Source organism: Athene noctua, chromosome 1, assembly GCF_965140245.1.
Source record: "Athene noctua chromosome 1, bAthNoc1.hap1.1, whole genome shotgun sequence".
Classification (NCBI taxonomy): Eukaryota; Metazoa; Chordata; class Aves; order Strigiformes; family Strigidae; genus Athene; species Athene noctua.
Window position 1 is genome coordinate 261,645,450 of NC_134037.1, and position 71,757 is coordinate 261,717,206.

The 71,757-nt window shown below is 43.3% G+C and overlaps 2 protein-coding genes across 3 annotated transcripts in view; both read left to right on the plus strand.

Annotated features, from left to right (window-relative positions):
• Positions 1-5,807: 5,807 nt before the first annotated feature.
• Positions 5,808-56,783, plus strand: GUCY2F (guanylate cyclase 2F, retinal). Of its 2 annotated transcripts, XM_074918622.1 has the most exons (20): positions 5,808-6,356; positions 7,267-8,069; positions 9,797-10,098; positions 11,659-12,013; positions 16,520-16,604; positions 19,794-19,890; positions 20,508-20,639; positions 21,481-21,561; positions 22,579-22,755; positions 23,659-23,815; positions 25,198-25,347; positions 27,503-27,651; positions 28,856-29,019; positions 29,316-29,508; positions 29,633-29,807; positions 34,771-34,869; positions 37,558-37,652; positions 38,655-38,740; positions 47,116-47,204; positions 52,372-52,486. In XM_074918622.1, exons 2-19 carry the CDS (start codon positions 7,331-7,333, stop codon positions 47,195-47,197), a joined length of 3,318 nt encoding a protein of 1,105 aa, XP_074774723.1. In that variant the 5' UTR covers positions 5,808-6,356; positions 7,267-7,330; the 3' UTR covers positions 47,198-47,204; positions 52,372-52,486. The 2 variants fall into 2 exon arrangements, with proteins under 2 accessions (XP_074774723.1, XP_074774715.1); XM_074918614.1 differs by lacking the exon at positions 47,116-47,204 and having other exon boundaries at positions 52,372-56,783.
• A 13,262-nt stretch (positions 56,784-70,045) lies between these two features.
• The window catches only part of LRRC32 (leucine rich repeat containing 32), a 17,777-nt gene continuing 16,065 nt past the window's right edge, over positions 70,046-71,757 (plus strand). Inside the window, exon 1 of the mRNA XM_074918640.1 lies at positions 70,046-70,154. The gene's annotated coding sequence lies outside the window, so the exon portion shown is untranslated. The remainder of the gene's footprint in view (positions 70,155-71,757) is intronic.

Genomic DNA, 71,757 nt, shown 5'->3' on the forward strand with positions numbered 1-71,757 from the left:
TTGAGCAGCACTACAAAACAACCATATGCAACAGTCCCTGTGGGTTGAATGTCACTTGGAAATAGTCATCTCAAGGGTTATCTTTATGAGTGACAATCAAAGGGCCCTAAAAAGTAGGTGTGCTCTGAAACTGGGTACACTGACCCTCGTTAAGTTTTGTGCAGGCTCTGGAAATAAAGTGAAATCAAAATACTTCCTCCAGAGAGGGTCCTCAGAAAGACTTTAAATGCAGTTTTAAAAAAAACACCAGTAGGAATTCCTACAGATGAGCTTTTCTGCCAGTCTGAGACAGGGCCACTAAGTTAAGCAGGCATTCGCTCAACCCCGTGGGCACAGAGAGGAGTAGTGGGAAGGCTTGGCAGACCGTGGGCTCTCCATGGGAGCAGCTTTGCAGGGAGCCAGCACAGCCGGGCTGCAGCCAGGCGGTGACTCTCCTGCCATGCTGCAATGCAAAGCAGCAGCCAGACACTGACAGAGCAGCCTAGAGGATATATATATATATATATATATATATATATAAAAAAAACACTGAATATCTATAGATAGCTGAAGTAGGAGAGATGAAGCCATCAGGTTGCTGGAGGATGTTGCCTGCGAAGACCTTCCACCCACCCAGGATAGTTCATGCCTAATTCATGCTCCGTAATAATTAATTATTTTATTTATTTATTTATTATCTGGCAGGTCATATGGAGGCCTTGTCTTAAAAATGTTGGCCTGTGTCCTACGTGGTGCAAGTCTACAGCTGTAACAGAGGGAGCATACTGCTTGGTCCTGGTTTCACCCCACACTGATCATAAAGCTTTGGGTCTAGCACACACATTTCCTACGCAGCCTAGGCTAGATAGCTGAACTTTCTATGTCCTCAGTTTCTAAACATTTAAATGTTGCCAATGATGTTGTTCTACCACCAAATATCGTCCAGATGTTTGGGTAGCTTGATAACGGGGGACAAAGGTACATATTGTAATAGGCAAGGTGAGAGCGGGAGGAAGGTATAACACCGGTACTGTAGGGCTTGCTGTAGTTCAGTATCCAAGTTATTGCCTCTACAGCAAACATTTGAAACCTCAGATGTTTAGATAAGGTTGTAAAACTGGCTGTTTTCTTCAAGCTGCCAAAGATGCCAGAGGCTAAAGAGAGCCCTACTGGGACAGAAGATGTTCTGAGATTATTTCCTCCATGGGGTTTGTAAAGCCTTGGTGTAAAGGAAACGCAACTTCAGTGTCATGTCCAAGCTTTATTTTAGGGAGCAATGCCATTTGTCAGATCTGGCAGGATCTGATGAACGCTGAGGTTATGGTGTTTTGTGGGAAGGTTTGCAACATAGCATAGGGTAAGTCATCATGCAAAACATCAGCCAACCATTCATGAGTCTATTGACGCATTTGGAAGTCTTGTTACCATTCACTGTGAACAGGCTTGGCCAAAACCCATCATTCTTTGTCTGCCAGAAGCTTTAGTGTGATTTTTTTCCCTTTTTTTTTTTTTTTTTTTTTTTTTTTTGGACACACTCTGATGAAGTGATTTATTTTTTAAATATCCCGGGAACTGCAAGCTCCCTGAATTCTACTAGTACTGGGTGGGTTTGCTGTTCCCCTCAGGTTTTCTGTGAAGGCCATCAATGAAATTGTCATTGTCACTGAGTTGCCGTGGCTGGTTTCTAGGTTTCTCCTTGCCGCCCAGGCTTGCAAAGCATATATCAAACTCATCCACTTTCAGAGTCCCTGCCCGTGAGACATACTAGCTTGATATCTTTATCCCCAGATAAGACACCTGGCAGTTTCTAAGGTCTCCAGACATAGATCCAGACACGTCTGAAATGTTGTTGAACCTGATGTATTTCAAGAAAAACATTTTAGACACGTTGGGCAAGTGCTTTTTCAGTTATCACCACATAATAAGAAACTCTATATCCTCCAGTACCTGACGTTAACTTGCTTATTAAAAGTCTAGCCTTGCTAAGCTTCATGAAAAGAAAATGATGATCAGTAGCCACTTCTTGGGTTGAATCATAGATGAATTCTAAGAGGTCTGGAAATGTCCCCTGGAAGAGGAGCATTTCCCTATGTATTGCTGTATAATGAGCTTCTGGAGATGAGACTGTTAAATTAAACACTCAGGTTTTGATGCCTAAATAAATACACGGATAAATACCTCATCCGGTGTTATGAGACTGTTTCCTGCCAGCTCTAATATTGACTATCCAAACTACCTGCAACGTCATATATTCCCCTAATGCCAGTGCCAGAGACTTCAGATCTCACAGGCTACAAAGTCAGCTTCCAAGAAAATCAAATAAATCTAGCCATTTTGGGAAAGAAGTGGACTCAACGTGAACTTGACTCGACAGGACTCTTCAAGGCTGACTGATAGCTGCTCTGATGCACAGACATATAGTTGCTCTGATGCAAACCAGATAATCTGGAGAAAAAGGGATTTCACATGTTGGACTACAACTTGAAAACGGGATAATATGGCACAACAGGACACCCCTTCCCCAAAAAAAACAGCATCCCCAAAACTATGGGACACCAAACCCTTCCCGTGCTGCATGGCCAAGAAACTGATGTCATATTGGGTTGACATCAATGTACTCAAAGTCATGGAAAGGACAAAATGGAGAGGAATTTGTAAAGAATTAAAGGATGGAGGTTAACTAATGCCAGACAATGAGGCTGGAGCAATAGTAAATTTTGTCGGTCTGACTTTATATAATTTTTCTGATCAAGCCATACATCTGGCATGTAAAGTCAAGTAGTGGCATTGTCTTCTTAAACACCTACAGGTTGTCATCCTACTGAAAGGTGATATTGAGGAAGAAAATTAATGCTACATAGTGTGCCCAGGTCATAAGGAAATGATCATTGATGTTTTGAAATAATGAGGATGTCTCTTTTGGTAGTGTTTTCTAGTGGAGCCTCTGGGATCTCATTTTTTCCAGTAATGTTCAATAACTGTATCACATTATCTGGAGGAAACAGGAAAAAAAAAATAAAAATCAATCATTATTCATAAAACTTGCAGATTAGTCTGGACCTCTCATTAAATGTACATATTTGAAAAGTATCCATAAACTAAAACCAGACAGGTTTGTATACATCTGGGAGCAAAGAATTCGTACCACACCTACAAAATGGAGGTTTGCATTAGGGAAAGCAGAGAGGGTCTTGAGAGCAGTGATGCTGAAACTGTCTTTATCTAAGCTATAGAATTAAAGCGGATAAAAACCAAATAGGTGATAAAAGATGCCATCATCTCTCTATTCAGCACTAAGGAATGAGGCTCACTAATGGATACTGGTTTTAATTTAGCAAAGAGAAGGAAAATTATAAATGAATCTCAAAAGAGCGTTGCAAGGGTGACACCCTGGAAGCATGCTCTGTGGCAAAAGCCTTAAGCAGCTGTTTATTTATTTTACTCAGAGGATGATTAGGATGTGAGCTAATTATGGTGTGTAAATGTCTACAGGGAGGTGATATTTATTGTGCTTCCTGGTTTTTTTGTTTCTCAGGCAAAGGCAGAGTGAGAGAGAGTTGGAGGAAGCTGAAGCCAGACACACTAGACGTTAAGTGGGTATTTTTAATGTTGAGGGTAATTAACAGTTGGAATAATAGACGTGGGAACCTGGTAGATCCTCCAAGGCTGGAGCTTTTAATTAAGGCTCAGAGGACGTGAAGAAAGTCTAACGTGAGCGTTGCCATACTGTTCTCCCTCGATTTTCTCTATAATCAGTGAAGATAAGAGACTTTTCTGCAGGGACAGTCAGAACAGAAGCCAAGCCTTTTCCCTGTCTCTCTCTGCTGGCTGCAGAGGGTTTCCAGAGAAATCAGCTTTATTCAGCAGTACCCTCTGGTATAATTCATTACAAAACTCATTTTATTTCCAGGATGCTTGAAGAGCTCAGAGCAGCAGCAGCTTCTGGGAGGCTGTTTGGCCAAGGCTGATGTGGGAGGTCAGACTGAGAGATTAGAGCACCCTCTTCTGCTCTAAAAATTTAAAGCAAAGCGATACAGCTGCGGCTTCACCTTCCCATGGGAAACGATATGTCCGTATGAAGGCGCGCATCGCTCACTCCAGCGAGTACAGAAGAGTGTTGGGAATTGATCTGACGGTGCACAAATAACACAACTTTACAAAGCAATCCTTGCTCTGTGATGTGGTGGTTGCAGTAACGATGAGCTTAAGATGTGAGGAAAAAGCAAGGTTTAACTTTAATTTTAATTCCAGCCAGATGAATTAACACTTTCTTTTTTTTTTTTTTTTTTGGTCTCGGCTGCTTGATTTACCTTATTAATGGGGCAAATCAGGCAGTGCCAGGACCTGAGCTTATTTTTCCAAAGTAGCGTTTTATCTCCAGTCCTTGATACTCTAAGCGTGGGACAGACGTGGCAGAGCCATTTGAGATAAACAGCTTTTCCTATGGAGGGTGGATTCCTGCCACTGTTATTACTTGATTGCACGAGGGTCTTTTCTTTCCCTGGCAAGGAAGAAGCAGAAGGAAGAAAGTGATAAACGTTTCAACCCACTTGGTTATGGATAAATATGAATTGTTAAGGGTCAAAGTAATTGCACTAATAAATAGAAGTCCAAGTTGATTATTTTTTAATCTTTCATTGTTTGGTGCCTGACACATTTTTTTCAACATGTGAGATTTTAATGCTCCAAAACATCCCCTAGAAGTGAGTCACTGTAGTTTTGCAGCTACTCCAGGAGACTTTGAGAGTGCTGGCCCTGAGTGGAATTAAACTGCAGCACCGTTGTGGATATTGAAAGAAATGAAGTAGCAGTGAGCATATGACATATGGATAAAGATACAGGTATATTTGCATATGGATAAATCAAACTTTTAAGTTCAGCAAAAAAAAAAAAATCAGACTCCTAGCTGCAAAAGCTTTACTTAATTTCATGCTCTGATTAAAACCTAGTTTCAAAACCTAAGGCGCTAACAGCATACAAAGCAGTTTTCTCAGTTTAGGCTTGATGTTAGCGTGTCTTTTAGACACTTTCCAAATGTAAAACTATTTGGTAATTCCTGATAACTATCTTGAGATGTACCAGTCTTCAATGAAGCACGTGTCCAGGAACCTTCCCAGATCTGGGCCGTGCAAGGGAATGAATGAATGAGTGAATGGGAGGAAATGAATTAAATGAACAGAGAAAGCTGCTCTCCCCACTGCATCTCAAAGACTTTGTGGATTCCTTCAATCATTAGGCATGAAGAAATGTTCCCGAACACACACCGATGAGATGTGTATAATTTATATGATGTCTTTGAAGTTAATACTGCTAAAAGGCTGAATTGCAAATGATTCTCTCTAGACCACAAGCATTGGTCTTCTGACCTCCGCTCAATTATTGCAAGGGGCTTCCTAGTTAGGGCAGGTGTGGAGACATTTGAGGTCTTTCCAGGATGACAGTTTTATTGCCAGGTCCTCTGGGGAAGGAAGGTGGAAGTGTAGAGAGGGTTATTGGAGGCCTCAGCTGTAGGGCAATATCTGGAGAGCCCAGGGAAATAACCAAGAAGACTTTGATGCAGGTGTAAAAATCTCTGTGTGTGTCATGATGGGTACAAGAAAAAAAATGGGGGAAAGGGGAATGTAACACATCAGCAGGATGGTAAAGCCCGAAATCGAATATTCTGCTTACCCCAAACCAAAAATAGCTCTCGTCTCTGCTGCTTACAGGGCAGAAGAGGAGCTATCCCTGCTGTGGTACAGAGAGACTTAAGGAGCTGTTCTACAGGGCAGATCCCAGGAGCTAAATCCCACTAATCCAAGGGCAGAGCTTTAACATGCCATCCCTACAATTATTGTTAGATATGAGTACGTCTCTGCACGGAAGCACTTCAGAGTGAAGCAGCCTTGGATCTCTGCAAGACCTTCACTGAGAAACGAAGGACTTGGGAGGATAGATGATCTTCAAGGTCCTTTCCAACCTAGTTGATTCTGTGATTCTGTGATGTACCTCAAGTCATGAAACCCTGGAGGAGAAGGATGGCCCTCACCGAAAGGGACATAGGAAGCTTTTGACACGGCGTGGAGGGTCCCAGAGCACCCACCCAATTGGAGTGACCCATGCAAGCAAGGAGTTGAAGGAGGTGGGCACCCAAGCGCTCTTGCATGGGAGGCTGACCATGCATCGCCTATCCTTGAGGCGGGACCCACGTCCAAGGATAGCCACTGCCACCGGTGAGAAGTTGCTTCGCTGGTGGGTGGCTCCTTCTGGGGGTCCCTCTCCATCAGGCTAGAGGATCTGCAGGGGCATTTACAGCACAAGCTGCATTGTGGTGCTTTGCGTTGCATGTCTCAGTGGCTGAGGATCCGGGATAAAAATACTTCTCCAGTAATGAACAGGTAAGCTGGTGTAAGGGGCCTACTATTTTTAGATTACAAACCTGCTTGGATTGGCAAATTTTCTAAGCCACAGGGTGACACTGCGGATGGCAGGGAGACTGTTGTGGGTTTGCAAATTCTGAGCCTGGTTGAGGTTGTTATTCCCCAAAAAACTATGGCTCCTAGTCAACAAAGAATATTGTAAGCCAAGAGTGAACACAAAGCTTTTGCCATGACAGTTATTTAACAGTTCTTTATCTAAAATCAAACCACAATCCTTCTTTTCCCTCGTTTTGTGATTACCTGTTTATCCACCTTTCATTTTGCCAGGTTGAAGAGACTCTGCCATGAGTTGTGCTTGAAAAACCTTTTCAGAAAGTTTTAAAATCATCTGCACATACATATGTATCTCTAAGCATATGTATATATGCGTCTGTATATGCGTGTGCATGTGTGAATGTATTTATGTTTGGATGGGCTCTGATTCGTATTCAAAACTCACTGAGGGTTTTCGACTGGCACAAGTTGCTGGCTCAGTGTGTTTCACCTTTTTATTTTCTTGTATGTGTGTTTGTGCAGTTTGGGAATTATCCTTCTGCGGAACCAAAACCGTAGTGTATCCATAGGCGGTGTTTACTGCTGCAAACACAGCACACTCACTCTACGCTGCCTGGTTTCAGACTATACCGCAAAGCTTTTTAAAATGTTTTTCTAAGTGTGCATTTAAGGGCTTATGGGATGTCTAACTGACTGCCTGTCTGTGCGGTGCAGTGGCTTGTGTGGTTCAGGTCCACGTGTCTGTGCAGGGCTTTGGCACCTCATAGACACGCACCTTGAGAACCGTTGTGTAATTTGGGCTGACTCAGCTGTATCTACATGCACTGAACAAATACGTATACCGGAAGGCAAATGTAATCTACTTTTCTTTCAGCCGCTGGTAATGCACTGCCTGGCTTCCTGAAGAACTCAGCACAGATCTACCCACCTGTAAAACAATGTCATTTCTCCTCCTGTGTCCTAACAGCTTGTTCTGGGTGCTGTCAAGGCACGTTAGATTGCATCAGTTCAACACTGGGTATTCATTCAAGACATTTTTCCAGGCTCTCTGGTGGCTACTGTTGGGAATAATCCTACTTTGTTCTCCAGCATATTGTTCTGGTTTTAAAATCGGACTGCTTGGGCCCTGGAACTGTGACCCTTTCTTTTCCAAAGCCTTTCCCCACCTGGCTGCCAGGTTAGCAGTGAGACGAATAAACAAAGATCCTTCACTAGATCTTGGCCGCAGGCTGGATTATGTGGTCCTGCAAGAAGAATGTGAGACATCAAGAGCTCTGGTTAGATTCATTGACACTGGAAAGTATTCCTCAGCTTTCATAGGCCCTCTGAACCCTGGCTTCTGTGAGGTTGCTACACTTATAGGGGAAAACTGGAATAAAGCCATCTTCTCATGGATGTGCATCAACTATAATCTGGATTCCACCATCCGCCACCCTACATTTGCAAGGACCCTACCCTCTCCAACCCGAGTTTTGTTTACAATAATGAATTATTTTAACTGGGCTCATGTTGGCATCATTGCTTCCAATGAGGATATTTGGATGGACACAGCCAACAAGTTAGCAAGTGCACTCAGGAACGAGGGGCTTCCTGTAGGCATTGTTACATCCATACATAAAGGAGAAAAAGGCATTGAAGACACCTGGAATGAGATTAAAAAAGTTGACGGTATTAAAAGTAAGTGCTTTGAGTCTCATGCCTTTTTATTTTCTCCAGGGTAGGACTGCATTGTTATCCGAAAGGCATAGCTTAACAAATGAAATTTTGAAGTCAAGCAGAATTTTATCTCTGACCCTAATGGATCCAGGGCTTTGTGTAAAAGAATGCTTGGCATTTTGTATGTGATGGAGATAGGGCAAAACAGTCTTCTAAAACATGAAAGATTGGATCCAGCTTGCCTGAAAAAGTAATATTTAATAGACATGTCTGTGTTTGACTCTGTCAAGTGTAATGAGAGGTGTATAGGAAGTTTTTATATTTATAATGTGTTGGATTATCAAAAATCTCATGTATTGATGATGTGTCCTTGCTATCTGTGTTCAGTGAAGGTATCAGAAGTGAAATCCAGTGTTACACATCACATACCAAAGCAGCGGCAGGGCCCTTGTTGATGTACAGCACGTAGTAAAGAATGATCTTTTTTCTCGTGAGAAAATGTGTGAAAAAAGTCATGTTCTTCTGGTTCAGAGCCTTGTTAGGAAGTCTGTGACGGAGCTCTGATCCTGGACGTACACCTCTGCAGTCAGCACTGTGAATCCAGATGAGGATACATTCTAGCTAAGACTTGGATTTTTATGCCAAAACTAACAAGGGTAGCAATGTGCTGTCTAACTTGGAGTTTTATCAGTGCTCAAATCTATGTTTGAGACCAAATCCACCTTGGGTGGCTTCATCTCATCACCATCACAGCTCTCCATGTGAGTTAGAGATGATGGGCTTCTTTCATAATCAATGGAGAGAACAAGTCCCTCTTCAAACATGATTCATCTGACCAGCTTAAGCTCCCTGCTATGGTATGGGATGAATCACTGCCTAGAACTACCCATTTCTTTCCTGTAATTAAGCAACCTGAAAAAGTTCTTGCTCACTTCAGCTTGTACTTTGCCAGTGGATGCTTTTTCTCCTAAGGAGAGACGACAGCAACTCTAGAGATGCTGTTCCCTCCTGGTTCAGTAACAGACAGGTCTCCTTTGCAACTTTCCTTCCCATCATCGCCCTGCTTTGCTCCTCTCACTGGCTGAGTTTTGAAACGTCTTGAATGAAAGATCAGATCAGGAGCCCTTCTTTCATGAAGGGCTAGTGAGCACTGTGGAAAGCCTGTGAAACACTTGTATTTCAGATCTCCCCACCAGACATGGGGACGTTGGGCCCTGGCATTTTGCAGGCAAAGATGCAGACTCTGGGGCAGTCCAGCATGGACCAGATGTTGAAACACAACACAGTGCCCAACCTAAGACCTGTATATATGGTGACAGGGTGAGTGGATGGAGCTGGAGCACCGTTAATGGTGGTGTTCTGGGCACAAAAAATCTCATGTCTCTCAGTCAATGACAATGACCATGACTACCCATCATGTTAGCCCGTGCCTCACTTCTGTCAAAATTTCTCTCCACTCCTCCTTCTGTATGGCTCCAGGAATGGGTAATGCTCAACCTCCTTTATTTGAACCTCCTTTATTTTTACCAGGTAATGGGTAGCCTCCTTTGCTAGACGTTGCAGACCTCCATAAGTTGAACAAAATTGATGTAGCTCCCAACTTCCTCAGCACATAACATTGGTGGGGACCATTAGAGTCTGACCTGATACAGCCATTCAGACAACTCTTTAGTTGGGGCAGAGGGAGCTATTTTGCATTGAAAAACCCAAATGGATTAACAACACTGTCTGCGATCCTTGCGTTTCAGTTATACTCCTGTGCATGCATTCTGTGCTCATTGGAGGGAAGGAACAGGCCACCTTACTCACAAAGGCTCTGGAAATGGGACTAGCAGATGGAAGATACGTCTTTGTTCCATATGACACTTTACTGTACAGCCTTCCTTACGAAACCAACACATTTGACATCTTTGATAAGGACAGCAAGCTCCAGAAAGCATATGACGCTGTACTCACAATCACACTGGAGTCTGGAGAAAGGACTTTCTATGATGCATTCAGGGAAGCTAAAGAAAATGGTGAAATAACCAGGGATTTGGAAGCCACCGAGGTAAATATTCTTTCTCTGTCTTTTCTGGGACCTGGCAACAGGAGACATGGGACAAGCAATAGTTATAGAGAAAGTACAGGGGAGAGACAACCCAGACTGCATGCTTTTATTTTGAGAAAAACATGGTGAAAGTCGGATGTGGTCTGCATTCATTTGTAAAGAATATTTCTCCTGGATGCCTGGCAACCTATCTCAGCTGGTTCAACTGCAGGACCATGCTGGGAATTCAAGACAAAGGGGTTGTCTCTGAGGCTCTCAGATTTGTTTGCTACATGCTAACTGCAGTAGGCCCAAGATGAAGAGGTGTCTCCTAAGGTGGATAAAGTCCATGGAGTTTGTAAGGCACCGAAATAAGATGTCCACATGCCTGACAGTTTGGGGGGATGTGGCAGAAAAGCAAAATACTGGATGCTTCTAGGGGGAAATGCTTAGGATCATTGCTGCCTCATTCTTCTTAGCACTATAGTCAAAGTTATTCTTTGCCAGCACAATTATCTAAATGTCACCAGTAGCCTATAAAAAAAAAAAAGTCAGTTGCTACCTTGTAGACATTACAAGAAGAATTGGGGAATCTGTCATACTGCTGAAGAGCTGCAGGATTCAGCTGAGCTAATCTTTAAATCTCGCTATGATCTTTCAGAAAAATTGCAAGTACTGTTAAGGCATGATTTATTAGATCTGCAGGGATGTCTACTTCAGGAGGAGATGAATCATGCCTTGAAAGCATTCTTTTCTTTCCCTTCATTATAATGAGAGCCCAGGTTAACTATATTGAGTGTAGGGTTCTTTACTGTAGATGTCTACATCTGATCAATGAATCCCACCACAGATGTCAAATTCTATGACTCCCGACAGCACTCCTCATTTTATGACCAGTGTATGTCTGGAACCTCTCTTCAGTTATCAACTATGAATGCCCATGTGATTGCAAAAGCCACCATGTGCGTTTTTAGGGGAGGGGAAAGTTACAGTTTCCTAAATCAAGTCTGGCACGGCAGGGAGAAATACAAGGAGAAAAGGCTATGGTATTGCAGAGAACAAGTTTGCTGTGGCTCTGCTTAGTAATTTTTATACTTTAGGAATAAACAATGTTGTGACAGAGAGGATCGATCCTCTGGGCATGAAACTTTTCCTACTTGGGTAGGGATGCAAGCCTCTGACTTCAATCTTCTATTTGTGGAAGATGCTTTAGCGCAGTGCTTTGAGGCAAGCTGTGATAAAATGCCAGCTGAACATTGGGCTCAGAATCTTGGTTTTTCCCATGATAAAACAATGTTACATAGCTTTAAAAATATTTTGAAATTGTATTTTCGGAAGCAACCATGAGAAAAGACATATATTCAAATTCACACATGTATTGGGTCGATTCAGAGCTACCTTCAACCTAAGATTCTTCAAACCCGTTACTCTGTGAGCCTCAGTACCTCAGTACTCAAGAGTCTCAGATCTTGAGTTTACAACTTAGCTGGTGGGACATATTTTTGCAACAAATCTCAAACTAGATGTTGGAAGCAGTATATCCTGACCTCAATTTCTCTTTTTTTTTTTTTTTTTTTTTAGGTTTCTCCACTCTTTGGAACAATCTATGATGCCATTTACTTCATGGCAATGGCTATAGACAATGCTCAGAGGAAAGGAGCCCGTGTTTCAGGAGCTAACATAGCCGAGCACACAAAAAACTTGAGTTTCCCTGGATTTAGTCACTGGGTAGAGACAGACAACTGTGGGAGGGGGCTGAGCAACTATGTGATACTGGACACAGATGGTTTTGGGAACCAGCTCCTCCCAACCCACTTGTTGGACATGTCTTCAGACTCTGTGAAGTCCCTAGGCCGAGCCATCCACTTTCCTGGTGGAGCTCCACCCCAGCCAGACTGTAGCTGTTGGTTTGATCCAGATGTTCTCTGCACTGGAGGTAAGAAAGACAAAAAAACCAGGGTCAAATGCATTGGGTCCGTGCTTCTTATTTTTTTCATTTTTTCTTTTACTCCGCATGACTGCCCCTTTAAATTAGAGCTCCCCAAAGACGAAAGTCTAAACTCAATAAATTAATATAAACAGTCATCATCCTGTTTGTAATGGGAGTCCTATGCAGAGATCCCACTATGGAACCACAAGACTCTCTTATTGCTTATTAGTTCAATAAGGCTGTTTCCACTGTTGTGTGCTGGAGAGGGTTTTCCACGTCTAACAGTCAACATCTGCCTGTTTTGATAGCAATCGCTATATGCCAGAGGCTCTACCAGCACTGCGTCCCTGTCCTTCTGAGGGACAGGGCACTAAGAGGATTTGTGTTGAAGACAGCCTAAGAGAGCTGCATGACAGCAGATGTTCTCACCATCTCTCCCGGTTAACCCCACCTTCTTTACCCAGTTAGCTATGCGGCTTTAAGGATCATCAGAGCTCACCTCATCAAGAAAAGATGATAATCATTACTCAAAATAATTTCAGTTACAGAAGACAACAGAGGTGGTAATTGAAGACTTAGGAGCAGAGATATCTGGCTTTGCGAGTCTGGGCACTGATTTTACTTATTGTTTTTAATTTGAGGCAACTGTGGTGCAGTTTTAAAGTCCACAGGGAAGCCAAAATCTCAGGGTAGGATATTTAGCCTCCACTTGACATATTTACTTATAATACTAAGCAGTTACTCCTACTGCTCCAGGATATGACTTAAACAGACAAAATTAACCACATCTACAGAATATTTCATTCAGCAGCTGAGAAAAACATTCCCCTTGGCTCAGCCATAACTGGTTTAAATCAGTGGAGATATACTGATCTTACAGCAGCTGGCAAGCTATAGAAGAGACAAATATAATGCTATCACATATCTAATTTTGCACTGCTACCAGGAACAGCATATCAATTTAGCATCCCGTTGCAGTCTATGGAAAAATCCCACTGATTTTTAGAGAGATCAGATTTTATGTTCGCACCTTTACAAAAGCATAAAGCTCTAGGCATTTGTCAGTGAAGCGGTAATTTATTATTATTACTAATATTTCAGAGACTGTATTTTATGACTAGAATTAAATCCAAGCCTCAGTCTGGCTTTTGTATGGAGTTAGGGTTGGAGGCGGGGATTGGATGTGAAGCTGCCAGGCTGCTGTGGTTCCTGACCCCAGACCCACCAGAAATGGGGCTGAGCAAGGTGCTCCCAGTACATGTAGTCACACACACGCACTGCAGATGCAGCCAGTCACCGACAGAGTGGCACATACAGGAAAGCAGTATGTTGACAGGCTCCACAGCCCACAGCCAGCTTTGCTGACATACGGACAACACAAATGCCCTGATCCTGTTCTTATGCACCACCTAATCAGGGTCCAAGCTTGCTACCAGATCTCCCAACGCCAGCTCCTGCACACATACAAATGAACCCTCTGGTAGATGGTCCAAACGTGTAATCCCCCCATAGCCAGCTCTCAAACCCTTTGGTGTCCGCAGGTCTCCAGACTTGTGGCCTCTCATGGGTTGCAGGCTCTAGGACTTCTCATCTTACCCGTCGGTTAGGTTGATGTGAAGTCTACTAATGTCACACACAGGCAGAGAACACACTCACCCAGGGAAGAAAAAAAAAAAAAAAATTAGGAATAGGGCTTAAGAAGAGAGTAGGACAGATTGTGATGATCAGGTGCAAGGTTTGGCTGGAAAAATGCACAGCATGCTTATGTGTGACCAGCATCCCCATCCTCACCAGTATCCCATACCTGATCATACCCAAACCACCCCCATCCCTTCCTTTCCCCATTTTTGTCCCTTCCTCTAAGCATCCAATAAGAAGTTTCACATACTCCCACAGCCCCTTAAAGCATCCCCTAATGAGTTTAACTCAATCTCACAAGTCCCTCAAGTATGCTGTAAGTTTGCTCTTTCCCATAAGCCCACAATAACCTTGCTTCAGTTATAAAGTTCTGGTTGAGCTTCCTCAAGGATTATCATGGTCCCTCCAATGGTCCATCCATCACTGACATGAGCTCTCTGGTCTTGGTGTTGCCTCCACTATCTCCTATTCCTTTGGGTTTGTTTATCTGGGTGTTTGGTTTTTACTTCTCTTGTACTTCTACTGTGTCTCGTTCACCCCAGTGTGAATCTTGTGCTCCAACCAGCTCTCACTCTCAGCTTACCAGATACTGCTTCAGTGAATGAAATTAGATGGACTTTGGGTGTTTTCCAGCTGTGGAAGAGTCTTCATGTCATGATGTGTAACTGTGCCCCCTCCTTCAGCAATGGACATGATCAGGGAGAGACCCTTTGCTATTCCTTAGTTTTATGTGCTGCCTTTCAAGTACCACATTGCCTTAGAGTCCTCTAAGGCCGGGCACTTGCGGGTTATAGTATGCAGTGGCAATAAGCAAGAGAATATCTCTCAGGATCTTTCTCAAAGCAGATTTGTTCAGACAGCAGAGTCTCTGGGGGGCTACCTGAGGGATCCTAAAGACAGCACCAGTAAAAATACCCTGACTGAATACAGAAGAGAGCGTTAACGAACTCCACATGATTCCTACCACACTGTGGTCTGGGTTACAGATTCTCTCTGGAAATGCTAGAAGGCAATGAAGAGACGTGAGATGGGACTTTCATACCCCTACATTTCATCACTGGTTTGTCCAGGAGGCATTTACTCCTTTGTCCAGCAACAAACCCAACTCCTTTCCTAGCAGGCGACCACAGCCCTAGAGCACTAGGTCTCCTGCAAGTCTGCCTCCAAGCTGGTCCAGTCCTACCTTTTCCAGGTATTTAACATTGTGCAAGGCCTTTATGGGATGTGTTCTGGCTTCACACTCACACCAGTCCTTCTGGAGAAGGGCACACCTTTGGCAGCTCCCTTGCCTTCTAGGGATAAACATTGGGTTGCTGTCACCTGATCTTACAGGGACTGACTTTGTCCATGCATGAAGAACAAACCATGACCCCCAGGTCATCTTGGTGTGGTCTTGTTCATTCCTGTACTCGAGGTGAGAACCTCCTGGAGAAAGCTGGCTGTGTCTCCATTGCACTTTGGTGAAGTGAAACCTTGGTCTACATCCACGCTGTCTGCAAGGCGGAGAAATGTGTGTGAAGTATCCACTCTACTGTGCCCAGATTTCTTCTCAGATGGAGGTGTACAGGGCTAGTTCCAGGCTGGAACATGAAATCAGAGTGACTTCTTACATAGATTCATAGTACCATAGAACCAGAACGGTTTGGGTTGGAAGGGATCTTCAACAACTATCAAGTCCAACACCCCTGCCATGGGCAGGGACGACTTTCACTGGAATGATAAAATAGTTTGGGTTGGAAGCGACCTTTCAAGGTCACCTAGTCCAAACCTCCCCACCTAGCCCAACCTCCCACTCGATCAGGTTGCTCAAAGCCCCCCTCCAACATGACCTTGATCACTTCCAGGGATGGGGCATCTACACCTTGAACACTTCCAAGGATTTACAACTTCTCTGGGCACTGTGTTGCAGTGTATGTGTGAGGAAAATAAGGGACTGGGGCCCTGGGATGAAGCAGAAAGTAAGTCCAAACCCAGCAGGAAAATTTCAGCTAAAATGCTCTGTTTCTTCCTGAAAAGGACATCAATTTTCAAAAATGCCTGCAGCTTTCACTGCGAAGCTCTAAGTTTCAGTGCTTACAAAAAGGCCTGTGATTTAGGTACAAGCGTGACATAGAGTTATGAACCTTTTAGCAACCGAGATTCCTTCATGATTGTTTGTGTTTAAGGATCTCTGAATACAGACAGAATAAAATAGAAAAAAAAAAAAAGAAAAAAAGAAAGAAGAGACAGAGACAGCGAACGGTTCCCACTGGAATTTAGCTCATCCTTTCATGTCGCCTTTCCTTAGTGTCCAGTAAAGACACTCATGAGCAAAAGTATCTGTCTCCAGTACTTTCTGTTGATGGGCCTGTTGAAGAAAACATCAACCTTCTCCTTCTCTTCTGTTCTTCTCAGCATTAGAAAACTGCAGCAGGGAACAAAAAATCCCAGATGGGCTGGTGACTCACACTGCCCATTAGTTTGGTACCACATGATAGAACTGCTTCACTGTTTCAGTTCCTGGAGAGAAGAGGGTCAAATGTTCAAAAGTTATGAACTTTGCAGAAGCTGATTCTAAAACCTAATACTTCCCTGTGAGTCCAGTCTTTATTTACTTGAGGAAAAACTCTTTTTCCACTGATCCAGGGGTCTAGGTCTGGTATAGGAAAAATGTGCATGGAAATAAATAGTTAAAGTAGCTGAAGTTTCATGTAAATAAAGTCAGCAAGTATTTGTGTATTCACAAATTAACATCGCATTAAAACTGTCTTCTAGCATTCTCCTGGCTGAATATTTGACATCATAGTCTAATGGTTTGATGTTGATATTTTAAATTTTATTGCTTAAATCAAAGGGTTTTTCTAATTTGCTTATTCTTTTTCCCTCTTTGTACAGGGATTGAGCCTAGAGTCATGTTTTTGGGAACAATGCTGGCATTTGCCCTGATGCTTTGTGCTGCGGGCCTGGCTTCTCTCATCAGGTGAGAACTGCTGTATGTATTTGATTTGGTGCCACTTTGAGCTTCTGTGGGAGAAGTGCAGTTTAACCAGCAGTTTGGACCATGTGAACCATACCAGGTTTGACTGTGGTCTTTGCTCTCCAGCTACGTATCTCTTCACTTTAGTAAGTGATAGTGGCTTGAGCGCAGTGGGCATTGGTTCTGCAGTCTCAGGAGGAGCCATTTTACTCTTAATCCAGTCCAGGTTTAGAACACTGCAGTTACTGGAAAGATTAGCTGGATGATGGCTCCGAAGCACTCGGAAGTGCAAAGTGTGCTATACAAACCAAAGACAGAGATCTGCTTTAAGAACATCATGGTGGAGACTGAGTGGGCTGCCATGTTAAATGTCTTTTTCCTTATTCCAGATCATTCTTTCCTGGATTGCTGTCCCTAATATAATCATGTTTCCTAAAAAGCGCCCAGGCTGACCCTCTTTACTTTCTCCATGTACTAAAGAGAAAGAGAGAGAATATCTCTGGAGAGGGTTTGGAGTAATTAATTAGGATACCTGTTTATCACCAAGCTGATTCACTCCCTGTTTTGAACTGGAGTCCAGCTCCCTGGCCATTCACATTGAATATATATTAGTCTGGGCATGGGATCTTCGGAGCAAACGGAGTAGTCTGCTGGGGAAGCGACAGTTTCCAACAATTGCATAGGTCACACTTGCATCCCAACTTTATATCCAAGGTGGACGTGAGGCAGCAGTGACTGGGTGGTCCAGGAGCTATGGGTTGCTCTTTGGTAATGACACTATGACCGTAACCTAAAGTAATCTGCTCCAAACTGGCCCCTGGAGTAATCTCTCTCTCATTACTGATGTCAGCGTGGTACATGACTGAAATTAGAGTCAAATTAGAAGGCATATTTACTCAACAGCAGTGAGTTCAGCAGACAGGGTTCCTGGATTGTCCCATCCAGCTCTGCCTCTCAAATGTTCCTCAAACATGTTTTCTCTCCACTTCTGAATCATCCCTCTGAGCCCAGATGGTATAAGGCCACCCAGCAAGCAACACCCCAAACAGTTCCCTTACTTATAACACACAGCTGCTTCTGATATAATTGCAGGCACCAAGAAGGTTGCCTCCATCCACCCGCACTTTAAAGCCTTGTTCTCTTCCTTGGCCACCAGCCTCTACCATTACGTAAATAAAAGACAATCTTTCTGCCTACTCTACTTGTAAGCTGTTCCACAAGTACCAGACTGTGCTTGGGAAGGCTCAGTCATGAGTAAAGATGTATGGCCATCTGCAAGGAAAAAAAAAAAAAAAGCCTAGCATGACTCAGACAATGATTTATGTTAGGGAAGGGCATGTCTGGAATTAAATTTAAACCACAGCATGGTCTGAGTTCAAACGTGGGAGCTCTGGTCTTAGCTCTGCCAGGGATCTGCTGTGTGACCTTAATTATGAGTCACTCCACTCTCTGTGCTTTGCTTTCGGCAGAGGGGTGCTTCCCTCCACGGTTGGGTGAGAAGATATGATTGACCAGGCAAGGTGAAAAGTACATAAGCGATGAGTTTTTAACATGAAGTTGAGTTGGGTGGCTTGAGAAAAAGTAGTTGGAGAAAGATTATAAAAAATCACCCCAGGTGGCCATATGGCCAAGGCTCCCTCTGAACTCCAAAAAGCTGCCCATGCTCTTCTAAAATACTTGGAGCAGCACATGCAATGGAAATTGTGGTGACCTATGGATGTTTGGTGAAGTGGATTCCTTCTATAGTGTAGCTAGCTAAAGGCATCCTATTGCCCAGCTCATCAGAAGTCTTAGTGTGTGCAGATCAGACATCTGCTGTACTGTAAACAAAGTTCCTTAAACAAAACAAGTGATACTGAGGGCAGTGGGGGAGCTTTCCTTTCCCTCCTCTGTTCCTGCTTCATGAGTTTTTGACTGTCTAGTAGACAGAGTGTTCTTTGTGCTCAGTGTTAGACCTTTACGTCCGTCGAAATAGTGGGTTCAAAACGATGGGGTGTGACTTCTGCCTCTTCCCCTGAGTCTCTAAAATGGCCATGTGGTGGGTATTAGTGTCAAATGTATCCCAGCTGAAAACTAACAATGAAACCATGGAATGTTTCATATTGATTTGCATGAAGTGGATATAAGCTTGTTTGAACTATCCCATGAACACGTAGTCCTTGACAGAGCACCACTGCTTGTTGTGGTCTCTTCTGCCTTGTAAATTCAGGAGAAGTGGGGCAAATAGCAGGATGCAGTCAAGCAACAGATAGTGTCTTCGCTGGTCTGATGACTACACTAAATTTTCTTTCTCACCCATGGCAACTTTGCAAATCTGGTAGCCTATCAAGTAGTGCAAAGCATCATTCCTTGGAAAAGGGGCAGCAGCATCCTGTGTAGATGCCAGAAGCACATTTGTCCTCTATTACACAGTGCGTGGTAGACATCCCATCTGGCTCAGGTCCTGGAAGAAGTAGGTCTGAATCAGCACAGTCTTCTTCTTGATCTAATTACTCCTGACCAAGAGGAACAGTACTAGCTCAGCAATACTGCTTCCAAGACCCCCACGCTGCATTGCTCTATGCCACGCACGACAAACTGCTCACCCCCTGGAGCTTTTCCCTCTGTACCACCTTGCAGTCGTTACAAGGAAGTATCTTGCTGTGTGCTTCATACTGCACCATGCTACAATATAGAGATTTAGCCACCACGTTATGATGGTAACTTGTGTCCAGGCAGCTTTTATAAATTACCCGTGGCTCAGTTTCAGGCCTTAAGAAAGGCTGGTGTGCCTGAAAGCTGTTTGCTCATCAGAAAGATTGTCTGGTCTAATAAAACCCATTATTCTCTCCTAATGGAGAACGATTTGGGATATGAAAAATAAAACCGAGCAAAACAAAGTATGCATTGCATACACATCCAATTCATATTTGTAACCAGACTGACTCAAAATGTCTATTTGTGATGAGACCCTTTGAGGTTATAGCTTTTGTTTTCGGTGAATTGGATAACCCTTGCTGTTTGACTCGGGGGATTTCGCTCCGAGTCAGGACATCAAATTTGTCTGTTGCTTTCATCCACATCCACCCCTGCTGCCACATCACATGCTGTGCTTCCCTTATACTGCAGGGAAGGCAGATGTGGAGGACTCAGAGGTGGTATAAACTGGTTGTCTACCTAAAAATTCTAACTGTGACTCTCCAAATCTCCCAGGCATAATATCCTGAACAGCCAGCTATTCAGGGGACCTAATAAGATAATACTGACCTTGGATGACGTTGTCTTCATCAACCCTGAGCTACATAAAAAGGTAAGTCCTTCCACTTGTGAAAGCAATCTGGTGGGACACTCAAAGACAGGTTTGCTGTATGGTATTTTCATATCCATGAAGATCTGGGAAAGCCGTTTGCTTCATTTTCCCCTGCATATCAGAAAATTTCCCATATGATGAGTGGTTTTGAGCCTCAGATTAGATGCACGTGCAGTGTCAGATCTGTTATGTCGATGTAAAATAGTACTCTTGGTTGTGTTTACTCTAACAGCCAGGGCTTATTCTTTGTTCTTGAGATTGGATCGCATAGCATAGTTCATGGCCATATAGGTAAACCATCTAACCCTCTAAAATAAAGTTTCTGCATCCAAACTACCTACAGGTAGACATTCCTGGCCTGTGCTGGCTCCTGCCCAGAGCTGGGGACCTACTCAGGGAGTGTTATTCGACACGGGCCAGAGCCATGCTGCGGCATTTCCATCACCTAAAGTGCTGCTGTAGTGTTTCAAGGTGCTAAACAGGGTCAACCTGAAGAGCTTTGTAGAGGTTTTGGTGGTTGCTAGCATGGGTGAAATGTATGGCTGGAGGCAGAGCTGGAGTGGAGGTTTACATCCAAAGGTGGTAACTGTCTTGTACCTATTTTCCTTGCCTTCCAGAGGCTGACCTTGGACAGTCTGGCAGATGCAAACAGTGTAGCAGCCGACGGCAGAAGCCTGAAATCAAACCGCTCTTTTTCCTTGAAAAGTGCAGCTGCCACCTATGAAACCTCCAACGTGGCTTTGTATGAGGTAGGTAGGGACCTCGTGAAGCCTTCTCCCACCTCCTCTGTTCACTGAGCTGCTCATGTGAGGAAAGTCTTGGGCCGCAGTGCTGTGGGTTCCAGGATGGGAATAGTGCTGATGGGTGAAAATAAGCTACTCCCAAGCATGGACTTACCAGTGTTTAAGGTGACTCTACCCCAACCCTCACCCTGACACTTGGAGTCATGTAGTGGGGGTGGTATTTGACGTCCATATGTAGCTTGCCAGGTCTGGTCTCTGTTAGAGGTGTCACCACCTAAAGGCACCATGAAGAACCTTTCTTACAAGGCAGCATTTAGGTAGTGACGTCTCTAATAAGGTTATTTCTTACAAGACAGGATCCAAACACACAGAATAAAGGTTATCAAATTTCCCTTTGTGCCAATAGGACTGTATGGAGTTTGAGCAGAGGCAATGGCCAAGAAAACCCACACCATCCATCAGTTCTTTCCAAAAAACACAGCTTTCTGAAAAAAAATGGCATAGCAGTTTTTCCTGAAAAGAAGAAAAATAACCTGGATCACTAATGTCAGAAAAAAGCTCTGAATAGTTATTCTCCTTTTTATTCAATTTATCATTATTTATCAGATACTAATACACCTTCCAGGCATGAAGTTCTGATCCAGGTGGAGATCCTGCCTTGCCCCATTTTTTGAGTGTTTGCTGTGGGGATTTTTATTCGGGTGCAGTATAGGAAGAATCTACTGCCAAAACATTGAAAATCCCCAAACACTTTCAAAGTCAAGGATCTGGGATTCAGACCTAGGTCCCAGTGTTAGCTGTTGCTCAGAGACTTGCTCTGCCATTCACCCGCCTGTATTGTGAACAGGGAGACTGGGTGTGGATGAAAAAACTTGAGACGGGAGCAGTTCACAACCTGCGGCAAAGCTCCACCAGCATCCTGAGGAAGGTAGGAACAGGGGATGATGGGGCATGTGGAGGGAAGGTTGTTTTGGGGGAACTTTTGTGACTGCAAGGTATTTTTATTCTCCTTGTCTCCTGTTTATCCACCGAATCACGCGTCATGGCTGTCAATGAGCCTTTGCCCAGTGAAATCTGGCAGAATGGACCCTTCAGGAGGGCGTCTGACAAAGTTACCAATGACCTCTGTGTCAGAGTCAGCATCTTGCAAAACCCCACCCTGGACCTGACACTTCAAAGCTGGTGCAGGGCTGAACGTACAATGAGTCCTCTAAGTGACCTTGTCTGCAAAGGCGGAGTGGTTTGGAGGAAATGATCCCAGCCTGTGTCAGGGCAGGATCGTGCACTGGTAGCTGTTTTCATGTGTTATTTGTTGACAGTATGGCACAGACATGGTTGTGCATTTCTCTGGGATATGCTTTGTGTCTCCAGCCAAGAGGCCTGCTAGAAGTTTACTTTTAGTCTTCAATTTTATTATTATAACTAAATGACAAGTAAACACATTTATTTTCCAAATTCAAGGCCATTAGTTGCTGGCAGCTACTGCTAACATAGGAGTGGCATTTTATGCATATAAATATAACAAATTTACCAGGGCATGTCTCCAAAGGCATCATTGATAGATGACTTTGGATCCTCCAGGCACGGTATTGCTTTCCAGATCAGACCAGAGCTGGAGCAAGACTCCACATGTTGAACTCAATTTACCCCAGTGAAGCTATTTTGTCCTAGTGAAAGATCCAATCCAGCTCGTCTAAAGAAAAACAAATTTCTGTTCAGTTTGCTTTTGCTATCTTGTTTTCTTTGTCTTAACGGATAGATTAAGAAAAGCAAAGCTTAAAAAGAGTGTAGAATAGCTGAAAGCAAGGAGCAAAGAGGTTGTTTGCTTCCCCATCCTTGTGTGAAAGACTGGGAGTGCAGAATAAGGACATCGAATGATATAAAGAAGCTGCTGAGCAGATGTCTGGCTGACTTGGTCTCGCTGTGATTCACTGTCTTGTTTCAGATGAAAGATCTGCGTCATGAAAATGTGAATCTGTTCCTGGGCTTTTTCTCTGACTGTGGCATCTTTGCCATAGCGACGGAGTACTGCTCCCGAGGAAGCCTGGAGGACTTGCTGAGAAACGAAGATATGAAACTGGATTGGATGTTCAAGTCTTCTCTCGTGATGGATCTAATTAAAGTAAATCCATTGCTCCCGCTGAGGCGTGACCTGCATGTGACTTTTATATTGACATAGCTATTTCATCCAGGACTTCGGGATTTTTATAGTAATGCAGGGAAAACCAATGCGAATGTAATAATACTGATATATGGGGTCTTTAGTAGAGATGTCTTATTCTTGTTTTGTTACCATCTGAGAGAAGCACTATTTGGGGTAATAAGACTACATCCACGGGGCAGGGTGAGAGGTTAAAACTACATATCAGGCTAGAACTGATCACCTAGAACAATGAATCTGGTCACAAATTTGTACTTTCCAAAGGCCCTTTCTTGTCATAAATCAGAAATGCATCCAGCATAGAACCAAGCCGTAGCCATCCTCTGGCGTAGGATGCCTACACGTATGGTCTCTTTAGATGAGTGTTCGCACACTTCCAGTCACATCCCATGTGTTTTCATTTCCTAATGGTCATCTACCCATCTGGGACAGGTGACCTACAGAGGGTAGACTGCCAGAACAATTCTTACAGCCCATGATCCACCTTCTGATCCTCCTTGAGGGAGCTGGGTAAGGACATCCATCTCTTAATGGCTTCCCTTGACCTAACCATTGGGTACCACTTGTGTCCACCTTCTTGTGTCTACAGCCCAGTGAGGCCTAGGGCTACAGAGGGAGGCTTCTGACTCTTCCTAAAGCTGCCAATCCTTTCCAGTACTACCTCAGGGTGCAGATAGCCCAATTCTCATTCCCAATCCATTTCTGAACTTTTCCCACAGTTTCTCGGGCTGATCAGCCCTGCATTTGGCATAGTCAGTGCTGCATTTGATGCCATCCAAGGTGACAATTTGGCTCGGTGTCTCTGAATGCTGACAGACGATATAATTCTTAAGGAAAAGCCTCAATCTTTTCTGTGGTTTATAGGGAATTAGGTATTTGCATTACCGAGATTTTGCCCATGGACGTCTCAAGTCTCGTAACTGTGTTGTGGACGGCCGGTTTGTGCTGAAGATCACCGACTATGGTTATAATGAGCTCTTAGAAGCACAGAAATGCCCGTATATTCAGCCACCCCCAGAAGGTAGGTGCCATAAGGAAATTTTTTTTTTTAAAATATTTGTCCATTGATTTAATAGATGCTTGTCCTAATGCAATTGCAGGCCAGTGGCCACGTAAGAATTTATGTGCTCAGTCTCATGACATCTTGTTACCTCTATACAATGTGTTGTTACAGGGAAGGCTAAGCAAATTTTTTTCAGGCTTCCTGAAAGTGAAGTAAATTGTAGAGCACCACGGTAAGGAAAAAAGATTTTATTTTAAGCAGTGATGTAACTTAAGCTTGCTGTAGTTGGAGAAGGACTTAAGTACCCCTAAAATCTGGTTAATTCTGAATTTCTGTGACCGGTGTAACTGGCTTCACATCCTTAGCCTCAACCTTCTATTTGAATTTTTAGATTAACCCAAACGCAAAGAGCCTTGTTTTATAAAACTAAGGCGTCTGAAACACCAGAAGATACAGGTCTCTTTGAAATAGATCCTCTACATGCCAGTCACAAAAGGCTGCCACATGACATTCCCATCATTTAGGGACAGCATCTCATGGGACCAGGTTTGGAGACTTTGACAGGATTTCTTTCATCTGGCCATTGCCTTGGGGTTCCTCTGGCATCCCAGTTTATTTCTGAAACCTGGTTTCAAGTAGTATGTAGTGTTTTGAACCCTCTGTCACAGGATTTGTTTCCTACACATTTTCCATGCGTCATATAGGGCAATTGCCAGAAAACCTTCTTCTCCTCTCTGACAAAAATTGTTATACCTTGTGGTAGCTGAAATGTTCCTTATTCCCATTATTCAGAATGCACGGTTACCAGGGCAACAATTTGCCAATTTGAAGAAGATTCATTTCTTGATGAGGCTAGGTATGTTTTACAATTGTGTCTTTCGTCACTTGAACTATTGGATTATAAAGACTGATCGTACTTCAAACTGCCAGAAACTGTGTTTACAGAAACTACTTTCATCTAAGAACTACAGAATGTATTTTATTAACTGTTGCTTTGTAAAAGAGCAACAACAGTAACAAGAAACCTGGTCTGCAGTGCCGATATTTTGACTGAGTGATATTTTCAAACAAAAAAAAAAGGTGTTAATATTTTTGGCAATGGTGAGAAGACTTTTTACGTAGATGTTCAAGGTTTGGTGTTTTAGCATGCAAATTGTTGGTATAGCAATTTTTTTTTAAAAGGTAGAGTGAAATGTGGAAAATTATTATTTATTTTTTTTTTTATCAGGATGCAAGTTCAATATTTTTAATACATCACAAGAAATAAAATACTTGATACGTTAAATAATTAAGTATGTTCCAACATTTCGTCAAATCACTGAAATGAAATGTTCATTTAAGCACTTTGCAAAATAGTCTGAGCTCAAGCGTAAGAAACACGATGCTCTTGATTTTTTTAGAATTGCTTTGGACAGCTCCTGAGTTACTGAGGGACCCAGACATGTGCAGAAAGGGCACGTTCAAAGGGGACATTTACAGCTTTGCAATCATCCTACAAGAAGTGATCGTTCGAGGTCCACCATACTGCATGTCAGAACTCTCAGCTGAAGGTAGGAAACTATTTCAGTACATTTTTAAGGCTTTACACCGAGTTCTCTGGCCAAAAGTCTGGCCAAGCCCCTTGCGTAAAACGTCAGTATGGAAATAATGTCCCAGTCTCCTGACCTTTCTCAGTGACTAAAGGCTGTTTTCAACAAAACTTCCATAATAAACATCAGAGCGTGTAGTCCTGATCTCAGCCATGGTACGTGACTCATCATTGCTGTCAATGAGGTTGGGGCTCTGGGTACCACCCAAAATGCTTCAGAGCTGGCCACCAGTCAGACCCCTGCAGCACCCTCAGTTCCCTGTCAAAACTTTGACTTTTCATCATGGTATGGGGTGAAATCTGATTTCCTATAGCTTGGAAACTCCTTTGCTTCCTACTCATGGGCTCCTTTTTTGTGTCATGGGGGTTGAGGTTTTTGAACTGGACCCCTGGCTATAATCCTGTTTTTTTCTATCTGCTCACCTATTTTTCCTTAATTTCTTTCCCTTTTAAAGAATTCCTCTCTTCAGCAGAGGTCAAAGTGATACATCATGACCCTGCTGACATATATAAGGCGGCTTGTAACAGAAACAGCAAATAGGTGAACTTAGGAACTGCTCATAGTGCAACTCTCATTAGTTTAAACTGTGTTGTCCATGCATAGGTAGAGCAAACAACACTGCAGTCAAGGTCAGGTCACAAACACTTGAACAGGGAGGGAGTGAGAACAATCAAAAAAGAGCTGATTTCAGTCAAAGCCCATTTTCAACACGTTTTAAGCTGGACACTCACCAAGGAGGGTGTGGCCATTCAGTATCTGCCTGTTCAGCACCTGGAAAAATGAGGCCCTGACCTTGCTGCACCCCAAGATGCTTCAACAATGCAACGATAATGATGATTATGATATAACGTGCTCTGTAATTCAGAGCTGGACCTATGATGTAGCCTATGATGCAATTAACAGGTATCCCCCCACCTAGTCCCCACAGGGAACCTCCAGTAAGTGTTGCACGTAGTGCACTCCAGTTTCCTAACCTGATAAAATGATGAATTTCTACTTATTACGTCCTAATCCTCAAGGAGCTATCGCTCATGGCGTGAACTTTAAAACTGTTTGGGAAAGGCATTTCCCCTTGGCTGCCCCTGGAAATATCTGGGCCAGGTGCTTTGTTAGTTCATTTGGTGGAGACCGGTGGGAGAAGCCAAAGAGCTTTGAAGTAGGCTGTCAACACTGAGAAGCTTTGGGTACTCACAGTAACAGCTGTGGAAATGCAGGGCTCCTGCCAGAAAGAGGGTGGTTTTCACTCTGTTTGACTGCTCTGCTCTACACAAAATTAAACCTTCAAATACAAACATTTTGAGGTTGTTTTTTTTTACTTTTTTTTTTTATTATTATTTTTTAAGCAGGAAGATACAGTTCTACCTTACAAAAACCACATTTTCTCAAAGATATTCTCACTCAGAAATACCTAAAGAGAAGCCAGGGTTGGGTTCAGACATTAAACTCCCCTGTGCTTCAGCTGCCAGCAAAATCTGCATCTCCTCTCCTTTTTCTGTAGCGCTGTTTTATCTAAAAACTGCACATTCAAGGAATGACTTGTCAGGGTCTGAAAGCCCAAGCCCATCTCCTTATTAGCCTTATTTCACCTCTGGATAGGGAGTAATTTCCCAGACATTGTTTTGAACTCAAATTCTCTCCCTTAAAATACTTACCACTGTCTCCATTCCCATCAACCTCCTACATACTGGTTCCCAGTTAACAATGAAGCATCAGAGGCTGGTATCCTTCCTGTTTGGGCTTGGTCCTAACCCTCTGCTCTCTTAGAAGACTTAACATCCTAATGGAGAGAGTCAGAGGCAATTTCATTAAATACAGGACTGCAGGCTCCTACATCCATCTGTCACACAACTTTCCTCCGTCCAGCCACTTTATTGCTCATAACTTGATTCTCCAGGGACAAGAAAGCAGATGATTCTCTTATCTTTTAAATCCTCCAAGAGACTCCCGGCAGAGGAAAGCAGAAACCCTCAACTTCACTTGACACAGCCGTTGGGCAGTGAGGACTAACAGTGATGGCTGAACAAGTGAGCAAGGGACAGGTGTAAAGGTCCATGTCTGTGCCTCCACCAAGACCTTCCATCTCATAACATGCTTCCCATTCTTCTCTTTGTCACAGAAATTATAAAGAAAGTGAAGAAGCCCCCTCCCCTGTGTCGCCCAAGCATAGCCCCTGAGTTGGCCCCCCTGGAATGCATCCAGGTAATGAAGCAATGCTGGGGTGAAGCTCCCGAACGACGTCCAACCTTTGAGGAAGTATTTCATAAGGTCAGTGAATAGAGCAGCAGGTGCAATGCTTTGTTTATACTTGTCAGGAGAGTGGGTTTTGTTTGTTTGTTTGTTTGTTTTTTCTTTAAGTGACCCCTTAAATAATGATTGAAGAAATCCCAGAGCTCTAGTCTTGCCTTTGTTATTGGGTTGTTTTATGGTTTGTGGTGGCATGGCAGCACCATGCAGGGTGTGAAGCAGGCTGGACATAGGCTTGGTGTCTTCACATTTGCAATGTGGATGATCCCATGGAGATCAAAGGTCTGTAAACTATGATAGCACCCTCAGACCAATATGTTTTTTGATCTTCTAAAATATTTAAAAGGTGATTAATTTAAAAGGAAAATTCACCAAAGGCTTTTAAACACAAAGTGTTTGGCATAGGAGGTCTTATGGCTGAGAGCATATCCCAGGGAAATATAACCTTACCTGAGCTCTGTTTGAACAGATTTCCCAGACACCAACTATTGGCTGGTCTTATGGACAGGTACCGGCAAAATAAACCCCTTGTCTGATCCATCAGTACTGTTCCTATGTTCTTAAAATGTCAAACTAGGTAAACCGATATCCATAATTTTTACATTTTGGTTCTGTGAAACTGTGAATAACTTTACACCCATGTAACTCCACTGTTGAGACTAGGGCAGCTTCTGAAGACACAGATTATCCAAATGGTCCAGAGGCTCAGCTTCAGGTCAAAAGGGAAAAGCACAACTCCGTGAAGAATTGGGGATGGGAGGTGGCAGCATACATAGACGTCAGCATACGAAGGTGGATTTAAGACCAGTAATGTATAAGCAGGTTTTAAGGGTTGCTAATGCGCTGAAATTTTCACCTCTGAATGCAAAGGTCTGCAAATTGCCTCAAAGGTTAGTCATGGCATAAATGAGGGTGCAAATTTGCAGCATGATAAGACTCTGTAGCAACTCACATCCATGTTGTTATCTCATGCAAGGTGGTGTTTCACTCAGCGCTCACTGTTCATGGAGGAACAACATGCTTCTGGTCAGCTTCTGTAGTTACTGATGCAAATTCATCCTCTAGTTTGCCTTTTTCCTCTATTGTTGAACTGCTGCTGCTGACGAAGCCAGTCTTTAGCATCACGTCTTTAAAATAAGTGCTTGCTTTTTGTTCCTTTCCAAACTTAGAGTGCTACAATGGTGTAATGAGATGGAGAAATAACTCTCTAGTTTGATTTTTCCAGTTCAAAACCATGAACAAAGGGAAAAAGACCAATATCATTGACTCGATGCTCAGGATGCTTGAACAGTATTCGAGCAACTTGGAAGATTTAATCAGGGAGCGGACCGAAGAGCTAGAGGTTGAAAAGCAGAAGACAGAAAAACTACTGTCACAAATGCTTCCCCCGTAAGTACTGGTACTTTAGATGGTAAAAAAAACCAAACACCAAAACCCAAAAACCATAGCTAGACTGGACAAAAGAGTTCCCCAGAAGTGAGCAAGATTGCATAGCTGACTTCCAATTCTGGCAAACACCTTCCAACCAAAGTAAGAAACTTTAATCAGTGCTCGTTACAGCTATATAGAACCCTCTATTTAGTGGAAAACCTTTTGAGTGCAGTAGGACAAGGATGTCTAGGCTCTTGGGCATGTACTACAAAAGGGTTTGTGCCCTGTCATCTTTGCTTGCGTTGTCATTTCAGATCAGTGGCAGAAGCCCTCAAGACCGGTGGCACTGTGGAGCCAGAGTATTTTGACCAGGTCACCATCTACTTCAGTGACATCGTGGGCTTCACAACCATTTCAGCCCTCAGTGAACCCATTGAAGTAGTTGACCTTCTGAACGACCTTTACACGCTGTTTGATGCTGTTCTGGGAAACCATGATGTTTACAAGGTGAGGAGTACCTGGCCATGAGGATCAAAATGTCTGTGGGTCAAGCACTCAAGTTTTAGTCTACATCTCTTCTCCATCTATTTCGAGTGATTTATTTATTTTTTATTGTAATGGTATTTGCTAGGTGGAGACAATTGGTGATGCCTACATGGTTGCCTCAGGTCTCCCAAAAAGGAATGGAAACAAGCATGCAGCTGAGATAGCCAACATGTCCCTGGACATTCTCAGCTCAGTGGGATCGTTCAAAATGAGACACATGCCAGACATCCCCCTCAGGATACGAATCGGGCTGCACACAGGTAGGCAGTGACACTCGCCTGCACCTGAACATCAAAGAACTCCTTTGCAATTGTATTTCCAGCTTTGAATGTTTTCTCCCTGCCTGCCCCAAAACAAACACCCTTAGAAGATGCTTTAAAATCTTCCATAGCAACAAGGGCATTAAAGTGGAAACACAAACCCCAAGGGGGAAAATGTCTCAGTATCATTTGGGGAAGAAATTGCATATTCTGTCACAGTCAGGAACTACATCAGATATGTTAGTCACAAGGGTTTTTGTTGTAAGGCTGGCTCTTTGATGTGCCATAATATCTTCACTGGTGTGATATGGAGACATCCAGTGATGTCTTTGTAATTCTGTTCTGAAAAAAAAAAAAAGACAGAAAAACAGGCATATAGAGCGTAAGAAAGAAAAGTTTGGGGAGATTTATTGCAGGGAAGACATAACTGGAAGAATATGTGATAAGCTATTAGGAAAAAGTTATAAAGTAAATAATCTTTAATGTAGAAGTCATAATCTATTCAATTAACAGAATTGTGGTTTGTGTAAAAGATGAGGAAGTTCTTTTTTGTGTACAAAGCATAATTAAACTCCAAAACAAACAAAAACCCCCACCAAAGAGCAGGACTCCAGTCATATAAGCGAAAGTATGACTGGGATTTTCAATGGAGAAAAGACATCTGTGGTTATCATAGAATCAGGATTTTTAGAAGCGATATGAACCTTCATCATTTTATACCACAGTCATCCATTAATACATTTTTCCCAGCTGTTTTGTCTCCAGGCTTCTTGCATCTTCCTCTCAAGTACCACAGATTGCCCATTGTGGGAAAAGAAACAGTGAATAAGATTGTCCAGAAGTCTGACCCAGTATTACAGGGGGTTTTATCCCTCTGCCTATCTGATAATGCCCACATTTTTGCAGCTTTGGCATTCGAGTGTTTTACAGAAGTCAATATCCCACTCCGTGTTGTACACACTGGGAAAAAAAGAGCAGACAAAAGGAAGTATCTCACCCAGATTATCCCAAGAACAGAGCTGTGACTTGAACAGTGCTAAAATCAATAATTCATATCTTCTCAAACATATAGTTTTTTCTTTGGGGGGTTGTCTCTGAAAATTCATCTCCCTACTGTTTTCTTTGCAGTTCAGGAGCCTTAGCTGGCCCTTAACAGAAGTCTGAAGCGTTAAAGAATGATTGCAGGAGCACTGTGGGTTTTATACTCTGGTAGAAATTAGATGAGACTATGACCCCAACTTGTCTTGCCCAGAGCAGGAGTCTCTGGTGCACCACCAGCACATTTTCACATGAAAATAGAGGAATTCGGTGTGCAACATCTGCTACTGCCTGTTGACAGCAGTTCTGTAATGCATCTTCCATGCACCCAGCCAAAAATCTATCCCTAGGTGGTTTTTGTGGGGGATAGTTAATTTTTTTTTCCTGTTTTTATGAACTCTGGGTACCTGGAAAGTGGTGTTGCTCTTAGCTGTTGTGTAGGGTGTGAGAGGAAGAGGGGGAGGGATTGGTGTTTTCTTTCTGAAGAAGCAGGAGCCAGATCTTGTTTTGCGTAGATCTGGCAATGTCGTACCGTTATGGGAGCAGTGGGAAACGCGTGCTCCAAAGCAAACCAGCTCTCTGAGCCACTGAGCTGACAGCAGAGTTTGATTAACCCTAGACCCCGTTTCTCCTGAGGGAAGAAGCGTGAAGAGGGAATCACCAGCATCATGAAAACATCGAGGAAGCACTTGGGGGAGAGGAGGGCGTGACTGACACTTTCACCATCCTGGAAAGGATGGAGAATGGGTGTGACCACCAGCTTTGTTGGCCAACCTCACTCTGGAAACTGGTGCCAAGAGGGGCTCATGAGCCCCTCTCTGAAAAAGCAGTAAATGCCATTTGGGTATGGGCTGCCCATGTGCCTCCAATCCCAACAGCGAGCTGCACCTCTGGGAACTTCTGCTGGCCCGTGCCCATGGCCTGGTTGTGACAATTCATGGGCGAGGCGACGAGCACAGGAAGACCAGTGTTTCGCCTGCAGTTTTTCCCCTGCTTTAAGTGCACCCTGGAGTCTTGGCTCTCCTCTCTTGGTTTGACTGCATGTCCAGAAAAATTCAGCTGACTCAGCTGTTTCCATGCCGGCTGTGTCTGGGCTGGAGCTGAACAGTCAGGAGAGCAGTGGTGAGGAGATGAGATTTTCCACAAAGGCTGAGGAGAATCTGTTTATCTGTCAGGCTCTCTGGCAGGCAGCCCCGCACTTTGAACAAGCTTATTAACCTTTGTGGCACCACTGATGGTTGTTGTCGAGTCTTAGCCAGCACGGCTCATTAAGTGACCCTGCAAGCCCTGGCAAAGAGCCATTTCAAAACAAACCAGTGAACCTGTATAATTAAACAACTAGGCTATAACGTTCTTATCACAGGGTATCTGGTTTCCTCCGAAAGTTGTTACTGTGGGACATTTATTGCTGGAAGTTTTTGTTAGCCCTTTGCTGAAGCTGTCTAGACAAAGGGGAACACACACAGGCAGCAAAGTCAGAGAGTGAATTAACTCTTGGATGCTTTTAACATGGAGAAATCCTTTGGGCATGCTTACATTGTAGGGTTGGTTTTGAACCATTAACTTTCTGCAGCAGGAGGACAGGCTTAAAAGCAGTACTCTGGAAAGAGAGTACCTCACCCTAAAAGCCTTGCCTATCCTAGGTTGTGAACTTTGCAGAAATGATTGGATGATTGCACTGACTGAGTAGGAAACCTAAATTTAGGCACCTACTGGGAGGTGTTTCCAGGAGTGTTAGGAAGCCTGCACTCATTTTGTGGTCAGTGGAGATCTGGTGGACACACAAGAGGACCCTGGAGAGTGTTCGGGTGCAGAAGTGGAAACACTCTCATGGCTCAGTTGGCTGCATTGACTTGGCCTTCACCAGCTACAGCAGGAGGTCAGCTGACTATACCTATCAAATCCTCCTCAGTGAGGGCCGTTTTTTGACAAGAACCACTTTTTCTGTGTCCTTGCAATACCTATTACAGAAGGAACTTTGATCCTCACCAAGATTTCTGAGTGCTGCTGTCATGTCATCACCACAAGATAAAGAGGGGTGATGTTATGTGAGTTAGTGTTTTCTCAGGGAGAGCTCTTATTGAAGCATGAATTAAAAAGTCTCTAAGATGACTCATTTTTATGCATATGTCACGTTAGCGTGCACACATTAAGGACCAGTTAGGTAAACATTAGGTCCTTGACCCAGTAGTATCAACAGTGTCTTTACAGTTGTGCTGTAGAAGACTAGATCCTGAAAAAACTTCCTCTAGTGGATATAGATCCTCTTCTGAAGAGCTTGAACCAAATTAGTGAGTAGTGATAAGGATGGGAGTTAACTTAGAAGAGATTCTGAGGAGCAGTGTCTTATCCAAGGTTGCACGACATATTGGCAGTAAAGAAAAATAAATTAAATCACGTTCTTGTGATCTCCAGCAGTCCCTGAACACTGTGTTTGATCCAGAGATACTGTTTAAGTCCTTGTAACATTTTCAGTATGAACCATTCTTCCTCTTTTTTCTTTTTTGATCTTTAAGCAAGCGATGCTTCATCAGGCAGGAGTTAAAATCTGGTTTACCTCTCGGTTTGCATCCTCTGTAAATTATATTTAAATCCTGTTACTTTGGCTCTGCAGCAACAGCATTTCAGAGGTCACAGCAAGAGGGGTTCTTGCAAAATTCTCCACAGCTTTCAGCTATGGAATTTCACTGGCATTAAGTCATACCTGAAAACTATATGAAGAATCATTTTTTTGCAACTAAGAAGGCTAATAGCAGAGTAAAATTATATTGTCCTAAAACAAGTAACTGTTCACTTTTAAATTAAGCTAAAATGATTATTATTATTACTACTACTACTATTATTTAAAACACAACATTTTAACCCACAACTTTTTATATTATGAAAAACCTTATCTATAGCATCATTTCAGATACTGTTGATGATGTACTGTGTTCATATCTTTTGTAACTTTGCATGGGAGATTTCCTAGATGTCACTCTTGCTAAATCTTAACCCATGAAGGATCATGAAACTGGAAAGGCAGGCGGAGCGTGAAAAGCCATATGACAAAAATGCATCCAATGGAAAATACAGAGGCCTGACTTTTCCCTGCAGGAAGCCCCACACCTCCTTACATTACTGAGAGCATAAGCTCTTTTTTTTTTTTCTTCTTTTTTTTCTTTTCTTCTTTTTTTTTTTTTTTCCATTAAATTTGCAAGCCTGATAAATTGTGGGTGATGAAATTTAGCATCTTCATAGCACAGTCCAAACATTAGCTAAGCCAAGTGCCCCAGATGACAATTATCTGTGCTGTTTGGCTGTCACACAGTTTATCTCTGCGTGTGTACATGTTCATGTGAATCCTGCACACATACCTCTCCCTGAGAACTTGGCACTGGTTCATTGGGAGCTACTTCAGAAGGGCGTGGACCTCGTCTAAAGAATGAGAAAGAGGAAAAATAAACAGTTTTTGGCTAGACAGGCAAGCTAATGATGTCTTCCTTTCCAAGGAGGGGACACAGGGTGGTCCAGCGTGTTGCCAACATCCCCAGGCTTCCAAGGCTGATTTTCAATCCTGTTTCACTGGGACAAAAGTCATGTCACAGGATCTGAATTTCAGTTTTCTCAGATGGAGAAGGAGGTCTTTTGAAAATGAGATTGCAATAGTCTTTGAGCTTTCATGAACTCCAAATTTCTCCCAGATGATGGTGAACTGAGGTCCCACCATACAAGATATTTCTCAGGCATAAAACACGAGCAGTCCAGAGCAATGCTTTATTTTTGATCACTTGTAGCAAGTACCGAGGCCAATGAGATCTTCAGAAAACCTTCTCCTGTGTTCCCAAGTGGTTTTTGAATGTCAGAAGAGAGGACGAGATTTGTTTGTGCGAGCCCCCTGGTTCGTGCAGTACCATCTGGGTGATGGAGATGATGTGTCTTTCAGGGCCTTGCGTGGCAGGCGTGGTGGGGCTTACCATGCCACGGTACTGCCTCTTCGGAGACACAGTGAACACGGCGTCACGAATGGAGTCCACAGGCCTGCGTGAGTATTTGGGACAGCCCCTGGGGTGGGCGGGCAAGCAAACTTCTCAAAAGAGATGAAGAAATGCTCATCTTTAGTTATAAGCGTTGCAACATTCCGTGATTCTGTGAACTAAATCAGCTCGGAAGAAAGGGGCAAGTCAAATGATAAAATTCAAAGCAGCCTGGAGGGGGGAGGCATCAACTTTGCCATCATAGGTCAGCCTTGAAGACTCTGATGTCCAGCTATGGTCCTCAGATCCCATCAACAAAATTCAACATGAATCTTGCCCTCAGTTTCTCCTACATGTGTTGGATCTTGCTTTCAGTCAGCGCTGAGAACCCTTAATTCAGAGCTGCACAGTAAAATAATGGACTTACCTGTCATGTTCAGTACAAGGCAAGGGTTGAAGTCCATGTGAGCACTGCTTCCATCATGCTGGACAGAGAGAAAAGTAGACCACATGCAACAATGTCCTGCATCATTTGTGACGGCTTCATTTATCAGCAGTGACAACTCCATGAACAAATGTTGGCAGGTCGTAACAAAATCCTTAAGCTTCCTTTCCTCTTTGGGTTTTCCTGATGTTTTTCTTGATGGCTATGCTATTTTTCCCTCAAGGTCTTGCCTTGGTTTTCCTGAGGCTTCCAGTTATAAGAGCACAGCCTACATGCACAGAGCCAATATCTGCAGCGGATAACACAGTGCCATCTCTCAGCTGGTTCTTATTGTCCCATGTCTGGAGACTTCTAGACGTGTAAAAAGAGCTGGTGGGGAAGAAACATTTACTGCTTTTCAGTCCTGTGTGTACACAGATCTGCTGTTTGTTGCCGTCCTTGGTTGAGATGTGGATATAAAAGCCATAGTGGTTGAACTGTGGATGACACAGCTGACAACTAGGGACGGCAGTGTCAGAGCCCTGGCTGTGTTTTGAATTTGCGTTTTGATGTTCAGGCTGTCAGTTCAAGTTGGCTTCCAAAGGCAATACGTCATACATTTTAAACCTTGATCTCTCTTTTGAAATTTTCAACAGCCCTAAGAGATTACCTATTATGGCTAGTTTACAAGCTACATGAAGTCTGTGATATTTAATATTAAAATCTTGAGGTCTTGCCAGGCTAGAACTATGATGCAGTATATACGCCACATTGGAACTTTTTCATTCTTTCATACAATCCTCACATTTCTAGCTCCAGTGATTTTGATTAGACTAATTAAGACTAACAATCAGTCTAATCATTAATTAAGGAAAATTACCTTTCTTGTGATTATGACTGGCTTATTTTAAGAGGCATGCATTGCATTTGGAAAGCAGTGAAATGGAGGAAATACTTTGACAGAAAATTTCTAATGGCAAGACAGATATTTGAAGAATCTCAAGGTTTAGATCCTTGGAAGTGCGAAGTCCCACTGAGACTGGAGCAGCAGGAGCACTGCAGATACAACAGCATCATTATACATTAATAGAGATGTATATAGATACACAGTAATAGGAAAATTGTAGGTTAGAATCACAGGAAATGTAGCTCAAAGCTATGTGGTCTTCCTCTGCATAGTTGAACTGATGTTCTTCTTTCTGATTATTCTGAAAAATAAATAAATAAATAAATAAATTGGTTCATCCCCCATCCTTCAAGGGGGAAGAGAATATGGCTGACACATTTGAAGTAAAAGCTCAACAAGAACAGCAACAAGGAAAAACTATTTCGGGGGAAAATATTTTAGAAACATTCCCTGGCTTGTTCACACCGGCAGAAAAAAAAAAAAAAAAAAAAAAAAAAAAAAAATTCAGTGAGTTCCAGCAATGGCTGTAAAACAAACTGAGGGAGATGGGAATTTAATAAAGATAGAATCATAGAATCATAGGATTGTTTAGACTGGAAAAGACATTTGAGATCATTGAGTCCACTGGTTAACCTAACAGTGCCAAGCCCACCACTAAAGCACGTCCCTAAGCACCACATCCACATGTCTTTTAAATACCTCCAGGGATGGTGATTCAGTGCCTTGCCTGGGCAGCCTGTTCCAGTACCTGACAGCCATTTAGGTGAAGAAATTTTTCCTAATATCCAATCTAAACTTCCCCTGGCTCAACTTGAGGCCATCTCCTCTTGTTCTATTACTTGTTACATAGGAGAAGAGACCCGCCTCCACCTTTGCCCATTTTTTTCATAGGCTGTTAACGGCAGCTCTGGATGGAACTGATTACTGAAAACCCCAGGTGGAGCTAGATGCACAGTCACATTTTCATTATGTCCCTTGCAAACTCCATCTCTCTGCTCTTCATCCCAACTTTCAAATGACGTTGGGTGTCTGGAGCAGGACAGTTGGTTATTTTTCTTTTCTTTCTTTCTCCCTAGCTATGCTGTGGCAATAGATAAAACCAGTATTTTTGATTCCAAATACCATTTACTATTTACCAATTACTATTTACCATCTTTATTAAGAGCTGGACTTCTACACTTAGTGTGTTTGATATCCTTCTCCAGGAGGTCCCCAGTGTAGATCTCCTCTCACCCTGTGCTCATTACAGCCTACCTGGAAGGATGTACTCATCAGCATCAAACTCTACGTAGAGGAGCGACACACAGCTACACCAGCTGCCTGCCTGCACGACTCGGAGCATTTTTCCTTGCCAGTATGAAGCAGCGGGGAATTTGCAATGTGTGTGCAGTATAGTGATCCAGCTGTTTTGTTTTCTGTTCCCAGCTTATAGAATTCACGTCAGCCAAAGTACAGTGGATACGCTTCGGAGACTAAATGAAGGCTATGAAATTGTACTTAGGGGAAAAACAGAACTGAAGGTAAGAAGGCCAGGTCTGTGTGAAATGCTTCAGAGGGGAATTTTCATATTAACCTCTTGTTTGGCCTTTATCCACCACTCTTCTGTCGGATCCTTCTCAAACTGTCCCCATCAGTTGTTTCAGTACATGAGGTAATTCCTGAAGGACCACAGGATGGAACAATCAGCTGTATGTGACGGATCTATTTAACCAGGAGTCTATTTAGTCCACCCTTGACAGGAGCTGCTACTTTTCACGGTGTCTAAACAGGGCAACACTAACTCATTCAAAACATCACTTCTCTCCTAACATGCTCAGGAGAAGTAGGAGCTTTACTTGCCTTAAACACCTACAGTAAGAGGCCTGAATACAGCCCCAGGTCCCTCAACAATCTCTCATGAAAATTGGAATCATCTCACCCAAGTTCATATGTCTGCAAGTGGAGGTCTGAAGTAATTATTGCAGGTTTAGTCAATGGAAAGAAACCTTCATATAGTTAGTAAAGATAAATTGGCACTTTAGGATATTATTAACCTGACTTACTTTCAGCGTCCAGTTTATGTGAAGATGAATGTCGCCCTAGAAGTGTCTGTTTTCTTTCACTTCTCCAGTCAAGGGTGATTGACTCTGGTACAGATGTCTGTATTTCATCAGGTGCGTCTCACCTTAAAAGCTAAATCATCAGTGGTAGGAGAGGAAGTTATCGCTCTAATACTCATCCCAGAAACAGCTGTAAAATCTCTCAATTAATGATGTTAGTGCTGACACATAAAATGATTAGAGATCCTGTAATTTTTCATTTCTGTTAAGCTGTGTAGTTTCAATGACCCAGATAAAAGAGGGTCATTTGTAGATGACAGTTTGAACAATGGCTCTTCTTTTAGGATAGTGAAATTCAAATCATCCCTGAACCATAGTGAAGGAGAGCCCAAGATTTCCTCAGAAACGCAGCGAGGAAGTCATGTATTGAGCAGAGGGTGATCAGAAAGCTGTACTTCATCTGGATTTTTGTTTTTATTTCAGGGTAAAGGAGTAGAAGAGACATATTGGCTAGTTGGGAAAAGAGGCTTTCTGAAGCCCTTACCTAAACCTCCTGAAATAAAGCCAGGGTAAGTGTGACTCCACCACTGTTCCATACACTCATTCAAAGGTCCTTGCTGGAGTTCAAAGGTTGAATAGCTGTCTTGCCATGGTATCTGTTTGCAATGTCCACATAATTTTACTTAGGTCACTTACATTTTCAGGCATAGTACACGGACTCAGAAGTGATGCAGTTTCTTCAAATCCTCTCTTTAATCACGGTTCCCAAGAAGTGGCATGGAAACTTGCTGCTTCCACCCCACATAGTCCCTTGGAGATGGAGCACCAGGGAGCTCCTACCTGAGTCTCCTTCCTACTCTGTGTGCATATGGGAGACACACAGGTGGGGACACTTCCATAACCCTAGTGTCATTATGGGTGACACTCAGATTTTTCTCTCCTTCCATCAAACTCCTGCAGAAAACACCAGCCACATTCACCATATAAGCACGTTTCTTCCCTGTAGCACTGCTCATTCTAACAGACCAATAAGACTTTGTGTTGTAAAAATATGGCACCATTAGGTAATTAAAGACTTAACGATGTTGCCCCCATACAAGAGGTGGTGAGCAAAGATTGAGCACTGGAAATTCATTGAGCCATTGTGTAGCTTCGCAATGCCTGACTTCGCAAACGAGTACTCCCGGCTTGGCTGTCACGTGCTGTATGCCTGGAAAGGATGTTGTGGTCAGGACGTAAAACCAGGAGTGGGATTTGCTTGACAAGAACAGTGTAGTCACCCATATTAAAGCTAGTCAGCCTTGACTCCCTTTATAATCAACAAAGAGAAATACACGCTCGGGATCTGAATTGACTGGCCTGCTTGGACATCTGTATTAGATGAATCACCCTTGCAAGATGCCTGTTTTGTTGACTGTAAAGAGCTCCTGCAGTGACTAGCTCAGAGTTAGCTGTCTGACAGCAAACAGGATTTGTTTTTATTTTGACTCTGACTTCCCCTAAGCAATCTTCTTCTAAGTTTTGCCTCATTTCCTCTTAGTAAAATGAAGATGGTTTTATCTCCCTTTGCAGATAATAGTTAACCATTACTGGGCAGCTGCATACAGGGCGGCCCATGTGCTCATAGCCCTCCCAGAGCTTACTTGGAGTAGCGTGGAATTAGCAGTATTTTGGGCCATAACTTTTAAGTTATTTGGGTGTCAATCAGGGTGGAAGACAGAAAGTTATTGGAATATAATTCTGAGAGGCAGTATTTCTTAGGCTTGGAGGTATTTTATTCATAGAATCATAGCAAACCAGGTTGGAAGGAACTTCAAGGATTGTCTGGTCTAACATTTCTGGTCCAATCTTTCTGGCAAAAGCACAGTCTAGAAAAGAGGGCCCAGCACCCTGCCCAGTTGAACCTTAGAAGTGTCCAATGGTGGGGAATCCACCACTTCTCTGGGGAGATTATTCCACTGGCTGATCGTTCTCACTGTGAAAAATTTTACTCGTGTCCAATTGGTATCTCCCCAGGAGTAACTTGTACCCATTACTCCTCTTCTTTTCCCTGTGACTCCTTGTAAAAAGGGAGTGTCCATCTTCTTTGTGGCCACCTTTTGAATACTGCAGCATGGTGATAAGGTCTCCCCTAAGCCTACCCTTCTCAAGGCTGAACAAACCCGGTTCTCTCAGCCTTTCCTCACACGACAGGCTTCCCAATCCCTTGATTATCTTTGTGACCCTTTTCTGGACCCTTTCCAGCCTGTCCACAGCTTTTTTGTATAGTGGGGACCAAAACTGAACACAGTGTTCCAGATGTGGCCTGACAAGCACTGAGTAGAGTGAGATAATGACTTCTTTATGTCCAATGATGATGCCCTTGTTGATGCAGCTCAGCATCCTGTTGGCTTTTTTTTTGCTGCTGCAGTACCCTGTTTATTGTCCACCAGGACCCGCAGGTCCCTTTCCACAGAGCTGCTCCCCCAGCCACGCAGATCCCAGCCTATGCTACAGTCCTGGCTTATGTTTTCCCAGATGCATTGTTAATTGCAGTATTGTTAATACCTGATGGAAATGAGCTATTGAGAAATGTGTGTTGATACCAATGATGAAAATGATGAAAATACCAACTATGAAACCAAATATGACCAACTATTACCAAATATGAAACTTGGAGGAACTTTGCCAGGTTAGCAAGTTGGGTTTACTTGCCATGCAGCCAAAGAATCACCAACACTTCTACCTTGAGAGTAGGTTCTTCTCATCCTGGTTTTATCATCTTAAAGTCATGTGTTAGGCCTCTGTTGACTGTTAATGCTCTTCCCATAATCCTCAAAGAGCCTGTCCTCTGGTCATGTGTGCCAAAGTCAGACTTACACAGGCCTGAGCTGTTTCTAAACATGAATTGTAAATGACAGAAAATACATCAGGTCCAGGGGGGCAATAAGAGGAAGAAAAAAATTTTCCCGTGTACCCAGGATCAGGGGTTCTTGGGCATCCTTGTGTAACCTCAGAAGAACCCACCAACAGCACTGCAGAGAGGGAGTTGATCTTCTGCTCTTGCCCCAAGGTCCGGATCTTCACTGTTCTTTTACAGTATTTCTGTCAGCATAGATTGTCATACAGCAGTTGGAGGAATGTGAAAGTGTAGTGGTTTAAGCTCAGCAGGCAACTGAGCACCACGAAGCCACTCGCTCACTCCTTCCCCGTGAAGCTGCTGGAATTGCTTAGAGAATACATCCGATTATCTAGCAATAAATCTCAAGCCACCACAAAATGACTAACAAAGGAACAACTGTTGCACCTGCATAATTTGGATTTAATTGATAGGCATCAACCTCTCTGTTTAATCCCAATTACAGACTTATTGGAGGCATTAGTTGGAACATTCACATTGATTTCCATTGTCTGCGCTAGACTTTCATACATCGATGGTTATAAGGACATTAAGATAAATGTGCTTTACTCTTGAAACCCAGGTGCTGTGGGTGACATGGCTAACACAGGATGCAAAACATTTTAATTAAGAAGAAAGGTAGATCAATTAAAAGACCCAATATGCTTCTTAGCACCCTTACTTTCTTCCAACCGTGCATAAAATCAAATTAACTGAAAGGTTATTCTTAAAATTAACCTTATGTGAAGCTGCTCAGGGTCTGTGTAAGTGTTTTCAGAAGTAAAAAGCTTACTGGAAATCAAGAAACCCTTAAACACCCTCTTTTGATGAGATAGGGTAGAGGTTCAGTAGTAGTTCCAGGACACGGAGAAAGTGCAAAATTAATATCCAGATTGCAGTGCTGGCTCCTGCCCCAGAGAATTTCCCATTTTGAAGAAAAACATCCTTCTTTCTGGATCTGGTCAAATCTCAGTTTTACCTGCTTTACATGGGAGCTTTAATTTAACTTTGATTCACATAGAACAGAGCAGGCAGTTCAGTAGGCTCCTTAGTCCTTTCCTTGCTCCAAGGCAAATTTCTACACCTCCCGTGACAGATTTTTGCCTTGTGATGAATATTATTTCTCCTTCTTCCTTGCAGTTTGTTCGGATTTATATTGATGCACCTCAGGATCTTGAGGGTTGAGGCTCCATTGTGCAATAGCCACAAAAAGCAAAGAAAAAAACTTTCCACGAAAGCCTTCCACATGAAATAATAGATAAGGGTGGACATAGAGAAGGTGTAACAAAATTACGAGATATCAAAACCAAGCATGTTGAGCAGTCAAGCAGCAGCCTACCTGTAGGATAGATTATTTTTTTATTTTTTTTTTAGATTTCACAGTCAGGTTTACAGGAAGGCTGTGAGGTTTCTTTCAGTGTATGCCAGGAGACTAATTTTGGGGCTGAAGAGCAGCCATGGAAAAAGCCCAAAGTTGCTACTTTATAAATGTGGGATATTGGAAGTTGGCATCCTGTGATGCTCTGGGACAAGGCAGCACCTTGTTAGTACTGGTGGAGCACTCCTCTTGTCCAAAACAGCAGAAAAGATATGAGGTTATACAAATCTAGCAAAGACAAGCCTGACCTGGACGAAATCACAGGTGCATTTGGCATAGCACTGAAAAAATATCTATCACTAGGAAAAATGCAATGACTAATGAAATTCGGAAAAAAAAAACCAAACACAAAAACAAACAAACAAACAAACCACCAAACCAAACAAAAAGAGCCAGGATCATGTTCATTTGCATTTCCAGAGAGATGAGTGACATACTCAGTCTTCTGACTTTCTAACTTTTACCATCCTGATTCAGAAATACTTTGCTCTGGTACTGAATACAGTGCTTCCAAGCAGCAGGAGCCCTCTATCCCAGGAGGTAGTTTTATCTGTAAATGTTCAATTTTCCCTTTCTAATACTATTTTTAAATTAGCTATGGAAAGTTAACTGAAGGAAAAAAAAAATAAAATAAAGAAAGATAACAGATCGTGGGTACTCTCAGGGGTTTTTAACCATGAACTAAGTGCCCAGGGCAAGAACATGTAAGAGTTTGGGATTTTTCTCATCAAACCCAGATCCCTTCTCCTGTATTTAGATCGTACGTCCAGAAGGACCGATAGAACATGTAACCCACCAGCATCCACAATCATAAGTACAACCTACTGTGAGAAATCACGAAAAACAGAAGATGCAGCCAGGGATAGAAGGAAGTTTTTGGGCTCTCCTGTCCTCACATACATGAGGATCAACCCTAGAGGAAACACCAAGATCCTCGTTTCAAGATGGGTGAGAAGCAGTGAAGGATAATCAAAGAATCAGTCTCCCAACACCAGCTGAGAAACATCTTCTTACGAGACAGGAAAAAGACAGCCATTAGGACAACATGGCTTCTTCTTTTTCTACCCAATGCAAAGGTCTCGTTGCTTGTTGAGGTACCCTGGCAGGATGGGAGATGATCAGCAGAGAGTCTGTAGTGTTGCTGTTGATGCTGATGTGTCTCTGGGGGGATAAGCGAAAGGATTTCCGTTCAGGCTCCTGTTTGAAGTTTTTCACCCAATGCACTTTTAAATCAGAAATCAAAGAGCTTGTGGAACGAACAGCAGTAAAAAATTTTTGTTGTCCTTACATAGCTGGAATTATACAACAGCATCACAGCATTTCATAAATAAACTTTATATAATATATAACAAGAGTTATTTGGGGAAACCAAAGCATCCTCTGGCTCATAGGCTGGATCACCCAAAGTCAGGACAGATGCTTTTGACTTCACAATGAATGCTTTCTTTTCGAATTATTTCCAAACCCCCAACAAAACAACAAAACAAAGAAAGAGGAATATTATGGTCATGGCTATGAGATAATGCAGGTGAGAAAGAGGAGTTTTTCTCTGAAACCTGATCGAGGGGAGAAAGGGAACAAAAGGCAGTGACTCATCTCCCTTGAACAATGCTGTCTGACTTGGAATGTGGTTGCTCCAGCTGATATATTTAAACAAGCTCTTTTTGAGCAAGCTGAGGTATCTGGGAGAATTGGCTGGAATACTCGGTTAGAGAATTACTGCTGATAGCAAGAAACACTAAATGCAACGTTGAGAAAGAAAGCAAAGTCAGGTAGTGTCATTGTTTGGCTGGAAGACGTGATTCAATGCATTACCCATTCTCCTGTGGATTTTTCTACGGATTTAGGGAAATGTAGCTCTGAAACTGTGCTCAGGGCCTTGCTAATTTTGTGGATTATATTCTGGTTTGCAAGTATGGCCTGAGGCATGGCTGGTGTGTGCTCAGACGTGCCTGGATGTGCCCACTAGTTTCTTCTGTCTCACCCAGGCAGGCTTAGAGGTGAAGTGGGAGGTGAAGATCCCTCTGGGGGGTGTTTTTGCAGAGGAACAGAGAGCAGCACTCAGCACCTCAACAGCAGGAGAAGGCTGTCTAGGGGAGGGCCTGGCTGCCGGAGTTCATGTGAGGATGTTTCTCCCTGGATCTGCCCACACTTCCCTTGAAAAGAAAAGCAGAGGGAAACCCAGTGATGAGCGACATGAGCTGTCTGAAACAGGAGCCAACTTGAGTCTAGGAACATTTTTATGGTATTGCACCTGCTGCATGGGCTGGCCAAGTGATGTCTCTATCCAATCAGGGTACACTACTCTTCCTCATGCCATCTAAACAGTCTTTCTCATTACATACTTGCCCAAAAGCTCTTTCATGAACAACAGTGCTGAGGAACTAGAGGGAAGAGTACTAAGGAGAAACGTTCTCAGAGCTGCTTTTAGCCTCCTCTGCTCCCCAGTCAACTGCTTCTACAAAGCTACCAGCCATTTAAAGTAAGAAAAACTGGAGTATGATGAAACGTGGGTTAAAATAAAATAAACCACCTCAGAAACAAGTAACTCCAGAGACTAATTTAAAGACAAAGGTGTGTGAGAAGCAGACAGTGAAAGGGCTCCAGGGCTGGTTGGATGAGGAACACAGAGCTGAGATGTAACGGGGTGCCCAGGATAGCTGCACCTTGCGATAGGGTACCCATTGCCCCAGCACACAGCTTTATACAAAGGGGATAAGAGAAAAGAGGGCAGAGAACACTATGTCTGTATCTGCATCAATCAGGTCTCAAGGCAATTTGAGTTGTAGTTGTTCTCACTAAAGGGTACAGAGTGGTCAAGTCATAAAGGTGCTCTGTCTGCAGATCTGAGCCTTTTCTCCTCTATCTGGGAACTATAAGTTGTACCGGCTGCCTAATTTTCAAGCCAGGGGCTTGTGTTTCCAATGCTCAGAAAAAAATCATTGTAGTGCACCACATTCAGAAAAGAGAAGGCAAATTCCTTAACTGCCCAGGGAGCTGGAGTGCAAGACCTTACAGATTTTCTCCTGCTGGCTTTGGAAACAAGGTGGTAAGAAGAGAGGACCTTGGAAAAATAACAGCTGACCAGAGGTGTTTTGTGAGATGTTGGGATGCATCAGCCCTCTTCAGTTGCTCAGTGAGTTCAGGAGATGTGTCAGTGCTTCTTTGCACTGGATCCTTCTTGTTATTGTGGATGAAGATCAAGTCCTTATCAAAGGATTATTTGATATTTGTGTGAGCAGTGCTTGAAGGTGGAGCTCAGGCAATCTGGTATTGTGTTTGATCCCCAAATCTTCAGATCTTCACCTTCCGTGGGTCACAACCTGCTGCACTGTTGTGCAGAAACAGCAGCAACCTCCTCCACTCGGCTGTGGATGAAATCCTGCTGGGTGGACTCACATGTGTTACACATGTGTGCCTGCATTTTGCTACTGCTTGCATAAAGAGGCTGGAGACAAATATTCCTCTTCCCCATCCAACTGATAGGATTTAATCTTATTAAATGTATTTACCTCTAACATAGACACCTCCATGTGAGCTGGCAATCTTACACTACTTTTAAAGTCAATGCAGGGAAACAGGCACTTTTAGGTGCAGCTTTTCTGCCCCTCGGAGGACATCTACTTTGGGATAAACCCCTGCTGTGGTCCAGCAGTGCCTGCTTCCCTCCACCGGCTCAGAAGAGAGCCCAAAATATTTGGCTTGGATGGAGACGTCTCTGTCACATATAGCTAAATTTCAGGGAGATGAATCCCACCTGAGTTGCAGATTCCCAGAAAAAGCCATTCCTCATCCAACTTATCAGGATTATACCTTCCTGGCTTCCCTGTCCTTGGGACCCAGCCCTAAAGGCTCCAGCACTCATGGGATGGTTTATAAACAGGGATCAATGTTTCTATAAAAAGGAAAGATGTCTCCAGAACTGAGGATTTAGGTAAGGCATGGAAGGACAGCTTTGTTAGACGTTTCCATTTGTAGGACCGAATTGGCAAAAGAGCTGAAACTTGACTCCAATCTCCCTTGGGAAAGGCTGTTAAATTTGTGCTAAGCTTTTTGGGGAAAACTGATTGTCTCTAGGGACAGTTAAATAGGATTTCCATTTGGAAAAGTGCCCATAGCTTTAAGAGCTGAGAGTTACTGAAAGCAACACCGCCGGAAGACCAAAAGGCACTGTGGCAGGAGCTGAACTAACTGAACGCAAGGTCTTCAGAGCAGTTTTGTTCTGTTCTTCCCTTTGATGAATAAGGGGGAGGATCAGAGGAATAAGGGAATAATTCTCCCAGGATTCATCTTGTCTAATCGATTCTGGATACAGCCGTGATAGACATATAGTTTGTGTTCCTCAGTCAACAGACTCATTTGTCTTGTCTTGGAGAAGTGTCTAAGACATGCCAGGAGCTCTCTGGATGTGCCTGGCTTTACAGATTACAAAAGATGCCAGTCTCAGAGCAGGCACTTAACTTCGGGACACTTTAAATTAAATTAGCTAACTTCACTCTTTGCAATAAGTCAAGCTGAAGTGATACAAGAGGGGAACAAGTAAAAATCAGAACCAGGCCCAATATTTGTGCTCCTTTTTCGCCCCAGAAGACACTTAACCTTTCACTTGCTCTCCGTTACGGTCTGTTTTTTAATTGCAGATGAAACTGAACTGGTTCTTTCTCTAATGGCCTACATGTTCACTGCAGGTGTAAAGCTCATGGGTTACCCTCGGAAGAAATTGCAGAGTTCAAAAGGAGGAAAGCTGAAAAACTTGGCAAAAGGGCCTAGATCTGAGGTAGTAGCTGTAGGACAGTCCCAATGTAGCTCTGCTATTTAGTGGCTGCTTATGTGTGATTTGTCTGCACTTTGCTGTTTTTATTGTCATGCTTTTTTTTGCCTTTTTTTTTGTCAAAAATATGTATGATTCTTTTAAAGCGTCTCCTTCAAAAGGTGCTTGGAACAATTGGGCAATTTTATAGAAAATTTATGACCTGTTATCACATTCATTCCTGAAAGACATACAGTATTACTGTGTTTACCTGCAGTGTATTATTGATCCACTGGATGTCGATGTGCACTGTGCCAGGCAGAGCCCAGTCCATGGTAAACACAGAGATAAAGCTGGAGTTCAAGTCTGGAAGAATCCAGATTGCCTATTGCTGTTTTCTTGTAATGTGTATCTCCTGCCTAGTGTAGTTCCGTATCTCACGACATGAAACAGGATGCAACGCTGTTAGTCATCACTACGGTACCTACTGGTACGAGAAATGAATGTGTATTTAGGAATGATTTGGTTAGAATTCAGAAGTTCCATGGAGTATAACAGCATGACCTGAGGTGCCTGTTCAAAAAGTTGCTACCAGAGCAAGGCTGGCATATAAGCATACACACTCACCATGCACATAGGGGCTCTGACATCCCGTGACAATGCTCTATGGTTGATTTTTAAATGTTTCTGCTCAGTGCCTCTGAACTAACTTCTACTTAATTTCTACTTTCTTAGAAAGATGCAAAGGTGGATGAAAGCCCAGAGTGCCTAGATATACAAATCCCTGAGATGCACCATATCAAGCTGATGGTAGATTACTCTAAAGACTAAAGCTCCATCCAGTTTCCTCACAAGGATAAAACCCAAAAAAGAACTTCTGGCTGTGTTCCCCTTTCCCAACCACAAATTTTAAAGATTCAGGGGGTGTTACTAGGCTATTTTATCTCCCTTAAGAGATTCTTAATTTTTTTGTCTGAGGCTCACCCTATTCTAGGAGCTGGGCAGAAATTCCTCATTAAAAAAAAAAAATTAAGTATGGTACACACTGTGCAGAGACCTGCATAAACACTACCATATGTGAACACTCACTGCTAAATATAAGCTCCAAGGCACAGAAGACCACACTGCTGATCTATACCTATGAGCACAAGCTACTCCAGAGACAAAGAGGATCTCTTACTTGGGTTAGCCTTGCTTGGCAAACACTGCGTGTACACTGATACACAAACATTTAGTACGTGTATCACCCACAAACATAGACTTCTGCACTGAAGCAAGGCTGATTAGCAGTACTTTATAGAGAACAGAAGGTTCTCATTAGCCCACTTGGCTCAGTTCATGGGAAACAGCAGAAAAATCAATAAAGCGTTTATACCTGGAGCTTTTCAACAGTCCTGGTTCAATCCTTCTTGTGTGCATGAAGCTTTCAACGGAGGCAATTATGTCCTCAACAGTCACTTCTTCCCATGTACTTTCTTTGTGGTTTAGTGATGTTTCCAGCTATTTTATCTTAGACATTTATGACGAAGGGGAATATACCATCAATAATCTGATTTTTCCTTAATAGCAATAAAGCAACGCTACACAAGGATCTCAGATGTAGGGTTCTATAGTCCATTCACCTGTTAACAGTCCCACAGGGCCCTTGCTGTGTTAAGGTATGGATCCCCATCTCGGAGTATTTATATATTTCAGAGGATTCATCTGGCCTGGAGTCTAGAGGAAGGCCAAGGCCCTGCTCCTCATGCACAGGATGTGAATCCTTTAACCCTGAAAGACTGACTTTAGACTCTGTTGTCTTTGATGGACACCTGCTGTTGAAGGGAAGTGATTGTTCCGGCTGGATCTTGATAAAAACGTACAGCAAAGCATGAGGAACACCAAACTGCACCTCCAGTTACCTGCAGATAAACCTCTTGGCTCTACCACTAGCGATCCTTACACTTTGTCCTGCAGTAGCATCTGTGACCTTAACATGGACCTGTTAACCTGCTCACGCAGGTGGGATGCAGCCCAGGGCACCACGGTTGTCAGAGACACTTGTGCAAGGCCGCTAGATGAAACAGCAGCTCAAGACCACACAGGATAAATCATGAGATCTCAAATACTGCTAGACAGTATCCTCAGGCAGCTGAATCCCACCCCCAGCATCTTACAGTGCTTCTGATATGGAGGAAGGGATTTCTCTCTTTCCTTCAAGGCCCAGCAGAGAACTGCCCCCCAGAGAGGTCAGTGACTCCCTGTGATCCCTGAATTGATCACACTTTGGAGATGAGTCTTAGATCCCATGCAGTCCAATCATGCAAACCATCCAACCATGCAAACCAATTCATTATGGAGTTTAAAAGGACACGATTTCACCCTGATGTGATCGATAGCTGCTGTATTTATGGAGGGATCCGTGGTGTATAAATCTTAGTGCCACCTATAGTGCTCTTTGCTGACCTTTAGATATATAAACATAAAGGTAGTGTGTCCTACATGGACAAAGGACCAGTCTGGGATCACCTAAAAGTACTAAGGCTTAATCTTTAAAGTTATTTTCTCTCCCTTTTTTTTTTTTTTTTTTTCTCAAGACTTTGCCCCTCTCTCTATTCTGACCTCTCATCCCATGAACTCAGCTTTAGTGACAGGAGATCTCTCAAGGTTCCTTCTTGTTCAGGAGGCACAGTAAACACCCAAATCATTGCGTCTTGCTGGCCAAGCCGTAGACTAGAAAGCTGTGGCTGACCAGGAGTTAAGATCTGAAAGCTCACTCAAGACAGAGGTTTTGATAAAGATTCTCTTTGTCCTCAAAGGTGAAGCCCACAGCTACACAGAAACCCGAACAATTACAAATTACTCCTGCAGCCCCACCTCAGGGATAACCTCAGATGGTTTCACCTGCATGATCTCTCCAAAGATTAAAATCAGAATTGCAGAAACCACTCATTTCTGTTTTTTTCCCATCATATCTACTCTTCCCCCTTTCTTCTACTCTGCATCAGCTACTCTTTTGGTATGCAGAGGCATCTCCCAGCAACATACTGGAAGGCATTATCTTCCACATCCAACACCAACAAGACCTAAAAAATAAAAAAAACAAATAAATTATTTTCCTTGTTTCCTTAGTGGTTGCAAAACTTTTGGTATCGTTTTCAGCAAGGGGATCAGCTCGTTCTCATAAAAGTCAGTTAATGTGTTTTCAGGGTATATCCTCCACTGAATCTTAAATTTCATTGGATTGATATATTTAGGTCATTTCTTAAGTTTCAGCCTTTAGATTTGCTTTTAGATCCCTTTTCTGGTTTTTGTGCTTGATTGCTCTTGGCTGCCCCTGGTCTCCCCCTGAGTGTGAGAGTGGAAGGGAACATGATGTGTGCTGAGTTTGGAGACCCTGGCTCTTGTCTTGTTGCATCCAGATTTAGTAGCCAGTCCTCAGGCACAGGTAACCAGACAATCAAACATCATCTGCAGAACCTTAAGTTTATTAATAAAACACAATTTCCTTGAAAAAAGCATTTAGTGTTACAGTACAGGGTGTCAGTGCTACAGCACAACGTGTCAGAGTGGTCGACCCTGCACACCTGGTTCTTGTGCCAGTGCTATTAGATGACTTTGCTATAGCTTTATATATACTTTAGAGTATATTTATATGCTTCATAGATATCTAACAGCTACTTTAAGGATAACTTATCCCTTGCTGTCATTAAGGACAGTTTCATTAGGCTGTTTAACAATTCTGTATTAATAATTAGTCACCAGTATGAATAATCCTTGGTCCTAATAATATTCATTCCCCTCCTTTCAGGACCTCATATCTTACACTTCCATGGTGGTATCATAGAGTCACAGAATGGTTTGGGTCAGAAGGGACCTTAAAGACCATCCAGTTCCACCCCCCTGCCCTGAGCAGGGCCACCTTCCACTAGCCCAGGTTGCCCAAAGCCCCGTCCAACCTGGCCTTGAACCCTTCCAGGGAGGGGGCAGCCACAGCTGCTCTGGGCAACCTGTGCCAGGGCTTCATCATCCTCATTGCAAAAGATTTCTTTCTTATATCTAGTCTTAGTCTACCCTTGTTTAGTATAAAACCATTGTCCTAATGCTACAGGATCCCTGCTTCATATAGTCAGTTTGACATATATTTCTAATTACTAATTACCTATTCTAAAGTAATTGCTTGTTTGTTGTCCACAACAACGGTGTGTACAATTTAAAACCATATATATATACACACAGCCATTTCTCAACTATTTCTTTTTAATAATCACAATGGTGTTGGTGGTATGGGCTAGCATTTCATACCTTTCTGTTTGGAATGATTTTTTTTTTTTTTCTATTATACCCAGTAAATTTGATTTCGTATGATGCTTTATGTAAGACAGCACAGCTGCAGAGTGGAGACCTACCTAAAACCATGCCATTCACTCAGCTTCTGGCCTTCTACAAGTCCTTGATGTTTATTTTGTCTCTGAAACTCCCATTGTGTTATAATAAATCTGTGCCCACTGGCAAATGGTAGAACCTGGGCACCATACACGCTTGGAGCATCATAGCAAATGCTCCTCTTCAGCTCCATCACAGCAATTTACTAGCATGAATCTAGATGTAGTCTCAGCCTAACTCTTAAGCCCTGGTACACAGCAGAGCTCGTTCTGTCAGGAACAGTGCCGAGTTAAGGCAGCAAAACCACACCTGGATCTGAGATGCGTGTCAGGGCTTTCTGTTTCTCTGCCCATCCTGTCTTGGGCTTGGTGAGGTCATGAGGCTCTCAGAGCAGCTGGACCTCCAGATTTCTTGTTGGTGGCAGTGACTGATCTCAAACCCAGAGAAGCCCAGCTGATTAACACGGAAGCTCTTTTGTTACCAGCTAGGGGCTTTATGAGGCTTATGATGCACAGTTGGGAATGTTTTTCAGGAGCAGCTGAAGCCCTCTGGTTGTTTTTTATGTAAATGCAATTTACATTTGTAGAGTGGATATCCTTGGATGAAAGCTCTATGTATCCCATTAACCCATGCAACAGCTCCAGCAGTTGTATGGTCTGCTGGGACCACCACATCCCTGCAGTTCTCTACCAACATCCCTCCTTGCCTGATGCTTCTTGACGGCTTTGAGAACGTCTAAAGTTTCTGCTTTGTCTGACACAAAATGATGCAAAACTAAAGGCTATTCCTCAGTGAACAAGGTTGCTAACTCCTCTTCTCTGTTTTACAGCCACAACTGGCCAGATGCACTGACCAGGAAACTCAAATCTGTCCTGAAGGACCCAAAGAGCACACTGAAAAAAGCAACTTTTAAACAGCTGGAAAGCATGAAGGAGAACGAAATAAGTATTGAAGAGGATGAAATCTGAGAAGAGCACAGCAAAGATCTAGTAAGATCAGGATGGACACCTTGAAGCCAACCCAGCAGAGGAGCTCACACCCTCCATTTATTTCCCTTCCAGCCAAAAGCAGTATAATTGATGAAGCCTCTTAGATCTTTGAGAGGGTGAACCTGAGCAGGCAGTTTAATCCTGACCATCATCTCTTGTGAAACTGAGCACCAGCCCAGAGCCGTATGTACATTTTTTGGCAGGGGTCCACAGGGGAGGAAAGTGATGGTGATGGTGATGATAGCAACAGCTCTTCATCAGCATTCGTCACAAGGATGAGCCCAAAGAATATTTTAGCTAGGTCTGCATGGCAGTACAAACATGTCCGGCTGCACTTGGGCCTGGATTCGAACGATAATGCCAAGTACTAAAATGGTTTAACTGTTTTGCATTAAATAGATTTGTTGTTGTTGTAGAAAACTCTGGTTTCGTGAAAATCAGTGCAATTCAAAAGAAAATGCTTTTGACAGCAATGAAAAATATTTTTTTACTCCCCACAAGGGGAAATTTTGAATCAAAATGTTTTGTTCCTGCACGTCAATTTAAGCTGAAACATTTTCTTTTAAATTGACATTTCAGCTGCAAATGCCATTTTAATGTTATTTTCAAACTGAAATGACAGTTTTGAAATGGAACAGTTTGGTATGAATCAATATTTGTTTCCAAATGCCAAAATGTGATTCTGCTCAAAATGTCAAAATATGTCATCTCTGTAATTCCAGATCTAAACTGGAAGAACATTTTGTTTCACTTTATGCACACACACATATAGCATATCTAAACCATTTTATACTTTTCATCCCAAAGCAGGATGAAAACTAAATGCCAAGATATTGGAAAACTGAGATGCAGAGAATGACATTCTGCAGGTCCTTTAGCTGAGTAATACTAGTAAGATATCAATTTTCTTTCCTGCAAGAGTGGCCGAGGGAATGAAAAGTACATCACTTAAGCAGTGCAAAGCCTAAAACACATCACTCTTTTTCCCTCTTAATCTCCAAGTGGTCTCAAAGGCAGTTGTCTTCAAACTAAGCCTCCCAGTGGGTAAAAATACCTTTCTGCAAAGGGCCAGCATTTGACCTGTAGGCACTTCTCTCAGACCACACTTCATCAAAGTCAAATAATTGTTTTGTTGGTCACTTCTTCCAGATTTTTTACTCCTGTTCAACATCTGGCTTCTAACAAACATCTGGGAATTGTTGTTCTCTCTTCTTCAAGGATGAAGAGAACAGCAGACATGGTAATTTAATCAATATTACCACCACAAGGTGCTCATTGAATACACGGAGACCTCTCTCAAGCTCAGTTTGAACTCTTCTCATCAGAGCAACCTGAGCAAATTTTTGTCGCTCAGATGATAAATAAGTCAACAACCACTCACCAAACCTCCTTTGGTTATTGCAGATATCTTTACGAAATGAGGCAAGCCAAACTCCACAAAGCTCTAAAGAAGATACTGTTTTCACAACTACTTCACCGTAGCAAGTATCTGAAAAGTGAAAACGGAAGGGAAATTTGTTAATATCCTTCAATATTAAGATTTTACTCTGGGGCACCTGGTTTAGTGAGAGAAGCTTTTGCCTATTTACTGGTGAGAATTGATATTTCAGGTGGGAGAACTTGGCCCTTGAAAGGCATCTGTCAAAAAGCTCAAATGACACTTGAGCTGTCAAAGAGGGCTTTGGAAAGCTTTCACCTTCTGCACTGTGCTCACGCTCTGTTTGCAAATTCATTCAGGATTGAAGACCTGTGAAAGAGACGTTGCCCAGGCAATTCTGACATAATATACCTCAATATACAGTTCCAGGGAGGGATGTTATCTGGGTTGGTCTGTGCAAATGTGAGTTTAGAGTCAATTTCTTGGGTTGGTCTCTGCAAATGTGAGTTTAGAGTCAAACAATTTCTGAATAATGCATGTCTTTTCCATTATTTTCCCGTGTTAAAAGCACCGATCAGTGCTGTTCTGTTACGTACTGGCATGGGTTCAATCAGTCTGACCTTATGTCTTGGCCAAAGAAAATTGCAAGGTGTGTCAAGCAGAAAGAACATCCCCTCTACAGGGGACAGAAGAGCTCTCCCTCTGCTCTTGGTGTGGTATTCCCATGCAAGCGAGAGTTGAAAAGGCCTATGTGTAGTCAAGGCTGGCCTCCAAATGAAGAGAAATACCCAGAGTGATGTGCAAAAGGAGAATCATCTGGCTAAATCTAGCCCTGTAAGGTGCAGTCTGAGACAGTCACCCAGACTGGTCCCCTAACAGTCAGAGAAGGGAAACAGGCACCTTCCAGGGGTGTTCCTTAGGCTCCTACACGTGGATACCTCTGTGTGTGCTGGGTGTCTCAGCTCCTGCTGCAGTTAATGGAGACCAAGCCAGAAAGTCCAAAGAGCCTAATGACTCAGCTGAGCCTCAAACGGGTGCCTACATCTGGCTAGCACAGTCACCCTTAAACTTCACTGACTGTTGGCAAAGTCTCCGTTCAAGCAATGGGAGCCCTGGTGCATGCAGAGATACCCAGAGGGAGATATCTGTGATGCAGTTCAGCTGCTGAAACACAGGTACTTAATGCCATTTAGGATGTAGAGTTTAGAGTTAATTCCATTTAGGATGTAGAGTTTTGTAGAGTGCCTACAACATCCAAACAGGGCTGATAAATAAGATACAGGACCAGATCCTTTTGCAGTGGTAGCTGGGGGCCAGACAGCAGACCCTAATATCTGAAATAATACCAGACAGGTATGTTTAATGAGATATACCTTTGAAGTTGGATGTTTTAACCTCAAAGTGAATCCCATGCCCAATTATCTGCATCAGAAGGATGAACCGTGCCCTAAAAGTGTTTGCCATCAACTCTAACAGGAGCAGCACTGATCAGCTCAGGTGGAGAAACCTGCATCACAGATGAATAAAGTCAAGTTGGATGAACCTCCCTCTGACATAGCTATCATCACTGGTTCAGAGGAGGTGCGGGGCTCCCTGGCCTTTTCCCTGGGTCTGGAAACTCTTCCACTTGGCTTGTCTAGATGTGCTAATCCTTTCTGAAACACTTGTTCTTCCCAGCACACAGGCAAAATGGATGTAAAGGAAGAAACATACGAGCAGAAAACAAAATCTGTGAAGCGACTTGCTCCCTGAAAACCTTCCCATTGATCCATTTAGCTGATAATGTGACAGTGAACGGGAGGGACAGCAACTTTCTATCTTTGCTATATATCAAATGAAACATCTGTAAATGCACGAGGGAAAAAACACCACCAACACCTCTACAGTCTACCACTATGCACATATTCTCCTTTTCAAAATGTACACATAGGTTCAGATACATATATACTTCAATTTTGGGGTTCTCAGTTTTTTATTTCATACTTACCCACTAAGAAATAATCTTTTGAGTGTGTGTTTTTGTTAGTCCAAGAAAAGACAATTTTAAGAAAATGCTGGGTAGCCAAAAACTGAATTTTCCAGCTAAAGATGATTTAAACAAGAGGATTTAAATCTGCCTTCTGCACACAGTTTTTGGATTCTTTCTTCAGCCTCTAGTCTTCTAAAATAAACAACATTCTTTGAATTTATTAAAAAAATAAAATAGTAAATCTGTGGGAAAGGGGAGCAGAGAAGCAAAGTTCTAATCACTGACGACTTTAGTAATCCCAGGATAATTCTTAATTCTCTTTGAAGCCAGTGGTATTTTTTTCCTCTTAACTTCAACAGGAAGAGGCCAAGGACTCATCCCTGAGTGTGATAACCTCTACTGTTAGAAAGCCATAAAATATATTTTTATTTTCCTGACATTGTTCTGTTTAGACAGGTTTAGGTTTACTCACGAGATTTCTTCCCATACTAACTGTGGTTACTGTATCAGGCTCGTTTCTTGTTATTTTGCTCCTAAAACTAGTATTTGGATGTTGTAATGAGAAAGATGGGGGCTGGAAGCAGCAAATGTAAATTTTGTAGCTCCGCAGCAGACTTCTCAGGTGATTGTGGACAAGTCACTTGGTGGATTTCTCAGATAGTGAAGCGCACACTCTAGAAACCACTATCAACAAGAACCTACCATGTGATTGCCGGAGGTTGTACCTCTAACATTATAGGGAGAATTTTAATGTAACCGTGCAAACCCGCTGAGAGCTGTAGAAGATGTATTTATGCACAATATACACTGTCTGAATATAGTTCATATTTCATACAGTATTTTTAAGAGTGAATTAAAACCAAATGCCAATAAAGATCCTTGGAGACCTATCCCTCCACCTGAAAGTTTTGTTTTTGTTTGTGTATTTACCGTCAGCTTCCTCCTCAGCTTAATTTTCAGCTCTCTGTGCAGATAAGGCACCTATGGAAACACCTGTTCACGTATTCACTCCGTTATTCAATAATTTAGCAGCAGGTGTCAAAATACACAAGCCAGCAGCACAACAGTCAGGCAGAAGAGGTTTGAGGAGATGCAGAAGAACCCAAGGAGGGTATGGAGCAGCTTCAGCACGGATGGGTGTCCAAACAGTTGCAAGGACCTACGTCTGGGAAAGTTTCCCATGACAGGGGATGCTAAAATAGGGAGGGGGGCAATACCGCAGCACATTTCTCATTGGAAAATATCAAGATGCTTCTTTGGGGTTTAGGACTGAAGGTGGGTGAAGGCAGGAGTAGGGCTGAGGGTAAGTCTTCTGCAGCATTACCTCTCTTTGAACTCATGAAACGATGTTGTTTCTGTCCTGACATCCTCATTCAAAGCATCAGCACGTCCGCCTTCCCTGAAGCTCTGGTTATTTACCTTGGCATTGTAGAGACGTGCCCTTCAGTGGTGGGGTCAGGGACAGCTCCGCGGTCGCTGCAGCAGGAGCCCTCCATCCCATGCAACCTCCCGCCCTCACACCAGCAGTGGGTTTGTCCCTTTGCTGAAAGCACGAGAGACATCTGTGCAGTTGAGAACGTGGTCTGGCAAGGTCCTATGCACAGGCAGACTCTTACCCCGCTTCACCCACCCACTCACACACCATAACAGTGGTCATCAGCTGGATGCAAGTCCATGGGCATCACTGGTGGAGGCGGGGTAAGGATTTCCTAATGCTGTAGCCACACATCCTTGCATTCCCCTTCAGTCATGACAGAAAGTCCCAGTGTGACACCCATCACTGACCCCATCTGTGTTAAAAGTAACTATCTGAATAAAAAAATAGGTGGGAGAAGGCAGGGGAACTACAACTCTTCACGCTCAAACTGAAGCCGTGTGCAACGGTGACCTTAGATAAAGCTCTTGCAGGCAAAACTCAGCCTGCTGACCTGTAGGTCAGCTCGTGGGGACAGTGCTGTAGGATACAGAGAGCTAGATGTAAGGGGAGGGTGGGATAGCACACAGAGTTGTACCAGACCTCCCAAAATGCACTGAGAGCCATTGCATTCAGGATGATTTGCAGACCCTCTCCTTCAGCCTCCTGTGGCTGGTGGGTGAGCAGCAGCACGCAGTGCTCCTGGGCCAGTGACTGCTGAGACAGGAAAGTAGATGAAGCTTTTCGGTATTCATCCCACACCAGGGTACTCTCCCAGTCTTCTTGCAATGACCACAGGACAGGCTTCCCTGAGCTGATGAAACCAGCTTTGTGTTCTGTGCAGCGTAAGAAGCACCCAACACTTTTCCTTTGATGCTCGTCACTTCACAGCTGGTAGTATTGAATTTCATTTGCCATCTTTTTTCCTCATTCTCTAGTTTCTCACGATCCTCCCCAAGCCCAGCTTTATGATATCTGCAGATATCAGTATCCCGTGGTTCTCCTTCCTTCCCTGACCAAAGTCTCTGAGCACCTCTAAATTCTGCTGAACAGCACAGGACCCAGCAGGGGACTGTGGGGACCGCCCACAAAAGTTGCACAGTGAATCCTGATCATGCAATTCTCCTTGCTTCCTGCCTCCACATCTGTCTTGATCCATGGCATTTGTCCTTCACTTTGTCATCACTCGGTGCAATCCAGTCTCCTTTCCTGCATAGGACCTGTTTAGGATCTCCTGAAAGTCAAGAAAATTTTTATCAGCTGGTTATCTTTCATTGTCTGATTTCATTGACACATTAAAATTGTTTTACTCGAAGTAAATCCTCCTTTTGCCATTATCTCTTCTCAATCTGGGGCTGTGCAGGAGTCAAACTAAATAGTACAGACTGCAGGCACAGTTAAAAAAAAATAAAACTGTAAAACAAACGCTGAAAATAAATATGCTCGTTTTCACAAAGCTAGATGTCTGAAACATTTTTCATGAACATATGCAGAGAAGCTCAGGGAAAGTCGATATAGGCCCAAGGACCAATGCTGAAATATGTTATAGCTACATAGGCATGATGTCCAAATGAAAACCACAATATGATGTATTAAACTCCAGTTGGTCTTGAACAGAAGGCATTTATTAGTGTTGAAGCTTTTCTCCTATAGCTGTTAGAATTTGCCAAGATGCAAATGTTCTGCAGTTTTCAAATGGAAAATGGTCTGGTTTTCTAACAGTTTGCTTGCCAGACACCTCAGCTGTCTTTCTGCTGGGCTATCTCAGCCACCAATCCCAGCCTTTTGCTGCAAAGCAACCCTGGAGGCAGATGTCTCAGATCCAGCCTCCACATCCAATTTCCTTCTTTATTTATTTTTTCGTTCAAAAGCTGGATCTGAAATAGCATTTCAAAATATTGAAATCCTGCAGGAAACTGACTGACCTTTCTCCACGCTAGTCAGAAAACTGTGGGCAGGAAGAGAAGGCAGCAAACAGACTGTGTAGGGTTGAAGCTCCCGTCTCGAGGTCTTTGCTCACCAGGAGCAGTGAGCTGTCAGAACGTCGCGTAACACAGGACAATATCTGATGGCAGAGGTACTGCAATTAGCTGCTTTAATAACTATGGCCTATTGGATATTTCTTCTGCTGTAGTGTCAGAGGGCTTTAACCACGGATTGAGAGTCTGGTGCTGTAGAAACTGCTTACACTCTTCTGCATGCGAGCTCTGCTCTGGTACAATGTTGTTTTAAAGAAAAAAAACCTGAAAACTGTTAATCTGAACACTTCTAATTTTAAAGGAAGTTCAGGCTTGGCTCTGAACATTCATTTTGTGACTCAGGGCTGTTTGCCATAAGAAAGGATCACAGGAGCAGAGCATTCCTTGCCAGTCCTTGTTTTGAGCCGTCTGTGAAATCTTGGCAGTGTCTCCCAAGAACACTGTGTGGAAATAAAGCTTTGGTTTAACCTACTTGTGTGGGCTCCCTGCAGAGGTGATTGTCTGCCCAGCCAAATCTGCAACTCTAGCTCCCCAAACACCATCATCACATAGAAAGTACCGGAGGGAATAATCACAAGTAGTTATCCAAATAAGGTGCCAAAGTTTATTCATGGAGAGATGTCATCAAGGTTGCTCTGGTCGACAGCACCTGTCTGGATTGCAACACAGTCAGGACAAGAGGGAAATATGTGCCAACACTCACAAGATCCAATCTGCAGGGTGACCCAGTAAACGCTGGTTCTCACACAATGGAGGGGAGGGATCAGCCTGAAAACCTTCTCCTCCCTTCCTCTGCTGCTGTAGCTTTGTCCTGGGGATGGAGCATTGGGAAGGATACAGACTGTCCAGAACTTGTGTGTGTGGAGAGGGACAGGAGACATGAGAATAATAACCTCCTGACCAGGTGAGGTTTAGAAGATAAAAAGGTCTTCATTTAGGTGGGATGAACCTGGCTTAGTTGTACATTCAGGCACTATTGTCCACATATGCCCAGCCAGCAGAAGATGGGCAGGTGGAAAGGAGCTGAGTGGAGAATCTCCCGAGATGGGGAATCCTCCAGCTGTGGTGGGACAGTAGATTTCACATCCTGAGAGGTCTCCAACAAATCATTCCCCATATCTGGAACAACCGGAGGCCCTGAGCATCGACAGCAACCAACTTTGAATGGTGCTTCTGTGGACTTAGTAAAGGAAAAGCGCAAACTGATGGTCCTCAGAAAGCAACGGAGATACCTACAGGATTAAATGACACGTGCCAGACACCCTTCCCTGTCACTGGAGCCAGCTAACAAACTGTCTTCCCCCCTCAAACACCCATACTACATGGTGTGGGAATATCCTTGACCCCAGACATGCCTTGAGCTTGTTTGGGGTGGTGCTTGTTGGCCTAGAGACCACCAGAGGTAGCAATTAAACCGTCGAATCCAGCACCCAGGAACTGGTCACTGGTTCAGATGGAGTTACCGTGAGACAGAAAGGCAGAGAAGTACTGCCACAGTCACTGCACGATGTGATTTAAATGGTGGGTTTGGACACTATGGACATCACTTCCGTGTTGCTTTAAGGCTGCATGAGTCCAGGGACATGGTGTGCTTATCCCTGTGCATGGCTTCAAAACACAACCCGAGGAAAACATGAAATCCGAATAATAATCTATAGAAGGATTTGCACATCTGAAGGGCTACAAGGGCTGAAGGCTTTTTTTCCTGAAGGGGAAAGACTGTAGTTTCACTTGGAAATGCTGAGTGGAGAATGAAGGTGTTGAGATGACAAGTTTCTCTGGTTCACTTCCCTCTAGCCACAAACCCCGACAACACGAATCCAGCCCGAGACGTCACCTTTGCTGCCCTTCCCATTGTAATAGGTCATCCAAAGAGAAAAGGCTTGGAACACTGTGTTTAGGCATAACCTCTTACATTTATATAAGACACGTTTGTAGGAGGTGTGGAGAGCTGCATGGCAAATCCCTCTGCTCTTCGCAGCTACAAGGGGAAACGAGCGGAAATATGATGCTGAACCCTTGCTGAATTGAAAATAAACCCCACCGAGGGGCTGAAGGAATGTATCTCCTCCAAGCTTTCATCCTTCCTCTCTCTGCCCTCCTGCTAACCCAGACTGGCATTGTGTAGGGAAAAGCACACCCATGCTGCAGGCAGTTATTTTTATGCTGTCCTGTATTTGCTGTAAGAACTGGTCCTGGAAAAACATTTTGCTCTTGATTTTGTACAGCTCACCCAGTTTCAGCAGAGTTTATTTATAGAGAGGAAAAGGACACATGAAGAGCTCACTGGTCTCTCCAAGCTGGAGCAAATATTTAACTATACTCCTATCATTTTCATGCGGAATTATTTTAACTGAACTGAATTTTAACACAATCACAGCAAGGTGGAAAATCTTCAGCTTTGAAAAGACCAGTGACAGGCAATGACAATAATTAACTACTAATCACATCTTTAACACTCAGATTCAAGGTACAATTCACATGGACGCATTTTCTGCCGTATATGTCAATGCATATGCATACGTGCGTACATATATACATACATATACATATGTGTATGCATGTATACATAAATATATATGTATGCATACACTTAATCAGCAGCCATCCACCACCAGAGGGCAGGCAAAGTATACGTAAATCAGTTGTCCTACGCGTTCCTTGCACGTACCAATGTGCAAATTGTTCAGTGGCCAGAAAAGCATCACCAATGTTTAATTCGACCATCTCCAAAGGGTTTCTTATCCTGAATCTCGAGCCTCATGACAACCTCATATTGCACAACGCACTGGCTGTTTTGCTTTGTTTCTTTGTTTGGAAATTCTCTGCGTTTTTCAAGGATGAAATGGGCTGAGCTGGGAGCAGTTCACCATGGGGTAACCGCAGGGAGTGTCATATGTGAAAGGTGAGAAGTTTCCTCAGTGCTGCGGTGACAGAGGAATAGATATTGGCACAAGTGTGTCTGGAGGAAGGGGAAGGTCAGCAGAGCTTTATGCTCCCACTTTTCATTGGGCATAAGCTATTATTATTCATTTGCAATCAGTGGATATTCACTGTTGTACAGTAAAAGGACTGGTCCCTTCTGGGGGGTGTTAAACATTTATCAAGGCTGTCTTACCTGACCACTGAAAACACCTGAGAACGAAATCTAGCAATGTTTATATGAACCAATAAGCAGTGTGGCCACTCTCATAGTCCCACATCCTAGGAACGACTTATTTAATCCATTAAGCTGTGAGGTGTCCCAGCAGGAATATGGACCTTCTGGAAGGGTACAATGAGCAAAGAAGAGCTTCTCTTTTTTTCACTCATGCTATGGAGAGGATAAAAATACAGGAGCAGAAAGTAAGTCCTAGGAAACACACTTCTCCAACCAGGAGATGCTTATGATATGGCACAGACCTCCTAGATATGATGGGTCATGACATCTGTAAGGATCATTGTCTAAAACCCGGTGATGTTGACCCGAGGAGTAAAAGGGATGCACAGTCTAACCCCAGAAGTTGCATTCCAATTTGCTAACAAAGATCTTTGCATTTGTGTACAAGGAGGTACAGAGGCTCCAGAGGGCAGGAACCCTGTTCAGGGCTTTGCTCAATGGTGCTGTAGATGTCAGACCCTCAAAGCAACAACAGAAGGGCAGAATCACTGATAACGTTTGCAACGCATCCAGAAATACCATCCCCAAGAGGCTTCTCCCAAGGAAACCTGAAAAGTATTTGAAGTGATTGATATGTCCAACCTGGGCTGGAAAGCTGGGATTTAAACCAGCGGGAGATATACACACCACCAGCAAAAAATCCAGTTTCCTGACTGCAAGAGGGACTCATTTACTTTAATTTTGAATCTGTGTTTGCGTTAGTCACTCACCACTCCCTTCATGTTCACAGGAGAAAGTAGGAGCTCCTTGTGGGTGACTCATCTGCTGGAGAATGAGATGAATCATGAGCAAGAAGGGCTTCCATTTCCCTCCATGAGCTGTGGAGGATATCAGGATCAGTGGTTCATTTGATAGATGCCGACCTTCCAGATGGCTACATGTGATCAGCAATATCTCATCTTTTTCACCTCTGACATCATTCTGGGGTTACAAATTGGTATAAGATAAAGGAGACCAGGAGTTTATTCAGATCTTCGATTCTGCTGCTGTAGCTTCTTCTACCCGTGCTTGGCAGGGGGCTGATGATACATGTTTCAGCATAATTATCTGTGCTTCTGTGTTCTCCATATTTCCCCATTCCAATGCTCTAATGCTTTCTAATGGAAATGTAGCCTGTGCCATGGCTCCAAAGTTTTTGCTGAGTGCATCCAGTCTCTGAAATCTAGAAGATGTTCAGCATCAAATTAAATTTTCAGTGTTTGGAAAAATTAAAGAGACTGATGAGATAGATTAAAAAGGTGTCGTTTCCTTCAGGTTGTTGCCTTATGTCTGGTTTCTCTCTCCACTGAAATGGAGACTATTAACCACCACTGGAATAATCATTTTTACCTTTTTTTAGTCCCTTCTCTTTCCACTCTTTACCACGTTTACTTCGGGTAGGTGGTGTCTTACTGCAGGGAAGATATAGTGAAGGGATGACATTCCCTCATGTCTCCCAGTGTATCCCCTGCTTCATTATTTGGTCTAGAGGGGTTACTAGATGGTGCAGATACCTTTGTCCTCCACCTGAAGCACTGTACACAAGGACTGCCATGATCTACTGTGTCAGCACAGCATGGATCATGCTCAAGGATTAAGCCAGGGTTTCAATATTTCTCCTTCATTAAAAAAAAAAAAAAAAAAAAAAAAAATCCAAAATACCTCATTGGGGGTGAGAGTTGGATTATTCAAGAAAAGCCAACACACTGCGCAGGAAGTAAAGACATTTTGGAAATAACCCAGAATCCAGCTGTGGGCTATAAAAAAAATTGCTTTCAATAAGTGATGACGTAGTGATAGATCAAGGGGCTATGGGAAGGATCAAAGAGTTTAAGGAACATGACAAAAATAGAGCATTTCTAACTCATTTCTTCTCTCCCTAGGATTATGATTTCAACCTCTTTTTTTCTTTTTTTTTTTTTTTTCCTCAGTGTTTGCCTAAAAAATCATCCTAGAAGGAGCAAAAAACAGGGCAGATCACATTCTCAACCAACTGTGGTGAAACCCTTTTCCACAAGAGCTGAAAACCACTTGTTTCATGATCGGCTTCAAGGCCTTGCAGATATAAATGCCAGTAATCCCTTCACTATAGCTTCCCTGCAGTAAGACACCACCTACCCGAAGTAAACGTGGTGAAGAGGTGGAAAGAGAAGGGATTACAAAAAGGTAAAAATGATTATTTCAGTGGTGGTTGATAGCTCAAAGTCATTTTTGCAATGTCTGAGTCAATAGTAGGGACTGAAAATGCCAGAGGGAGAGACCAGCTTTCATCTTCATTCTCCCACCCAAAAGAAAACGAAAAGAGGGAAGAGGAATGGGTGACATTTCACACTTTGAATTGAGTAGGAGCTCTAAAGACAGAAACACGATCCTTAACCCCATTAACACAGAGCAAACTGTTCTGCAGCTCGCTTGGCACCCCCTGATTCATAGATCCTCCTGCTATTGCAGTGGCAGGCAGAGATATGAGAAATATTTGCAAGAGAAACCACATCAGACTCATCTGGTTTGCCATTTCAAGATAAACCAGATTTGTCACATGGAGCGGAGTTTCCTGAACCTGTTGATAAAGCTTAGGATGTTTCAAGCACAGGCTAGATGACGTCCCTGGAGATGGAAGGGGTGGGGGGGGGCAGATAAAGCCCAGAGAGACACTTGAAAAATCTGGGTTGGATGCAGGCTGCCTCCGACTGTCAGAGCTGGCAGGACAAGTGCAAGGCAGAAGTCGCTGCCCTTATTTCTGTCTTCTGGAGATGTTCACCCGGCACAACTTTGCTTGCAAGCCATACCTCAGAGTCTCCCTGGGCAACGGTACAAGTCTGAGGCCCACAGCCATCAGAAAATAAAATCCTGGAGACAGTTTTGCCACCGCCCTAAATTCCAAACACAAATTCCATTTGCCCCATTTCAACTTCCAAAAAAAAAAAATGATGGGACTTTCTGCAGCTCCTGCGATAGGCGCACTTTTTTTTTTTTTTTTTTTTTTCCCTTGGGAGTTTTGTCCATATGTTTTCCCTCTCTCTTCTTTTTCTCTTACTGTCTCACTGCCCCAGAAACCCCCATATCTGGCCATCGTTTCCTCCCCAACTCTATTTGTGTTATTTTCTGCCATCTCTCACTCTACAGAAGATGTCACCAAAGTCACCTCATCTGTATGCTGTGATGGTGCCTGCTCATGCTGGGAGTTTCAAAAATATCTTCCATTCCAAGTGATGTACAACGTCCCTCAAGCACTCCACGAATGTCTTTAGTACTATTGTGTGCATTTTTATTTTTTGTCCAATTTTCTAGCACTGCCTGCCTGGGCATCAAACAGTGCCTGGATAGAGGCAGCCACCCAAGAGTGACAAGAAGAGGTGGGACTATGCCCATCCTGCAAATCACCACACTGTAATGAGGACACGGCTTTGTAGCCCCTTTGTAGCTAGTCTGGGTGAGCGTGGCATGTCCCAGGAGAACAGGACATGCATTTTTTTACCCTGCTTTTTGGATGAATTTCACAGCTTCTTGGGTTACTGGTATCTGTTTTGGAGCTAGCTAAGGTATGTCTCCTTTGCAGTTTTAAGCGGAGCTGTCTGCAGCTTGCAATGGCAATGCCTTCATGGCGTGAGGTCAGGAGGACCTGGAGAAGGTCATGGTTGGTACCAGAGCCTCGTCCAGGGACATGCCAAGTACAGCATCTTTCTCAAGTTCAACTAAATACACAGTGCCTGAGACCTTCAGCACCATAAGGTGAGGCTGAGGTGGGACAGGAGCCAAAGCTGACCTGGTGACCAGGACAACCCTGCGTCCTGCTCACCACCAGTCTCAGCACCACCGCAAGGCAAAATCCCAGCATGAAAAACATCAGCACTCTCCCACCAGCAAACTTCCCTCAACAGCAGTAGGAACAGAAAAAGAGTGGCCAGAGCAAAGCTCTTGGCCCTCTTCTTCCTCATGTATTTTTTTTTAAATAACGGGCTATAATCAGAGCTGGAGGAAATGGAGCATAAATATCAAACTTTGTTTAGTCTGGGGAAATATAATTTATAATTAGAGATGGGCATCCTGTTGACATGATACAAACTATTTTAAGCCTGAGGTGAGCACATGGTCAATCTCTAATCTTTTGCAAGTGATTAAAACCTGCCAGTTTTTCTATTCTTGGATTCTCTTTTTTCTTTCTTTTCTTTTCTCTTTTCTTTTCTTTTCTTTTCTTTTCTTTTCTTTTCTTTTCTTTTCTTTTCTTTTCTTTTCTTTTCTTTTCTTTTCTTTTCTTTTCTTTTCTTTTCTTTTCTTTTCTTTCTTTTCTTTTCTTCTTTTCTTTTCTTTTCTTTTCTTTTCTTTTCTTTTCTTTTCTTTTCTTTTCTTTTCTTTTCTTTTCTTTTCTTTTCTTTTCTTTTCTTTTCTTTTCTTTTCTTTTCTTTTCTTTTCTTTTCTTTTCTTTTCTTTTCTTTTCTGCCTTGCCTTCCCTTCCCTTCCCTTCCCTTCCCTTCCCTTCCCTTCCCTTCCCTTCCCTTCCCTTCCCTTCCCTTCCCTTCCCTTCCCTTCCCTTCCCTTCCCTTCCCTTCCCTTCCCTTCCCTTCCCTTCCCTTCCCTTCCCCCTTTCCCCTTTCCCTTTCCCCTTTTCCCTTTTCCCTTTTCCCTTTTCCCTTTTCCCTTTTCCCTTATTTCCCTTCCTTTTCCCCTTCCTTTTTCCTTTCCTTTTTCCTTTCCTTTCCTCCGTGTGACTAGTCCTGACCTGTGGCCCTTTTTTTTGAAGTGAGCTTTGCCATTTGCCACATCCTGTTGTCCTAGCGCGGAGGCGTTCGGGATTTGTGCATAGCAGGTACTGGCAGAAATCATTGCAGGATTGGCGCTTGTAAGCAGTTTTGGAGGCATGATGCTACAGGTCTTCAGGGTGTGGCGTCCCTGCTAGTGTCCTCAGGTTCTTTCACGGGGCATGCATGGGTACATCGATGCTGTCAGGTAACCCGGCTCCCCACAGCCAACCACACTGAGGGTTAGCTCTCCCATGGGCACCCTTCCCCGCCAAACCAGCTTGTTCCTTCCAAGCTGGGTGTAGTTCTGGGGTTTCCTTCAGGGCCTGCATCAGGTTTGGCTGCTTTTGCTCTTAGTCCTCCTACACTATTCCAGAGCATTTTCCATACTGTCCCCACATTATTCAAGACACTCTGAAAGAAACGTAACAGTGAAAAAAATGACCGCAGGGCCACCATCCAGAGCTATCTGAGTGCTACATACCTGGACATAGACAACTTGCTATGAAGAAGGGCCAGGCCAGGGAGAGATGTAACTGGAGAAACTTCAGCGCTCAGGTGTCACTGAGAATCAGCCATCAGTTGACCCAATTCTTCTGCAGCCCACACACCAGAGATGGAGGTTTAACAACAGCAGGATATGTGAGAATAATTCCTCTGCTTCCATATGAGACGGAAATTTATTGTCAGGAGACTTCTTACCCTTTCTGTGATAGTTCATTTTCATATTAGCTAGCCACGCACCACTTGGAAAATACAGCTGGACCCCCGCCTCTAAGCAGCAGGCCCACAGCTCTGCTCCAGGCTTGGCTGCTGTGACATCAGGTTGGCTTGGCATGGTGACAGGAGGGGATACAATATGTCCTTGTGCCTCGGTGAACTCTCTTTGTGGGTCAGTCCCAGCCAAATAAGCTAGCGTGGACTAAGAGGCAAGTTTCGGCTTGGGTAGGAGCTGTACATCAACACATCAACGTCATGCCCATGCCAAACCAAACAGCAAAGCCATATTTGCTGGGCGTGGTGCCACGAGATGGAGCGATAGGGGACAGCTGGTTTAGGCATTACGCGGGGTTGTTGGGGCCATACAGCTTTCAGGCCATAAGCTCACTCCGTGGTACTGCCCTGTATTCCTGGGACCACCTATATCCCATGAAAGTGCTGCTCTGAGGATATCAATAAGGTTTTGGGGGAGTGCTGTACACAAGCAAACTTCTCCATAGGATCTGCTTCTGTTGCCAAGACGAGCCAGTGAGAAATTGTTCACTTACTAATTGTTAAACCATTTGGCCTTTAATAATATACAGCTATATATGTACACAGGCAGTAGCTATTGCAGTAATAAGATCATTACTGCTTACTTCGTTATCATTATGTACACGTTGCTGTTAAATTTATTACCCTTGTTCCATGCTTTTTGCAACAACATGTGCAAAATGTATTTACTGCAATATTTAGCAAACCACATCTTTTACACCTGTAGCCATTTTCATCTTGAGTCTCCCAGTATGCGGCAGATCTGAAGTAACTCTGACTCACAGGAGCTGGTGTGCTGCAGAAAATTACCAGTAACCTGTTGCAGAGAAGCAAAGGCTGAGAGCTGGCATATGTTTAGCAGAATCAACAAAGCTGCTCAGCACATGGTGTAAAAGTACATGGCTTTTATCTGATTTTAACAAGCAGATCCAGGAAAGTGGGAGAGGATTGATGCCGTCTAGGAGAAAAGAGTCAGCAACCCATTTTTTTTGGCGAAAATCATTGGCCATCGTTGCACATCTCTGTGCAAAGTGGGGGAAACACACGAAGCTGAAGCCAAACCTCTCCCCTGAGGGGGAGGTCACTTGCTGGAGGTGCTCCTCATGCACCCGGGGGAGAAGGTGGGAGGTTTTCAGGGGTCCCTGGTGCCTGTGGGGGATCCCCAGTGGGGTGGCCCAGAGGAGGTTGGGTCCTGGTTGGTGAAGCCAAGACTCGGTTTGATCCCAAGACGACCACTCAGGAGCTGGCAAAACCCTGTCAGAGGTTTGTACTCCCGCAAACACACATGGAGCCATGGACACCTGCCCAGGTATCAGGACACTTTGAAGCAGAAGACAACATGGGCAAGGTACAGGTCTCTCACTGATTTACGTTGTTTTTGAAATAAAAGGGAGTTTCACACCTAAGGAAAAGAAATAAAAATCCATCCCCTTACCTGGTTTAGATGGCATTTTTGTTATGACCCATTCAAGCATTAAATTAAATTTATCCTGTCCCCCAGGGGTGCATTTGGCCATCCCACTGCTGTGCCACAGAGACACACCTGAGCTGTTGGGACACAAAAGGCAAGGTGTTTGCCCTGCTGTGATGCTTCCCTCTGATATACCCTTTTCCCACACACCCCATCCTGCACGGACTTGGAGTTTAGGGTTTGCAGCCAGCTCCAGTCCCTGTGATTTACCCCAGTCCCGGCGAGCACTGCCCCCAAGAATCTGCAGGTCCGTGTGGCTGAAAGCACACGCTCACATCTGTGGGACAGGCACGGCAAACTTCAGAGGCAAGCACGTGTCCCCAAAGCCTGCGGAGGGGATTTTTTGTGGTATTCACAGACTGTTTCATGTGTCAATACGAGAGGAGCGTAATTACCAGCTGAGAAACTGCAGGAAATAAGCCAAGGTTGAATGAACGAAATGGAAAATAAAGAGAAGCGCAGAGGACACACACATTTTAAAACTATTACGGAGGTATGTATTCACGTGCTCGTGGGAGCCTGGGAATATATAAGAGCTCATGACTGCGAAGGAATGAATTCAAGGACCAGTCTATGGGGAGTATTTTTTTTCCCTGTGACTTCAAACTTCTCTCGGAGCTCGCAGAGTTTTAGTCAGCTGGCATGCAACAGAGGTACGACTTCCCCAAGGAAACTCTTCCTCGGCTTGTGCTGGAAAGGCTGCTGGGAGAGTCCGGGAGGCAGAAGGCTGCAAGCAGAGGCAAAACCTCCTCCTCCTCCTCCTCCTCCAGCCACAGAGCAGGTACGTGAAGACGTGTGCGAACCGGGGAGCCTGCTGGAAAGTTGAGCTTTCGACTGCGGGAGAGAAGGGGGCTCTGGTGACTTAGAGCTGCAGCCTTTAAAAATAACACAGATGAGGAAGGTACTGTATAAATAAAATATACTGTGTTTAGGAATAGGCTGAGGAACTGACTAAACACACTGTATAGATGGCTCTATCCACACAGCTGTGTATTTAATCCATCAGGGACTTACACTGCAGCGAGTTAGATCCTTTACATTAAGGAGGCACTGCTTAGTTTATAACAATACAGTTGTCATATGCCTGCTTTGTTATTATTCTCTGTGTTTACAGTAATGGAAGATGAGGAGATGGATTTTTTTTTTTTCCTTTCTTCACAGGACTCTAGTCTATTTATGGTGTTACTGCATTATAGGTCTCTGAACCAGGAGTGCTGCAGAGATCAGCATTGTGTACTGATTAAACACTGCTCGCCCAGCTCTCCGACACTGAATCCTAATATAGCCTTGGGCAAATCACACAGTCCCTCGGGTAAAATGGGCAAAATGCTGTTTAGTTTATCTGCGCTTCTTACTATCAGTGCTGTCATTGAACTCTCCCCGTTGGAGCACGAGGTGTGGGATGGCAGGGTTATTTTTCTACTCCTAAGATGCTGACAGCTTGAAAGTCACCTTGGGTGAACGATGACTTACTGCCGGTGTTTTGCTGCATCTGGACTGTTATCACGAGGAATTAATGTTGAAGCAATATTTGGAAATAGTCAAGTTTTAGAAAATCCTAGTTTATATCAAAGTCACAGATGATTTTCCAAAGACAAACCCTGTTGTATTTTAGATAAAAGTAGAAATATGTTTCCCTTAAATAGAAGCCAAAGTTTGGCTTTCCACAACAGTGGAAGTTTGGGGTTTTTTACTGAAATGTGATAATTTCATATTTAAAATCAACTTATCACTCCAAAATTCTGAAACCCTTTAGTTTTCAGTAACAAAAATTCATAATCTCTTTTTTAAAGCAGATGGTTACAGCTTAGTATCAGTGCCTGGCCTTTTACTAATACAGTGATGGATGGATTCATGGGGGGGGGGGGTATCAGTGTTATGCAAGTCAAATCTATCAGAAATAATTTTCCTCACTTCATTTTATCTCCTGTTGGATAATACAAATTGAGTACACCTTTTCTTAAACACTGACTCCACTGTCAGTAAAAGCAAAAATGCTGAATTAAAAGCTGATTTTTCTCTCTTTTTGCTGCACTTAAATTAAAGCTAGTGAGAATACATTCTGGTTTGGTTTCTGAATTTGAGTTTCTTCAGAAATTTTGTTCTCCAGGGAGAGTATTTCATGTTCAGATAGTTTAATCTGCAAGTGCCAGTACATGTCACTTTTTGTTGATGGAGGTGTTTTCATTTTCCCATTTGCTGCTGTCCCTTTGCTCAGCCCCTCACTCATAAAGTCTCCAGGTTGGTGGGTTTCATGCAATTCTCATTCATTTCCATTTGCTCTCCTGGAGAGAGGAATAGAAAAAAAAGAAAAAAAAAAAAAAAAAGGTGAATACAGTGGGGAATCGGGCCAAACCCTGTGTGTTCAGTTCATTGAAAATGTT

Coding starts and splice junctions, on each gene's coding strand:
- GUCY2F (XM_074918614.1), top strand. CDS start 7,331: ATGTCATTTCTCCTCCTGTGTCCTAACAGCTTGTTCTGGGTGCTGTCA. Junction 22,756..23,658: donor TCGTGATGGATCTAATTAAA/GTAAATCCATTG, acceptor TGTGGTTTATAG/GGAATTAGGTATTTGCATTA. Junction 38,741..52,371: donor CCTCCTGAAATAAAGCCAGG/GTAAGTGTGACT, acceptor TCTGTTTTACAG/CCACAACTGGCCAGATGCAC.